At 33.2% G+C, this 52,631-nt stretch overlaps 1 protein-coding gene and 1 long non-coding RNA gene across 3 annotated transcripts; one reads left to right on the top strand and one right to left on the bottom strand.

The window, feature by feature from the left end:
- Positions 1-3,279: 3,279 nt before the first annotated feature.
- Positions 3,280-11,020, top strand: LOC110856405 (uncharacterized protein K02A2.6-like). The gene is made up of 2 exons (XM_022104892.1): positions 3,280-3,335; positions 9,778-11,020. Exons 1-2 carry the CDS (start codon positions 3,280-3,282, stop codon positions 11,018-11,020), a joined length of 1,299 nt encoding a protein of 432 aa, XP_021960584.1.
- A 13,193-nt stretch (positions 11,021-24,213) lies between these two features.
- LOC118437719 lies at positions 24,214-38,990 on the bottom strand. Of its 2 annotated transcripts, XR_004836297.1 has the most exons (3): positions 38,785-38,990; positions 28,751-28,894; positions 24,214-25,292 (listed from the first exon to the last, which is right to left on the bottom strand). It is a non-coding gene; the product is annotated as an uncharacterized LOC118437719 (long non-coding RNA). The 2 variants fall into 2 exon arrangements; XR_004836296.1 differs by having other exon boundaries at positions 24,214-28,894.
- Between the last annotated feature and the right edge of the window lie 13,641 nt (positions 38,991-52,631).

Here is a 52,631-nt window from a genome sequence, read left to right as displayed (position 1 = left end):
ATACGCGCATACACCCCCCGATCTGTCACACATACGACAATCACGAATCGAACAGTATTCCTGTACAGCGTGTATCGGAACCAATCAAAACGTAAGCAATGCGGTTGCCGTATAATTCAAAATAGTGTCGACAAGTCTACTCATCCAACTATTCGTTATAACGCCGAACGGACCACACTGAGCTCCAATCGGTCTCAAGGAGTAGGTCACCCTTCTATCATACTTATCAATCAAGTGACCCTTCACCCAGGTCAAAAACCGGGATGAATTTTCATACGTTTTTGCCGCCAGTGGTAACAGTGTCATAAGGAATATTCCCCCCAACAAACTTGTCCATGGGGCGACTGGATACAGCATATTTGGTACAACACCGTACAATTTGATGGTTGCATAGTTAGCGAAAATGTTGGTGGCAACGCCAAAAAATAAGAGCGGAGGTATCGCCGAATAGCAGAAGGACGCGTTGGTGTGCTGATTCCAAATCTGGAGTTCTTGATAAAGCCGAACCATCTCTAGTTTTGAAACTGTGGGGGACGCTGTTATCCATTTTATGTAGTTATCAAGTTTTTCTGTTGCCTCGGCCACGGCGAATATGACGATAAGACCAATGATAAGGAATGCTAGGCCTGCTTTCGCTATTTCCGCCGAAATCATGGTTAGTATAAGGCTCCGGACCGTGTAGAATGCGACTTTTCGTGTAGTGCAGTCCTCGCAAAGGGTGGAAAACCAGATGCTGAGCGGGTCAACATTCATCACAATTGCGGGTGGGACTAGGGCAATTATTGCAATGGGGCCTGCCCATATGATAATTCGTATTATGGTTTCCAAATGAGGGTTTGACACGCTTCGTTTTTTTCCCCAAAATCTGCCGCCAAGAGCTAAAGTCAAAGAGAGGTAACTGTTACGATAGATAAACATTTGCAATGAATGTAACCAAGGGGTGAAAGGAGTGTGTTATCCGTCAAACAGAACAAAGTATTGTGTTTGTCCGTTCTAAATTCTGTTAAAATTGACATTGTCTGACGTGTTTTCAACATTTGCATAAAATGTAACAGATAATGACCTTTGGGGTCAAAATGGAGGTCACCATTGAATTCGGGGTTAAGTCTCAGTTGACCCTTAAACGACATTTCATGACCTTTTACCTTGAAGGGTGTGAGCAACAGTGTCCATCTTCGAAATCGTCCTGGCCCTTAGCGTTATGTGTTTTTATTCAAAAGTTGTTGGACCAACGGACAGACAGACAGACGGACGGACATAACTATCTTATAAAGGGCTTTCACCCCTTAATAAATGCATGGTGTGAAGTATTTATGAAATGAAGCCAAATGAAATGAAACGAGAATAGGTAAGCTGTTTATAACATATTTATGCAACTTACCAAAGAATTTCTTTTCAAACCTTAGAATGCAATTCACAATACTTGGAGCAACTTCTGGACAAAACGAGATCGCATAGCTCATTCCCATCAAAGAAGGTGGGACCAATCCCAGGTAGATGACGGCCACCGGTCGCAAGATGTTAAAAACGTCGTCACCCTTAAGTTTAGCGTCTTCGCCCCTTCCATAAATTATATTGCGCAAAAGGTAGAAGCAAATTAGGCTGTGAATAGGCCCCAACACTGACAAACATTTCGAAACTAAGCGTTTCCCGCGTGTCAGCCGGTCCACACGTATCAGTCGGTCAGATAATGTGAAGGAAAACGGCAATATTGAAAATTTTACGAACACGTTTCTGTACAAATTTAGAAGAATCCACATTCCCGGAGATACGAGTTCTCCCCCTGATTTATTCGGGGCATGAAGCCAACGTGCTAGGTCAATTCCGTTGAAATTCCGTTGATTTCGTTGAAATTCCGACATGGTTTCACAATTTGAATTAAGTTTCAAAGGTTTTGAATTAATTTTTTGAATCGGTCATCGCTATTGTATTTACATAGAATTCAGATATTGCTTGTGATCGATTTTCGTGGTTTCGACGAATACTTATTTTGGTTAGAATTAGGATTTGTCAAGTATAATCTTTAGATTATATTTAGAAATAAGTGAAGTTGAAAGAGGAAGATGTACTTATTTATATTATATTATATTTTAAAATATGTTGGCATTCAAACATATTTGCAATCCTAAATATAGTTAAGTGGATAATCATCCACTCTCTTAGAAATAAAGCGTTAAAATAAGACCATGGGTACTCATACATGTATGTACGAACCTACTAAAGTGACATTTATAAGAAATATCGTGAAATAATGGTCCGTACATAGTTTTACGATATCAGTATTGGATTTTTACATGGCAGTATTTATAATTTTAATGCAAAGCAGTAGCATACGAATAAATTAGTACCAGATTTCTAACATTCTAAGAGTCCATCACTGATCATATTTTATTTACAAAATTTCGGCAAGAATACTTATTTTAACCAAATTATTCAATCTAGCCGAAAATTCCAGAGAAACAATACCTCAATTTCCAATATTACATTAAGGGACATTATTTCGGAACTCATGAATGTAAATTTATTTATGTTTATTGGTCACAAGCTTTCAGAAAGTACTTTTACTTCATCAAGTGAATATAATATAATAACTGATGTCATTATACAAAAAGAAAACAGAATGTATGTGTGCATACGTCGTTGGCAGACAATGTGCATAATATGACTACAAGTATTAATATTAAGTATTTACGGAGTTCTATTCCTTACAGTAAGTACATACATAAACTTGTTTTGTACGTTTTCAAATGTGTTAAATTATGCATGATGTTCCTCATCATGAATTGGGCCCAATCGTTCTACGTTTTCGTTACTGGTGGTAAAATAGACCATTGTCCCCAGCAAATGTGTCCCTGGGAGGATCAATCTGGGAGGATCTTGGGATAAAACTGAACTATTTTTTAGCTCCCGGGACTCGGGGCTCCCGGTTTTAGCCTTAAAGAGTCCCTGGTTTTACTGAAATTTAATTATTACAATTTAGGAAATGCCAAAAAGGTACATACATATGTTATTTAGTAAGAACCGAACAACACATGTGCATACACTCTAAATAAAAAGTAGAGTTCCTCTTTGGCTTCCTTCTGTGCACCACGTATCTCTCTCTCGCTCTGCATCTGGATGCTCTTCCATCTGGGTCGCGGGTGTGCCAGGGCAAGTTAAGTGTGTCCTAAGGGCTTATCGCCACGTGAGCCTCGTCCACTCACACCCCCCACCTGCGTGCCTAGTGACACCCCCTGCCACACCCGTCCCAGCAACGACAAGCTGAGCCATCAGGCGAAGATGGATTCGCAGGACCCAGTGCACAGGAGGATCTACGCCTTGCAGGACTCCCCCAGGTAGGTTTTTGTTTGGCATATCGGGGTGGTGACCGTGGGGAGTGGTTGTTTGAAGAGTGGGGGGGTCGTGCATGACGGGGGGCGGCATAGTCGGGTCTACGGGGGTCCCATGACCTAATTGTGCTGTGATGGGAGAAGGGGCAAGTGGGGGTGTCGTCGGCCGCGGCTAAGGCTTCCATGGGGGACGTGGGCAAGATCCCGCGGTCCGTGGACAGCCCCCGCCCAACAACCTTCAACTGTCTACTTCCGCATGCAGACGCCACCCTCATTTGGATATCACCACCGCCCCACGGAATCCGCCTATGTATCCCTGCCATTCATTTTCCTACCTGGTGTCCAGCAGTAATGGGCCGAATGGTGTATTGGGCCACATTCCCAATACATGTAGAGGTTTTCCGAGACCATCTCCGGTTTTCCCTCTACACCCATACTGCTACATATATATTATCATTAAATTATATACTTCTCATGTTATTTGTTATTGTATGCAACTAGCCTGTATTGGGATGCCGGGTGCTACTTGAGGATCACGACCTCAACTAGAGACATACTTTATAGAATTGATTGATTTGTGTAGTATAGAATGAAACTATGTATGTATATGAAGGTATTCTTGTATGAAACGAATGAAGGAGTATGATTGTAAAGGCTAACGCCATATCAATCTTTGAATAAAACCCCTATCTATCTATCTAAATAAAAAGTAAGCAAATTGCTACTGGGTGGTGTCTATATATGTATGACCTCACCGATTTGGTAGCGATTTCTACGGAACTATAGTAAATTTGTTACCATATTTTAAGGTAAGGAAATGCTACAAGATGGTAGCAAATTTAGTACAGTTCCGTAGAAAATCGCTACCAAACCGGTGAGGTCATATATAGACACCACCCAGTAGCAATTTGCTTACTTTTTATTTAGAGTGTACATAATACTTCCATGAGTACATGCATGTTCTGCATATAAATTTTGAACTTTATTTGAACAATATATTTATATACCTTTAAAAATACCTGAGTAAACAAATACAAAAATATATTTTCAATAAAAATAAATTAAACAAATCTAACAAACAACTGCGCTGGGCCGCTGAGTATTTCATTTACATGAATACAATGTAGATACATTTTCTGCGTAAGAACTTCGATAAAACTTCTAGGGGACGTTCGTAAACTTCATAACGCATATTTTCCCTGTTTAGGACACCCACCCTCCCCTATGTCACGCTGGCGTCACAAAAATTTGGTAGCCCACCCCCCCCCTTCCGTTACGTAACACAAGTGTTTACTTAATTGTGCAGCCTTTTTGGGAGATAAATTGCCAGGGTTAGGGAAAGGGGACCCCAAAAAACTTAGAAATTTTTTCGAATTTTTTTTTTCTACAAATGTCATTTTCGTGACCTACAGGTCATGATCGGTATAAATCTGCAAAAAATTTTTTTTTTTCAAGGGGAAAAAATTTTTATTCCATTTTTGGACGTTTCAGGGAATTCTGAGATTTTGTCTCACCGTGCCCCAAAATGTTGGGGTAAAGTGAGATTATTGGTTTTTTATGCATTTCAACACTATTTGAGTGTCAACCTGCATCAAACATGGTTCGCGGACCAAAAAAACGTCGAAATCTTGAATTTCTCAAATTACCCCAAAAATCAAATACCCGCTTTTCTACCCACCAAAAAATTTTTTTTATTCTAAGTTTTTTTTTGTTAGGGGCAAAAAAAATTTTTGCAGATTTACACCGATCATGACCTGTAGGTCACGAAAATGACATTTGTAGAAAAAAAAAAATTCGAAAAAATTTCTAAGTTTTTTGGGGTCCCCTTTTCCGTACCCTAACCGGTAGATCTTTATTCAGAGTTGACTTGTAGACCGAAGAGACAGAACTGAACTTGACTTAACATGTCGACTACTGACGATGTTGATCTGTGGTGTCAGTCTGAACTGACCTCGCAGACTGCACACGGAGATGCCAGTTGCCACTGGTTTTGTTAACAGGACTCGGGAGAAAGCTACGCTTTCTCCAGACTCTCACAATAAATGTATCTCTCAGATATGAGCCTTACATTCCTCTATTTCCCAAAGTTTTAAGTTTAAGACCTAGTATTTTGAATTTAAAGCTTGATAACTCAAAACATTTAAAGCTAACTAAAGAACTTGATGGGGATCGCCAAACATGATCCTGGTGAATTATAATAATAAGTTATTCACCTTACTCCATAAGTACATCTACACATGTATACTAATTAGTATACTAATTAGTATGTGTATGTTAACATACACATACATACAAACATTCACCAATTATTATGAAAACACTCAGATATTTCAAAATTTATAACATACATAAATTATTTAATATTTGTTTTCAATCATGAGGGTTTTTTATAATGATTTATGTATATACATAAGTACGTATATGATAAAGGGGCAAAGTACTCTAGTCATAAATATTCATTCTACTATAAGAATCTTTGAAATAGTATCTTTTCTAGAGAACAATGGAGAAAGTACAAGAGATTTATGTTATTGACATCCATGATTCCTTCATGCGTGTTGCTACTTATGTAGTCGACCTTATTTTCCTCTATTTCTCCTCTAAGACAAAAAAGTTCCCTAGAATAATAAAATTAGTGAGATGGGAATCTTTCAATTGTTTCTCAGTAGTTAAAGCTTTTTCGGAAAATTACATAAATTTCGTCATCAGAATGAACATAATACAAAATCAACATTTAAGATTTGGAATTGAATTAAATGGAATCATGAGTGAAGAGGTTCTGTTCTCGCTGTATGATGTGGTTGGAGTCTGGAGTTATTGGCGGAGAAAGTGTTCCTTAAAAGCGTCGTGTTGCTAAAGAGTAGTTCCATAAAAGTAGGGTGCGAATTTGTTCCATAGGGAGTCAAAATAAAATCAGATCTGATTGTTGTCGTATTTGTTCTATCCTCGTCTGTATTGTTTTAATTGGATGTACTTGCATATTGATGATTACGCCGCATCATTTCTGCGTCTCTTCCTCCTCCAACGGTCAGGTGGTGGGGGCCATGATTTCTTATCTTATTACTTATCTTATGTATTTATACCTGAGACTTCTAACCCGGAAGTCCATTACCTTAACTTTCATTATTATCAGAGTATTTCCTCAGTTTATTCCCTACTGGGAATCTCTTATTCATTTCATCAGTATTCATTTTATTACTCATATACTTATTTTACTTAAATATTTATTACTTAATTACGTATCTCATGGACCGTTTACTTTTATGCATTTCTCCTCTTCGGATCGTATTAAGTTCTTCGTATGGCGTAATTGGACAATAATTCTCTACTGCTGGTCCGAAGTACATTACGACAAATTGGATTGGTGGTGACGAATGACGACAGGTAGTTAGTTTTAAATAGTGACAATTTATTTTATTTTCTTCTTTAATGTGATCTTATGGGTCAACGATAAACTTTTATGACTTCGCTCTGCATACATTTGGATGTATTTTACTTTCACTCGGAATTTATGTGATTTTGTATGTCCGGAAGGAATTACTTCATGTTGTTAAATTTAATGGTAAATGTTGCATTGATCATTGCGACGACAATTTAAGGTTTTCACGTAAAAAATCCAGATTTATTTTTTGGATTGTTAGGTTGAATGGGTTCTTAATGGATTGGTTGTTAATGTTATGTCAATCGTTTTGTTTTTGTAAATTCGTAATTCTTTCTCCTTAGTCAAGTGTTAATTCCTTCGCATGAGAAGGAAAGGATGTTGATCTCATTCCATTCTCCATTTATTTTATTCTTCCGTCTCAAGAGTGACAATGTCAATAAAAAATCTGTTGCCCACTTTTTCCGGGCAACGGAAAGTCAATCTCCGGATTCCATAAACTTTGATGTTGTCATAAAGTTACAATCTGTGATTGATCGGTCGAATTAAGAGAAGAGTAACTCAGGAAGGAAGGTGACATACTTAAATTTAATGGTTATATCTTTGCAAATGGGTTTCGTTTTATGGCTTCCATTGTTTGAATCTGAAATGGTTGTAAATGTGTGTCAATCAATGATATGATCTTGTTAGGTAGGTCTCGTATCTTCTTTCTCTGCATCCTGGTGAAAGTATAAGGTATCCTATTTTCGTACCAACTCTGCGAACACAGCTTATACTCTGATCAATAAAAACAAAAAATAAAGACTGATTTTGTAGGTATCCTATTAGAATTAGGTCGGAAATGTTGGGTGGAGAAGTTATTTCAGATTAATATTCGCTAAGTCGATTTTAGGGGAACAAATTTTGAGGGGACAGATTTTTGATATTTTATTTTTTATTTTTCATTTTTATTTATTTTTTATTTTGAAATTTTTGGATAATTGGGTAAAGATGATCTGTACTGGTACAGAAATTAAGCTTAAATGACACGAGAAAGATGAGACGGCGACGAGAAGAGACTAAGTCGGAGAAAGTAATTATTACTCTTTTCAGGGCCGAATTTCCACGGGAAGATGTGGTGGAGATTGTAGTTATTTTTACATTGGTGCAGATTTTGTAAAGTGAAGGAAAGTTGCTGAATTTGTGGAGTTTGGACTCCATTGTAGAAGGGAGGAAGTGGAGTTGTGACAAAAGAAAGTGTGCATCTTTTCCTCGCTTGGGTAGAATTGGGAAAAGAGAAAGGGAAAGTTTCTCGGGTCCAGAATATGAGAAGAAAGAACATCAGTTTCAGGAGGAAAGTCTTCATTATACGGGTTTTGATTTTGGGGAAGTGAATTACGCAAATATTTCAAAGATGAGATGTACTTGTACGTCTGAATGGATGGTAAAGATGTAATGCACTAGTGCATTAGTCGATGAGATTAAGATTTGGACACTTGTATCCCACTTAATCTGTGCTGAAAAAGAAATTTACCGGCACTAGTACCGGCGAAGATGAAGTGACACTTGCATCACTTTCATCACCACTTTTGGGAAAGGGAAAGAGATAAGTGTTGGGGGTAAGACGAGAAAATTGGACTTGTAGACAAAGTCACAAATTTTTGTACCATTTTTTAACAATATCTATCCGCTTAAAATATCTTTTTTTTTCTCGTTCAAAAATGGGTTCGAATACTACCATTTCTGGCACCAAAATATGACAGGCTGGTGGCTAAGGCTGGGCATAAATAAGTGAAAGACAAACTACAAGATTCTCCAATATTGAGAGGAAAGGTAGATCTTTATTCAGAGTTGACTTGTAGACCGAAGAGACAGAACTGAACTTGACTTAACATGTCGACTACTGACGATGTTGATCTGTGGTGTCAGTCTGAACTGACCTCGCAGACTGCACACGGAGATGCCAGTTGCCACTGGTTTTGTTAACAGGACTCGGGAGAAAGCTACGCTTTCTCCAGACTCTCACAATAAATGTATCTCTCAGATATGAGCCTTACAATATGTTTATCGATGTTGTCGACATATCGGAACATGGCGCTTATCCCCATCGCCATGTTATCGCCAAATTCTGTCGCCATGTCGTAATTTCGTCATTTTTTGCCCGGTGTACATGAAATTACGACACAATGCAATGACTCCGTGAATTGCGTCATTATATATTTTTTAATGGTTGAGGTGATCTTGGTGTTACAATTATTCATGGGATTTGCATAACTTCCCAAAACTTTGAAAAATCATTTTTGAGTCTTAAAATGGTATGGGTTTTGTAAAATTTTATATTTTGGCACTTAAGTATTTCAAGTAAATATAGATTAAGTTTGATTTTTCAAAAATATGGTTCGTAATGTTTTTTTAATTAGTTTCCATATTGTGTAGAAAGTTATTTGTCAATATTTAGATTTTCCAAGTCTAAAAATGTGTAAAATTCGAATATTTACAAATTACTAAAATATAGAATTTAATATTCTAATTTAATTTAAGAATATGCAGTCTTAAATCTGTCACTTAATAGTGTTGAGTTAAATGTAAAATGATCAAATTAGCTTTAGTTTCAAATTAATCGTAGTTACAGACCTTTGTCACCTGCAAACCTTTTGCCTAATTTAATTTTCTAAAAACTGCTTTAGGTTTGTAAAGCTTACAAAATGTCATACAAATCTGCCCATTTATCGAAAACATACCTAAATAAATGTGTTATATAAATGTGTGTATAATAAATGTGTTGTATATGTGTTGTATGTTGTATGTGTTGTATATATGTGTTGACCCATCCGAAGTTAAGTCGTTCTTGTGATTAGTGAATTTTTATGCGAGATTCATCCCAAATCTGTCCACGCTGTGTGAGCCTCTGAACAGATTGACCCGTACTGATGTGAAGTGGAAATGGTGCAAATTGTGTGATAATTCGTTTAATAAGATCAAGTCGTTGTTGTCTTCTTCTTGTGTTTTAGCCCATTTCGAGCAGTCTCTACCAATTGGGATCGCGTGTGATGCTTCATCAGTCGGACTCGGTACTGTATTGTTTCACAGATACCCGGATGGGAGTGAAAGACCAATTGCTTTCGCGTCGAAAACCTTGTCCAAGGCTGAGCGGAATTATGGTCAAGTTGAGAAGGAAGGACTCGCAATCATCTTTGGTGTTAAAAGATTTGTGCAGTTTCTTTATGGTCGCAGGTTCATCCTAGTTACAGATCATGAACCGTTGTTGTCAATCTTTGGAGAGAAGACAGGACTGCCCCTTTTAATCGCGTCTCGATTACACCGGTGGAGTCTGTATCTCAGTTCGTTCCAGTATGATGTCGAGTATCGGAACACCAAGAAACATGGAAATGCTGACGCGTTGTCACGTTTGCCATTGTCCGCCGCGCCATCAATTGACCAAGACAGTGAAGCCATTGTCAAAAGAGTGGTGGAGGACAACCCAGTAATGTCAAAGAATATCAGATTCAGGACTGCAAAAGATGAAGAATTGTCTCTTGTCATACGCTACATACGCCAAGGTTGGCCCAGCAAGCAGTCACAATTACCGCAGAAAATCCAGTCTTATTTTCCGCATCGTAACGAGTTCACAGTGGAGGAAGGTATCATTTTGTGGGGACTCCGCGTCGTCGTACCGTCAGCCCTGAAGTCACAACTTCTTCGTCAACTCCACGAGTCGCATCCAGGAATAGTGCGAATGAAAGCAATTGCGCGTCAAGTTATGTGGTGGCCAGGAATCGATGTGGACATTGAAAAGCAAGTCAAATCATGCACAGAGTGTGCTGTCCACAGGGACAACCCGTCCGTAGCCACCCTCCATCCATGGTCATTCCCGGAAAAGCCCTGGCAACGCATCCATGTGGATCTCGCAGGACCTTTTCTCAGTAATATGTGGCTCATCATGGTCGATGCCCACAGTAAATGGCCAGAAGTCGTTAAATTGGGAAACAATTCCACTTCTAGCAATGTCATTGTCAAAATCAGAGAGATGTTTTCAAGATTTGGAATTCCAGAAACCATCGTTTCAGATAATGGTCCCCAATTTGTGTCAGAAGAGTTCGAGCGATTTTGTAAGAAGAATGGAATACGTCACACTACAAGTAGCGCGTATCATCCTCGTAGTAATGGAGAAGCAGAGCGATTTATTCGTGCCTTTAAGAGTTCCATGTCTAAAGGGGAAGGAAATGATAACTTGTCCTTGTGTAATTTCTTGTGGAGTTACAGAACTACGCCCCATGCGACAACTGGAGTAGCGCCTGCAGAAGTCCTCCTCAAGTCCAAGCCTCGAACGTGATTGGATCTAATCCGTCCTGATCCAAGTGCCCGTGTCCGTACACGTCAAGAGATTCAAGTCGAGTCGTTTGGTGGTCACTCAGCCAGTCGAGAGTTTCGAGCGGGTGACAGTGTTTGGGTCCAGTCATTTTCCAAGAACATGCCGAAGTGGTCCTTGGGAAATATCACGAGAGCAGTGGGTCCTGTCTCGTATGATGTCACTGTTGGAGATCGTGTTATGAAGCGTCATATCGATCACATTGTTGCAGCCGATCTGTCCCAATTTCCATGTACCAGTTCTCCATCAAAGTCCGATACCAAACATGAAGACAATCAGTCGACACCAAAATCAAAAAGTCCAGAGTTTAAGAGTACGGAATCAAGTCCAACCAGTCCCGTCAAGGAACGCGTCGTCGTCCCTATTCCTATCGAGATTCCAGAAGAGGAACCCATAGTTGACCTCAACGAGAGTCTGGCGTCGTCCCGTCCTCAGCGTCAGCGCCGGAAACCTAAAGTCTTCGATTTGTAGGGGAAGGGAATGTTGTATATGTATCTCAAGTAGTACTTTACAGGTTGGATCTTTAACCTTGAGTTTATGCGCATATGTATGAATGTATGAAATCATGGTGGGTGTCCGTGCGTGTACGAATGAGTCAACTTGTTATATTTAATTCCGGTTTCTAATAAATTAGTTTGTTAATTGTTAATATTGTATTGTGTGCTATAAAGTCATTAAGCATCAAATACAACAAAATGAAACTAGTGTAAAATTTTAGAATCATAATTTTATTTCCAGATAATTTCACAAAATTTTACAAATATTTTCGAGCAACATTAGCTCCCAAATTTTTGTTAACTTGCTCAAATCAAGGGCGTTTCCTTATTTTGTAAAACTTGGTAAAATTATTGTTCTGTAAATGTTGTAACATGGCCGCTAAAATTAGTCTTTGCGAAGCTTAGAATTTTCATTAGAATAATGTTACCAATTTGGTAACAATTTTCATTCGAGAGGACAAAACTTGATGGAACTCAGTTACATGAAAATTCATAATACAGAATTACTTATTTGTAAAGTTAGGTGTGTTGGTGTTGGTGTTTGTAATTTATTATCATAAATTTAAAGTATGAATTACTCGTCTATATTTCATTAATTGTGTTTCAGCTAAAATATGAAAAGTATAGCTATTTTCCAGGCATGAGCTATCTTACAAGTTTACAACTCGGAACTCGCCAAGTAATCTGTAACTAAAGTTCGTTAAAATAAATATGTGTAATTTTTTAAATCTGACGTAGAACCATGGCACACGTGCAACGAATTATTGCTCAAAAATAATGAATAAAATTTAGATAGAAAATTAAAACAAATATGTAAACGTGGCAATTTTAGACAAGTTTTTCAATCTGCCATTGATTTTATACCAATGTTACATACCTGTACATATTTTGCGATACTAAAATAACTTAATTGTCACCAAGAATCTGGTCACATTTATATGTTAAGTATTTACAGATCGTGAAAATTTATAATTTAGTACAAGTTTGTAAATAAATTTTACCAAAAATTACGTAATACAAGTCACAAAACATTCGAATAAATTGTGAACTGTTACACTACAAAATTGTAATTGTCAGTAAGGATGTAATTGTCCTATGTGGGCATCTGGTCATTAACTAATTACAAATTTACTAATTATATACAATATAATATACTAATTACAAAAATTACGTTAAAAATTGTGCACAATTTATGAAGGTGAAATAAATCCGACTGAATTTTTATTGAAATTCGAAAATTTTAAAAATCTTAATACCTTCATTTATACTAATGCGTTTTTCTACTATACGGGCCTCGACGTCACCATTGAAATGTCGGTTTTTAGTACCAATTTAATTTTTGACAAGATTTATATAAACATTCGTATTTTAAAAAAACAAAAAGGAAAAAACCTGAGCTTTGTAACGATCCTTACAAACCTCAGATTTTTTTCATTGCAAACATTCGCTAGAAATATATCAGAATTTGTCTAAATGGCGTTCAAATCCGACAAAATTGTCGTGATTTAATTTCTTGTTTAATTCTTCAAAAATCAATCCAAAAATTACCTATTTGTGGTGTGGTTCGTAAATTCATTGCATGCAATGCAACCTAACATGTTACTCATTCTTCGTAATAAGAATTTATTTGAAATTACGGGAATAATTTGAATAATTAATTGTTAATAAGACCAACTCTTCTCTCTGCTAAATTATGTAATTGGTAAGAATTTGTATCCATCAATTTTGTAAAATTTTATTGCATACAATAAAATTTCCAAATAACTTAAAACATTTTCTAGTTTAATTAGCGAACTAATTGTCTTAAATATTTGAAGTATTTGCCAAATTTAGTTGATAACACTGATATGCAACCCATACCACGTGCCAAAAACTGGAAACGTGAGAAGTATTATATCAACATATCAACATACATATTAACATATCTGTGTAGTAAAATTGCGATATGTATATTCTAAAATTATGAGAATCAACGTAAAATCTATCCAATACGTAATTTTTTAGTCTTGAGGAAAACTTAGCAAATAAATTGTACCTTGAATGATACAATTAAAAAATGCCAATTTTATTCTGGGTATACTTGCTTTTTAATAGTGCAAGAATATTGGAAATGTGTAGAAAAAACCTTAACCTGATGCAATTAAAATTGGAATTAGTAGGGGAAATGTTGAAATTACTGAAATTTGGAGGATGAAAATTGCCCAAAACGTTTTGTCTGATTTGAATATGTTTGATTTCCTTGAAATTTGAAATCGTCACGACGGACTATAGTTGACAGTTATTGTCTTCGACTTCCGTAACAACAATTTCCGGAAAACTCGAAGAAATTCAGAAAACTATTGAACACGGTTTCAGAAAGTAAGACATACATCAGCGTCGTATTTATGAAATTTAAATTTTTAGTACCGCCTAAATCAAGAGTAGATCATTCCTTCGAAAAAATAGATAAATTCGTCTTCGTAAAATTTGAGCATTTAAAATTAAGAGTTTACCGTGATTTTATTTTATCAAATTTTATCACAAAAATCCGACCAAATCTGAATATCTTGATTTCTACTCACATTTTTATGCTATACCTCAATTTCAATGGCATTTTTTAGCAATTGTTTAAATCATTTACGTAAGAATTTAAAAAAAGAAAAAAGCATTCGAAATTTGTTACGATCTTCACAAATCTCACATTTTTTCCTTTAATTTTAACTGCCTCAACAAATATCTGGTCACATTGACGTTACACAGATCGTGTAAATTTATCCATAGTTTTAGTACAAGTTTGTAAATAAATTGTGTAAAAAAAATTTTACAGGTTAGAAAAAAACGAGTGAGCTGTTGTGATCTTGAATGAAATTTAGTAACTTTCAAAATCTGTATTTTCTTTACCATGGCCCTCGACGAAGACAATGACATTTTTAAGCAATTTTGTTTCAAGCATTTATGCCTTTTAATCATTAATAGAAGCATTTAAAAAAAGATAGATAGAAAAAAATCCAAGGTTTATGTAATGAATCTTAGAATTTCTAAGATTCATTACAAACCTTGGATTTTTTCCTTAAAAATATTTACCCTCTGCAAATATGTCACAATTTGTCCAAATGACGTCCAAATCCAACAAATAATCCAAAAAACGTGAAAAATAATAATCAACACATTAAGGATGCATGGGACGGAGGCCAGCCAAAACCCTGATAGCTACCAGTGACGAATACTTTTAACTTCAGTTTTCGGCCACATCCGAGGTGGCGCGCAGTTGCCAAAAATTGAATAACGCTCAATATATTGAATGTAGCCCACAACCACCACTCACGAATCGAGACTAACGACTCCTTATTTCGAGTTGAGTCAACAATTCGGCCTATCCAAACACATGATGAATTATTCCACCCAGAAATTTCACAAAAAATTACAATTTTCGCTCAATCTTGAAGCTATTTTGATGCTCAGTATCGCAAATTGTTCACAAGATAATGCTCTACAATTGCCTTAGAGGAATGTTTCAAATTTTGTTTCCAATAATTTCTACCAAAATTTTAAACTTTGGATCGGTGTAAAAATGATTACAAACAAAAATCCATAAAATCCGTCTAAAGCGATTATAAAGCATCCTCTTGTGAACAATTTAAGATATTGAACATTAAAATATCTTCAAAATTGAGCGAAAATTGTAATTTTTTGTAAAAATCGCAGGAGAATTATTTAACATGCATGAGGATAGGAATAGAGGAGCTCGAGTTGTTGATTCTACTCGCCATATGAGGTCGCTGGTGGTGGGGGTGATTTACGGTTAAAATAATCCATCTCCAAAGACTTTGTTTTCGATTTTTGAGAAAAAACACATTTTTTCAAAATTATAGTAAAAGCTCATAAAAATTATAATACGGTGGAAATTTATCTCTTTTATACTTATCTAATTAAATTACAAAATAAAACTGTAAACGGCTTTGAACTTCGAAATTTTCTTAATAAAGTTCGTTTATGTATCAGGGAATGCAAGTAACATTTCATACCGACAAATTTCTAAAAATGGAGATACAAATTTATGGATTTCATAAATAGAGAAAGTGGTGAAAGTAATAAGTACACTGTTAAAAATCTGGAAGGTCAAATAGTACTAATTTGGTAATAACTTCCTACTGGATTGGTAGTAGTTTGTTTCTGAGTGGTGAATTTTTTATGACCACAACATGATGGCTTCAAGAACATTGATAAATAATTTGTAACGGATTGGATAACGTCGATGGCAGGGGAAAGGCTTTCCCCTGCCAATGGAAAGGTTAATGAAATTAATGATCTTAAATGAGATAAACTGCTGTGTTGAATTTTCTTTTCGATGAATAATGAATATAAACGAAATACTGAGGCATTTCACCCATGTTTTTAGTTCTTACATAAGCTCATCTTCATAAGTTTACGTGGTTACGAACTTACAAAGGCTGACGTGAAATGAAACGCCTCATTAGTTTACATAAATAGCTCAATTTTCGACGTGATTTTAATTTCAGGTTGAATTTAAGGAATCAATTGGAAAATTTAGAAACTACAACTTTATCGGGTTTGTACGTCATTTTACCAATTTTGATATATTAGTTATAATTGTTAATAATCTCAGATTTCTCTTGGCCCTCCCCTCCCGTAGGTGGAAGAATTGTATTGGTAACAAAATCGTCACCGCATGTAGTCACTACCATGAGACTCTATCATGCTGGTAACAATATACCACCGAAAAGTAACAATAATTTCCGCCAAACTAAAATTGGATACCCTCATGATGAGAAACTGATTAGAAAGTCAAATTTAAAAAAATCAAGTCAATCACTCAAATTAAAAATTTGAAATGGTCGGAAATTATTGTTATCTACTTTTCGGTGACAAATCTTTACCAACTTGCCAGAAGCTTATAGTGACATGTTGTGAAGATTCATGACCAATTTATTTTAGTATGCTTTCTGGATGATTTATTGGTATTAGGGAAATGAGTGGTTTGCCAAATTTGTACGCCATTTTTATTACTTTATAAATATTTGCGATCCCGAAACTTTCTCAGGTCGACTAAGGTGTTTTTACAGTGTTAAAAATATTACATATTTATACTCCGTATTGGTAATAAGGAAGTACCTACCGATTGGTAGTAGTTTGTTTCTTATTGGTAAATTTTTCATTATCACAACATTAATTAACTGTAATGCAAGTTATTACCAGCGCTGGTAGAGTCATAAATGTACTCCGGGCAGTAATGATTTAATACCAGTTTTCTAACAGTGTACAATAGTTCGTACGTCATCGTTGAAAACACAAATATGGGAAAATCGTGTCAAGAGAAATGCAAGTCTTTTTCAATTCACTTTTTTCAATCGTAAAATACAAGTTGTTTCAGGTAAAAGAAAATCGGGTTAAAAAAATATATGGAAATCACGAACTACTAAAAATTAAAAAAAATCGTTCAGTAGCAAAAGTGCTGAAAAGGCGTTTCACATCATCGTAAACGTAACCACGTAGAAAATCAGCTTACGAAACAAAAACATGCCTTACATCTTCGTAAGGTTTTGTAACTTCGTAAGCACAAATTGCCTTCGAGATGTTCACTAGTTTCCTGAAAAGTTTCGTAAATTTGCGTCGTTAAAGACTTACAACAAATTGACGTGAATCCATGCTCTGAAAGCTCAAAAGGTTAACGAAATACTGAAAATTCCATAAGTTATGCGAATCAAATGGTTCTTAACTTGAATGTAAATATCAATTTTATTCCTTTCTTTTTCATTGCGCGCATTAAACATCCAGTTTGAAATTTATTTACCATGAATCCTAGCAGATTCGTCTTTTACAAACCTCTATTTTTTACGAATCAAACTTCAAAAATCGAAAAACTGTGTACCTACTTCTATAATTCTATAATAATTGAAAAAATATCAGATCCGTAATGTCCAAAAGTTTATAATATCTTGACAGCAAATTTGACGGCGTGCTCTTGTTGATGTAACAAAAAATTGCGAAGTTAAAAAAAAAATTGCACCAACCTTACTTCAGTAATACATTTTTCGCATCTATTTTTTTGCGAAATACTTATTTGATAAAACGGTTAATCACACCACCAAATCCACCTTTATCTGCAGTTTAACAACTAATGACAAGAATCTCAAAATATGTCTAACGGCGTTTAAAATAACAAACTTAAAATATTTATAAAGCAGTAAAAGTTTCATAAAAACTTCGTATATATCTTAAGTTTACATACTTACGGAATTACGAACGCTGACGTGAACTGCATAAACTAAAAGCACTGCGTAAAACGGCTTATAAACATTGCACTCCATATTTCGCAAAATTCTAGGACCATTAAAACCACGTGTAAGTCCAGTACCGATAGTAGAACGAGTAAAAGTTAAAAGCACCAAGTAAATAAAACATGCTAATATTTGTAACTCGACAAGTTACAAAAGATCCATCAAGTTCCATCAAGCACTATGTATTTATTATCTAAAATTATCATAAAGTTCGTCATTTTTCCAGAATTATCCACATGGTCGCGTATTTTATTTACAATTTATTATTATTAGACACCCAATTTTGCCTCGGTTAAAATCGAAACATCGGAAATTGTGTCAAATGAAATTTGCACAGTTTACAAAGCAAACTCGATAAAGATCATGGATTTCACGCTGCTTGCAATCGAGCTCTTCGAGTTAGCTTGGTAAACTTTGCAATTTTCATGTCAAACGCTCCACATTTTCACGATATCTGAAAATAATGTGGAGAATTTTAGATTATTGATTTGGTCAAATTCTACTTCAAAATTTACAAAGTCTAGTATGATCTAGCAATTAACTCATATTTGTAAAGCGAGTCCGAATTTTCTTATAAAACTGGTAATAAATCATTACTGGTAGGATACCGGTACCTACGGTAATAGCGGGAATTTCCGTTTAGTAATGTCTTAGTAATGACAAATTTACTACTCACAAGGGACACTCACGACCTGTCGTTTGAGTCCAGGGTACCCACTATGTTTTTTAGAATCTACTAGGACCCCAGGTGAAGGATTCATTCGTATTTCCGTGTAAAACTCATATTTGACGCCATGGCGTGGCGCCAAATTCGCCAAATTTGCATGTTTTTATTTTTGAAACCGCCATAACTTTTGAAATCCTGGACGGATTTTAAAAAAATTTGGCAAAAATCATGACAAGGAGTTCAACTTTCGTATTCCATGAAATTTTTTCCAAAATTATCACTTTTAACTTTTCGCAAAATTTCGTAATTTAGTTATAAATGGGGGTTCGTCGAAAAAATGCTAAAAATATTTCAAAAATCCGACATAAACTGCTAAAGTTATGGGGTTTTGAAACTGGTCGAAAATGCAAATTTTGAAGTTTGGCGCCACGCCATGGCGCCAAATATGAGTTTTACACGGAAATATGAATGAATCCTTCATCAGGGGTCCTAGTAGATTCTAAAAAACATAGTGGGTACCCTGGACTCAAACGACAGGTCGTGAGTGTCCCTTGTCAGATACGAACTTCTTCTACCAATCCGGTAGAAAATTACTACCGAATCAATACCAGTACGGAGTATCTTCCACATTTTTAACAATGTACTCATGAATCTTGTAATCAACCTGGGAAAGTAAGATTTTGCAACTTCGTAAGCAAAAATTGCCTTCGAGATGTTCCCATGTTTCGTCAAAAGTTCGAAACTTTCGTAAGTTTACGCGATTACGTACGAATACGAAGGTTGACATGAATTGCCTATATCACTTATAAACATTCCGTGTCATGTTTCACAAAAAAAAATCTAGTACTTAAAAATGTTATTATTATATTCTGGGTGGTACTTGATGTATGTATCGTTTTTTGTAAATTACCTGGTTACAAAAATTAGCGTGCTGCTTTTTTTCAAGTTTTATTCATTGTACTGTACTTGTATGTGATTTCGATGTGACCGTCTACCTAAGGAAGAATAGTTTGTCACAATACATATTTGTAAATTCATCAAAATGACGTACAAATCCGACAAAATTTTCGTTTTTGAATTTAATTAATCCAACAAGTACACTAAAAATAAGTTAGTGACAAAATCGTCACCACGTGTAATCACTATAAAGTTCTGGTAAAGATTTGTCACCGAAAGGTAGATAACAATAATTTCCGTAAGATTAAAAATTTTACCAAGTTTTTATCAGTTTCTCACCGGTGATCATTTTGTTAGACAACATATCAGTCGAAAAGACATCTGCAATTATTAAGAATAGTACATAATCTATTTAAATTCGTCTAAATGGCATGCAAACCCTGTTAAAATTGTTATCTTAGGACTTAGCAAACGACTGAATTTTATAAGTCATTCAAATCTTGCCATTTTTTAAAAATAAGATAAGTAAAAGAAATCCCAGCAGAAATGTGTAATTATAATTGCTACTTCTCAATTTTCTAATATTTGTTTAAATTCAACTCGAAAATTACCTCGAAAATTAATTGAAATACCTATGCAAACTAATGAGAAATTTCACGTTTCTTCGTAAGTTTATGAAGATCAGCTTACGAACCAAAAAAATGCCTGTTATATTCGTAAGGTTTTGTAAATTCATACTCAAAAATTGCCTTCCGGATGAGATTCAAGTTTCGTCAAAATCTGGGTATATGTTAGGGTTTTTGGGGGTTTAGGTGGGTTTTGGGGCAGCAAATTTAAGCAATACCCACGGGTAGTCGGAGTAATCGGGGTTTTCCAATTTTGTAAAGTATGGTAACAGGGTTTTACAATTCCACAATTTAATAAATCGTTAGAATAAAATTAATTAGCAGCTTTGTTGCGAAATTGCTGAAAAAGCAGATTGTTTTCACAACTTAATGCATGAGACACTAAGTCAGTTAACCCTATTAACCCCATTATTAAACCCAGGGTAAATCCCTGGGTATGGGTTTTCAATATCAAAACCCAGTGGTTTTTCTTACCCTGGTAAAAATGTATGAGAATTTCAATCAGCCAGCTATAAATATACCCACATATAAAGAAACCTGGATTTTTCTGCGATTTCAGTCATTCAAGATTCGAGTCACATTTCGTTCATGCATGGGACACGACACAATTTCAGACGCATTTTGCCAAAATTTTGAAAACTGGTTTTTCCAACTTCTTCGGTTTTGGACCGTGTTCCGGATTTCATAAATTTATCCCCTATTTCCGACATACACAACCTGTACCCAAATTTCGTAAGAAGTGTATGGAAATTTCTTAAATCTGGCGTAAAACCCTGCAATTTTAACACACTTTTCAAGGTTTGTCTTTTTTTATCAAAAATCATCCAGAAACTATATTTAGGTCGAAAATTAAGCCAACATGTAAACTCGGGAATTGAATTCCTGAATAAATTTCGTTTTACGTATTTTGACATTACCTATATATGTAATTTCTGGTATAGAAGTATAGAATTTATGGAAGTTGAGACAAGTTTTTCAATCTGTCACAGATTTTTTACCAATTTTCATCTATTGTGCGTTTTTTATCTCAGGGTTCGATATTTGCCTCGCGCCAGTTATATTCCCACTTGATTAACACGGGAGGCGGACTGAGACCATAGTAAAAAAAATCGACCCGCTTAAGTAAAATGCACAATACCTGTATTTAACGATACTAACATAAATTTATGGTAAAATTTTAATTGTCACCAAATATCTGGTCACATCCATTTTGTACAAACCGTGGACATTTATATACACTTTTTTTACAAATTTGGAAGGAAATTTTATAAAATTCATACAGCTTACAAAAATCCGAGTGATTTGTGAAGTTGAAAATAAAATTCACTAATTTTAAAAATCTGAATATTTATATTTCAACGCATGTCTTCTTTTACTATATATACCTTAGACCTTTATATAATCATTTAAAAAAAGATAAATTAAGATAAAATCCGAGGTTTGTAACACTTACGAACCTCAGGTTTTTTCCTGTACTACAAATATTCGCTGCAAACATATCAAAATTTGTCGAACTGGCGTTCAAGTCCGACAAAATTTGAATCATTCAATTTTCAATTTAATTCCTTGTTAACTCAATTTAAAAATTATATCTGGCTTAAAAGTGAAAGGAAATATGAAATATAACTTGACACCCATGCTTCTGGAAATACGAATTGATTTGAAATTACGTGAATAATTGAAATTATCAATTTCAATAATTGATCCATCTGCGAAATTATTTAATCTGTCAGAATTTGATTGTATCATCTTTAGGCTGTACCCTGGCGCCTAAAATGCTTAATCAACCTGGTAACAAAATTGCCACCAAGGTTCGTCCCCACATTTTATCGCCTTCCCTAATATTTTCTCAACTCAAAACATTTTGGCATTTATACTTTGTAAATGTCAAGGCTATAAAATTTCCTGCATAATAAACCGATTTCTGTCAGGGCTTTAGCGTCGGAAATACATTTTAAATTTTTTTGACGAAGGAAAAAATTTAAGCAAAGATTGTAGCATCTTCTTCCTCTTTTAGCAAGTGTTCGTATCAAAAAATAAATTGTGTGCAGTGAGCATGCGAATTAATACGTAGGTATGTACATACATGTACATATACAGAACAATAGGTACATAATACTAGCAAAATTTAATTATTTAAAAAAATGTTTACTAACTTTCCGCAACACTCAAATACACATATATTTGAAAATTTATTTAATATAGTTTCAAAAAATAATGTAAATTCAAATTACTGAATATGCTTCGCATACAAAAGCGTCGTATTTGTGAAATCTGAAATTTTAATTCAGAAATTACCAGCAGATCTGACATTTTAGAACAATTCAGTTATGCTAATGCTAATTAATGCACTCTTCAAAAATACGGTACAAGCTTAAGTTTTAACCACTCATTTTTCGTACATCCTGTACATTGTGTTTCAAAAACCAGCAGAGTACGATATCTCATTCCATCAAAAATTTCCCATCAAAGTCAGATATCGTAAGTAAAAATTGGATTTTCAGAAATACTAATTGACTATTTCTATATACTAATTTCTACATACCAATATTTCTAAAAATTATCCAAAATTTTGATCAACTTGTCCATGTTCCGTAATTTTACAAATAATGCTTAAAAATAGCGTGACCATATCGCAATAAATATACTGTTAGAAATCCGGTATGGTAAGGCAGGTATTGATTTCTCGGTTAAGTTGCTACCGCTTGGTGCTAAAATTATACCTGTCCGTAAAAAAAATTGCTACTAATTTAATACCGACCCATTACAATACGGTACTGCTCATCAATACCACTTTGGTAGAGTCATCTCATACCGCTCGGAATTATTTAAGTACTGGATTTCTAACAGTGTTAAGTAGTTGTATAAAAGATTTAATTTAAAACTTCAACGCCGGAAATGATTTAATTGTCAATTTTTAAGTACTTAAAAATTTTGTAGATCAGGTACATGTGTTTCAAAAGATAAAAGTTGTCGTACGATACATTTGTCACATTTACAATGCGATGGTGTGAAGTGTAACCCTCTGATTTGGTTGAAATTTCGAAATTACGTGGTCCGTGTCAACACAACCAACGTTTCTTGAGAGGTCAGAATTTGAAAAAATATTTGAGGTCAAAGTTGAAAAATGTGCAATCTTTACCTACTGGAAGAGAATGGAAGTTGAGCTTGCTTCCTCCGCTTGGTAAAAATAGCCCATTTTTAAACTTTGTCCTCAAACATTTTGTCAAATTCTGACCCCTAAAGAAACGTTGGTTGTGTTTACACGGACCACGTAATTTCGAAATTTCAACCAAATCCGAGGGTTACACTTCACACCATCGGATTGTTAGTTGCAACCCATACCACTTGCCAAAAACTGAGCAATTTTGAATCAAGTTATCTGTTGTAAAATTGCGATGCGTACATATATTCTAAAATTATCGGAACCAACGTAAAATCTGTACAATTTTGTAATTTTTTTTTGAAAATTTAGCAAATAAATTCAGCCTTTATGACGATTTTCAGTAATTTTTTTTCAAGCATTTAGATAAGTATTTTTTTAAGAGGTAAAAAAAGGAAAAAAAAATCCGAGCTTTGTAACGATCTTACAAACCTCAGATTTTTTCCTTTTATACAAACATTTGCTACAAATATGTTACGATTTGTCTTAATGGTGTTCAAATCCGACAAAATGGGAGGATTACAATAGTCGAAATTTATTTTACATATATAACTTAATTATGAGATTCGTGTAGTTTGAGACGAATTTTTCTATCTGTCGCAGGTTTTACCTATATTGATTAAATTCCCTGTATTTAAAGATACCAAAATAATTGTATGGCAAAATTTTAATTGCGACCAAGTCAAACATTTGTACAGATCGTCGTGGACATTTATTATAATTTAGTGTAAATTTGTCAAGAAATTTTTCATATCAAATTAATATGTAATTTTGCCCCATTTTGGAAAAATTAATAGTGCACATTTGGAAATTTTACTTTCACTTCGATAAATGTATTTTATTTACTCGTAAGATTTAAATTACAATGTACAGATTTTTGACAGAATTAAAACTTAATTTCTTGGTGTCATTGTAAAATTCGAAAGTTTTGACTAATTAGGTAACACTAACAACCCGTCTGGTGTCGACATGCTGTACAGTTTTTATAGAGTTTACATAAATCTAGACATGCACGTCTAGTTTTTTTTAAGATTAATAGTACATATTTCGCACGGAAATCTGCTATATTTTACGACATAAATTATGTATAACGTATTACCGTTATTATCTGGTGGTGTTATTTTTAACACTTTTCCCAATCCAAATTTATCATATTTTTGGAAAATTAAGTTTAAAAAAAAATACAAATTGAAGACAAATGTACAGATTTACAGAGTTACAAAAACCTAGATTTCTTTGTAAAACCATTGTAAAACCCGTTAGTTTTAAAAAAACAGGTAAAGAACCGTATCAGCTTGTTTTACAAATATGAATTATTTTATAGAGTTTACACAAATCTAGGATTGTAATTTGGTTGAACTGAACCGTACCCGGGGACGGATTTGTACAAACTCTAAAATCCGGAAATTTACTTACAAATAAAAATTTTACCAGATCGTAGTTTAACGTCGATAAATATATTGTACGCATGTTAAGATTAAAATTATATTCTATAGATTGGCAATTTTGGGTGCCCGCAGTTGCATTCACCGCTTTTCAGAAGCTAATTTTATCATAATTTGGTCAGTTTTGGAAAACTAGGTAAAAAAACATGAGTTTAAGGTGAATGCACAGATTAACAGAGTTTCCTATATTACAAAAATCTTAATTTCTCGGTAAAATCCGTTGTTTTTCTTAAATAGGTAAAAACAGTTCGACATATTTTACGTATCTTGTCGAGTTTAAACAAATCTTTTCGCCCGTGGCCTGGTGCCAACGGATTGATAATTTGCATAAAATTGACACCATCTTCAGTCAATATTATTATTTGTCACCCAACGGTAACAATAGTTCAAAGAAATTCTAAATATTTATACAAAATAATTTATAACAGAAAAATGTTTCAAATTTAATTTCTATTAAAACTATTGTACCCAACTTGGTAACAAGGTTTTGAGATTTTACTGTAAATACAAAAATTTAGCTCTGACTGACCATTGTAAACCCCGAGGTACAAGCAGATTCCGTAGCCCACGCTGACTTTGACCAGGGCGTCGGGGTCTTCTGGCGTTTTTGTGATGGCGTCGTACGTGCGGCTCGAGACAACCGGCAGCTAAACTCATCACTTCCTGCCAAGGAGAACAAATATTTTTAAATATATTCAATAAAATTGAGGCAATTCGCGGAGGTCTTGGTAAGTTACTAATGGTAACTTTGTTAAATTCCTAAATTCCGTAAATTCACAAACTTTTGTAACATTTTACACGTATTTCTGAGTAAAGATTGCTTACAAATTTTTGTTACCTTACTCAGGTCAAGGGCGTCTTCTTATTTTGTAAAAGTTTAAAAAATATTTTACCAAACTTACAGATTTTACAAAGTTACAAAAGCTTGCGTGAATTGCTTTATGTAACGAATCCATGTAGTTTTGAAGAGATTACGAAGAAAATTTTCCAGCGGAAATTTCCTTGAACCTGATTTTATTTGAAATCTTATTGTAAATTGATCTATTTAACTTGCACTTCGGAAAGAAGCTTTATCTAATTGTTATAATTTATTTCGACAATTTATCTAAAACATTGTCGACGTCGAACTCCTTACAAAGCATCCAAGAGTCATCCAATTTTTGCAAGTTTACGAAACATATTTGTAACCTGAGTAATCTTTATTGTGGGTTGAAACTAAAAAAAATTAAAGAAAACTGTCAAGCAGTCCGAACCAATTAAGATTATCTTTGTGGGGGTAAATTTGGAGCAAAAGTTGTGAATTTTCCCCAGAAACGGAAAGAAATTCATGAGCCGTTTCTACGATTTGTTTATAGAAATTGTAAATAACCAATTTAACTTACAAATTAAGTAAATTAATATACATTAAAAAAATACTATTTGTCAATGTTCAAGTTTTGCATGTATATTTGCATCCGAATGGAAAAAATGCGCAGAAAATTTGCAACATCTCAAGTTTTTATATTTTAGGGGCCGTTTTCTCCTCTTTGGATGCAAATATTTCTGCCAAACGTGCCCATTTGGAGGTCGTGTCATACTTAAGAAAGTTTTATTAAATTTGTGGTTGTTTGACACTAGTTTATCGGAGAGTATACGCTGGGAGACCTCCATTATTAAGGTGGCATTGTATCCGGGTTTTGAGTTTGAATTGTTGTGTCTCACCTTTCACTCCTTCACATACACTCAAATGGCTATTTTGAAACCTATTCACCTCCGTGGGTATTTTACAATGTGAAGCTTTTAATGCCATTAAAATCGATAATTTAATTTTTAGGTTTACAAAGTTACGAACGCTGAATTTTGATTATGAAATAAATATAAAGCAGTCAAGGAAAGAGGGTAAGATTTAGCCGAAGAAGAGCTAAATTTAGCTCCGGCTTTATTTAGCCGATCCGGAGCTAGATTTAGCTCCGAAAGCTAAATCTAGCTCATCAAGCTCAATTTTGCTCTGAAAAAGAGCTAAATTTAGCTGATCCTCGGCTAAATTTAGCTTGGTCAAACTTTAAAAAGACCGACCGCCTTTATTATGCACTGACGGTTGCTTTTGTCAGTTTAGGTAAATTCAGCAGGTTTCACTTACCAAATAAGCAATGGCCCAGCTTTGTGTGATCTGGCCCACCGTGGTTACAAAAATTAAAAAGTGAAGGTTATTATAAATGCATAGTTATAGATTGAATAATTTAAATTTGGCGGAAGATTTGGAGCAAAAATTTACCCTTCGGAGCTAAATTTAGCTCCGGATCGGCTAAATAAAGCCGGAGCTAAATTTAGCTCTTCTTCGGCTAAATCTTACCCTCTTTCCTTGACTGTTAAGTGATAAAAAGAATAAGTAAAAACTAATTATTTGATATTGATTTTCTCAAGTTCAATTTTTGAGCAAATTTTCTCTTGCGTTTTCCTCCACTGGGCGAAAACCAAGGCGCTCGTGTGAACTTTGACCTCCAATATTTTTCTTCAAAGGAGCCATTCAACGGAAAAATTAGTGTCACGTGAATCCTAATTTTTGGCTTGATTTTTTGACAGTCGATCTTGGTGTAGCTGGAAAATAGGTTCCATTGTGAGTTGCAACGCATAACACATGCCAAAAACTGGAAACGTATACATATGTAGTGACGGGGAATGTATCTGTTGCAAAATTGCGATGTATATATTCTAAAATTATAGAAATCGACGTAAAATCTGTCCAATGCTATTTTGCCCGTAATTTTTTAGTTTTGAGGAAAACTTAACAAATAAATTTTACCTTAAATGACAGTTAAAATGCCATTTTTATTAATTTTTATCTACAAAGTACGCAAGAATATTACAAATGTATTAAAAAAACCTTAACCCAATTCAACAGAAATTGGAAGTGGTAATTAATTGAAATATCGCAATTATTGGAACTTTTAATCAAAATTTGGGGGATTAAAATCGCCGAAATTTTGTTGTCAAGTTTAATTTTTTTAAATCCCGCGTTGTGAGCAGTTTTTTAAGTTTTTTGCAAAACAAAGAAATTTGCTCATAGTAAATAGCCCGATATATTCATGTTCAAGACTAGAGCTACAACACCAAATCAGAGGTCGACGCTTCCGTCGATAGAATTTTACGAGCCTAATCTTCGATTTCTTTCAAATTGTCACCAGTCATTGTCATTGACGCCGGTAATAACAATTTCCGGAAAACTTGAACGCTTTTGGAAAACTCTTAACATAGTTTTAGAAACTAATTTTAAAGTATGACATGAATAAGCGTCGTATTTATGAAATCTGAATTTTTTGCAACGTCCAAATCAAAAGTAGATCATGCCTTCGAATATAAGTTATAAATTGTATTCACTCATTTTCGTGTAACTTGTGCATTATGTTAAAAAAATCAAAAATCAAGAGATTGCAATTACTTTATTTTATTAAACTTTATCTCAAAAATCCGACCGAATTGCGAAGTTCGCTGATTTTAATAATCCGAGTATCTTGATTTCTACCCATGTTTTTTTTTACTACACCGCACTCGACGTCGCCATTGTAATGACATTTTCCAAGAAATTTTTAAAACATTGTATAATGTTGTATATGTATAATGTACATAAGAATTTTTTTTTAATCCGAAATTTATAATGGTTTTTAGAAACCTCACATTTTTTTCTGTAATACAAATACTCCCTACAAATATATCAAAATTTGTCTAAATTGCGTTCAAATCCAACAAAACTATGGTTATCTAACTTTCAGCTTACTTGCTTGCCCAGAAATCAATCCTAAAATTACGTCTGGCTTGAAAACTATAGAAAATATAGTAATAAGCAATGTATTCAAATGGCGATTTTGAAATACTTTCATATACTTTCATATACTTTCATATCGTCAATAAAATTACTCACCAATCCCAAAACTTGATTATTTTTAGAAATCTAATAAACATGAGATCAATTTGCAAAGTTTTTGCAAATTTGAATCATTATTGCTCAAACTCGTTTCTAGTACTGATGTTGAGTGGGATAACACTGTATAATGTTTTATAATGTTGTTGTGTATGTATAACGTACATAAGAATTTAAAAATGAATAAAAAACCGAAATTTGTAATGAATTTTAGAAAATTCACATTTTTTTCTTTAAAAAAAACTCCGAGGTACAAGCAGACGCCGTATCCCACGCTGACTTCGACCAGGGCGTCGGGGTCTTCTGACGTTTTTGTGGTGGCGTCGTACGTGCTGCTCGAGACTTTGGTCAGCCAACCCATCACTTCCTGCCAAGGAGGACAAATATTTTAAAATATGTTCATAAAAATGAGGCAATTCACGCGGTTCTTGGTAACATTGTAAAATTCGTAAAATTACAAATTTTTAAAAACTTTTGTGCAATTTTACAAATATCTCTGAGGAAAATGCTTACAAATTTTTGCAACTTTACTCAGATCAGATCAAGGGCGTCTTTTTATTTTTCAAAAGCTTGTAAAACGATTTTGCAAAACTTACGGATTTTATAAAGTTACAAAATACACCGTGAATTGATCTACGTAAATATCCATAGTTTTGAAGAGATTACGAAACAAAAATATTAAGCTGAGATTTCTATTAAGCTGGTATTCTTTGAAATCGTATTCAAAAATGATCTAATCAACTTGCAACATAAATTACTAAGAGGAATCTAATATTATCTAATGTTTGTTAATAATTGGGAAAATTTATCTAACACAATGTCGACGTCGAAGTCTTAGCAAAATTAAAAGTCGTCCAATTTCTGCAGGTTTACGAAACATATTTTGTAACCTGATTTCCCATAGTACGTATGGTCAAAGAATTAAGCATGTTTCTGAATAAGTGAATCATTGAAAAATGTGCTTAATTTTAATTCCTCTACCATAATCGTTGTTGTGGGTTGAAACTGAAAAAATAAAGAAAACTTTCAATCTCTCTCGACCGGGTTAGGTTATCTCTCGAGCAAAAATTGAGAACTTTCCCCAGAAACGGAAATAATTCATGACCCATTTTGTACCAGGTTTCTGCAATTTTTTCTTAGAAATTGTAAATCACCAATTTAATTAATGTGACATTTGCAAAAAACACTATTTGGCAATACTTACGTTTGGCAGAGATTTTCACATCCGAAGAGAAGAAAGTCCACAAAAAATTTGCAAAATCTAAAATTTTTAAATTTTAGGACTCGTTTTCTCCTCTTTAGATGCAAATACTTCCGCCAAACGTGCCCATTAGGAGATCCTTTTCAAATTTCATATTAAGCAAAATCGTGATAAATTAAGTCTAATTTTCTCAAAATCAGAGAGCGTACGCTGATGAGACCTGCATTGTTAGAAATATTACGGGGGGTGTAACAGATCTAACTTACTTGTTATCAACAAAACTAGATTTACATAAAACAGATATCGACGTCAAAGTGTTAATAAAATAAAAAGTCGTTCAATTTCTGCAACTTTGAAAAACATACCTTGCTAGGAAATGAAACCTCCATTACAAATATTACAAATATCAAGAGCAAGGAAACTAATCTAATAAACCGTGCAAAATAGCATATTATTATCAAATTATCTAATAAACTTGTTATAGAAAAATTTAGATTTATGTGGAAACAAATTAAAACGTCGTCTCAAATTTCTATTTACAAGTTTACGCAGCATATTTTGTGACCTGAATTTCCTTGCTAATCATTATCAAGGGTTCTAATTAAAAAATTCATTAAGTAGTCAAAATTGTTTTTATACAAATAATATATACAGGAATCGTTTACCATAATTTGGTTGGGTTTTTATTCAGATGTTCATTCATACCATTCATAAAGTTTTAAAATTTTGAAATTTTACGAAAATGTTTCAAGCTGAAGAACCTGTCAAGCAATCCATGATAACATTGTAAAATCCATAAATTCTGTAAACTTACAAATTTTTGCAAAGTTTGACAAATATAACATGGCACTCGTGCTTCTCGAAATACGGATTAATTTGAGATTACGTGAACAATTGAAATTATTAAGTAATTTCCTTCTCTTCGAGATTTTGTAATCTGTCAGAATTTGAATGTATCAATTTTGGGGTCAGATTTTTACCCCTTCGTGTAAAACACTTGAATACATAACCTGGTAAAAAAATTTTCACCAAGACTGGTCATTGGATATTATCCCTCTGCATAATACTTTCTGAACAGATCAAAACTTTTTGGGAATTAAACTTTTTGTAAATGGCAAAATATCATTAATCAAAATAATTAAATTTTAACGGCAGGACAATTGGCTATACAATTTGTCTTACGGTTGGACAAATTTTACACAATTGCCAATTGCAAATTGAGACAACAATTAATTGTTGTCTCAACCTTGGGTAAATTTTGACAATTTGACTCATTTTTATAAAAAATGCTACCAATAAAATACAATTTGAAAAAATAATAATCCACAAGCTAAAATACTCCATTTTCAAAGCCTTGTTTGACATATCTGTTCAAAATTATACTAAAACATCAAAAAGTTGCCACACTCGAGAAATGTATCTTTTACACCATTATAATTTAATTATACAAATAAAACTACAAACGGCTTTTAACTTTGCAAAATTTCTTAATAAATTCGTCTTCTTATTTTACGAGGGATGCGAAATAGTAGTTCATACCGACTCAAATATGGAGATAAAAATTTATGGATTTCATAAGTAGAGAAAGTGGTGAAAGTAACAAGTACGCTGTTTAAAATCTATACAATTTATTGTTAGACAGACACCTAATTTTTCTCGGTCAACCCAAAAATTAATTAACTTTTGTGACATAAAATTTGTACAGTTTACAAAGCTAACGTGATGGATTTCACGAGGTTTGTAATGTTGCCAATACAATATTATACGTACGCTCCAGATTTTGAGTAGCAGCGAGCTCATCGAGTTATCCTAGTAAACTGTAATTTTTATTTTAAACGCTACACGTTTTCACGATATCTGAAAATAATGTGGAGAATCTTAGGTTATAAAGATTACAAAGTATTCCTTTGTACGTTGATTAGGTCAAAGTCTGCTTTAAAATTAGCAAAATCTACCAATTAACTCGTATTTGTAAAGCGAATTCGAATACTCTTAGAAAACTGTGAATAAATCATTACGCACCGGAGTGCATCTACCGGTACTGGTAATAACGGGCATTACCGTTCAGTAATTTTGTGGTAATAACAAATTTACCACTGAGAAACAAACTACTTCCAATCTTGTAGGAACTTATTACCAAATGAATACCAGTACGTAGCATATACGTGACTTTATACCATATTTTTAACAGTCTAATAAATAACAGAACAAGAAGGAGGCCCCACTAAAGTAGAGTTTCGACAGTGCAAATATTCATAAAATCGTCAAAATGGCGTACAAATCCGACAAAAAATTTGCATTCTTCAATGTGCAATTTAATTACAAACAAATCATCCAGAAAGTACACTAAAAATAAGTTGGCAACAAAATCGTAACCACGCCTACTAGCTATAAGGTACTTGTACGTCGGTAAAGATTTGTCACCATAAGATTGATTACGATAATTTCCGACAGATTCAAAATTTTTGCCACGTTTTAATCAGTTTCTAACAGGAATGTATCCAATTTAGTTTGACCGAAATTATTGTTACTTTTCGGTAGTTAATCGTTACCAGCTTGGTATAGTTTCATGGTGGTGAATATACGCATACAGTGACGATTTTGCTACCAAGATACCAACTGGAGGACTGTGTCGAAACGAATCTAAGATTGTTAACAATTGTAATTAATATATCCAAATTCGAGAAGACGGCGTGCAAATCTCGACAAAATGGTTATTTCCCAATTTTCTAATTAATTCCTCAAATTTCACCCGAAATTAAAATCACGCCGTAATTTAAATGAAACTCCTATGTCGACGAATGAGTAATTTCACGTCCCCCATCGAAAGTCCGTAACTTCGTAAACTTACAGAGATAAGATTACGAACCAAACCCATGCCTCGTATGTTCGTAAGGTTTTGTAACTTCGTAATCAAATATTGTCTTCGAGATGTTCCCAAGTTTTGTCAAAAGTTCGAAAGTTTCGTAACTTTACGGGGTTACGAAGGTTGACGCGAAATGTGTAACATTAATATTCCTCGAAATCAAAATTCAACACGTTTTTATCTAATTTAAAATTATTACTTTCATTATCCTTAAGCGACGTTATCCAATCCGTTAAAATTTGTGTATCGATGTTAAACCTTCATTTAACAAAAGGCAAATTACTACTTTCTAATAAACTCGTCACTAAATGTGCACTTCATACATTTTATGAGTTTGCACATTTGGAAAGAATAATTTCGTCGGCAAACTAAAATATTTTTGCAAACTTTGCAAATTTTACGAAATTAAGAAATATTTATGTAGATCGTAATTTTGAGAGGGAAATCCCAAGGTCAGAATTTGATTATCTGAACTTTTCTACTTACTTGGAATATATAATATTTTCCTAAATGGCGTTAAAACCTGAAAATTTTGTCAATTTGCGACTTAATAATTGGTTACGAGTGCATGGTACGGAAGCCGGCCAAAACCTAAACTATTTGCTTGAATTATTTAAAAATTTGTAAATATACAAAAATTGTTCAGGTGACAATTTTGCGCTAAATTTGAGAAATTTGGAATTGTGCCATTTAAACGTAGGAATGATAAGTTTTTTAAAAACATAAATGACCGCAAGTATAGCTTCCGAATTTGCCCCATAAAATGGCCATATTTTTATTTATATTTCAAAGTTACAATTAAAATAATAATTTGAAGTCGTAGAAAGGTTTTACAAATTACGGATTTAGAGTTAATAAATTTATTAAAATGTACTATTTAAACGATTTTATCAAAGATTTTACAGAATTGAATTACTTTTGAGTACTGTAAGAATTTTAGAAAAGCGTAAAAAAATTTGCAAGCAGTGATTTGTGGTAAATTTTTGCAATATAACAAGTAACAGGTATAGCAAGTTTTTCGAAATGTAAAGGAAAATAATATTGATTGAATCTCTTTGGTTGTGGTTGCTGTTTATTAGTTCTCAAATCGAAGTTCGAAATAAATTGGTCCATGGTCTACTTATGAAATTTACACGTTTTAATTATTCTTGGAATCTCGGAAACTGAATTAACAACGCTTAAGTCATAATAACTATAATTCAAAGTCGGGAAAAGATTCTAAAAAATAATTACATATATTGTGGAATTACCAAATCTTGTAAAGTGTAAGATTTAAACGACTTTGCTCATTTTTTGCATAATCAAGTTAAATGACAGTAAGTAAGATTGTAACTCATATACTGAGCAAGGGTTAACCTGATCTGCAAAGATTTCACAAAATCAGATTTTGCAAATTTGAAACATTGCACAAAACTTTGTTCAGAAAACGATAAGTTTTTTTTGTAAATTTACCCAGAAAGTGGGAATGTTTTTATTTCTCAGGATTATATGAGTATTTCGAAAATCATTTATTTGCTACACAAATAATAAATACATGATTTAAATGACTTTGTCAATGTCAATTTGTTGCAGAACCAGACATATTTCTCAAGAATAATTAAGACTCCATTTCAATTTACTCTACATGAAAATCTTTCAAATGTCAACATAACTCGGAAGTTCGAAGCATTGTGCCAAAATCTTTACTTCAAAAGGTTCAAATTTTTCCCTAATGTTTCCGAGAAAATCGGAATGTTTTTATTTACCATGACAATCTTATGTTAAATTTTAATGAATTTAACGCTAGAACCATAAATTTTAAAAAGTATTAGGATGAAAAGTTAAAAAGATGCATAAGTCTTTCTAAAAGGATTTTGATTCACAAATTTTCCCCAGCAACGTTTTTGTTTATCAAATATTTCGGAAACTAAAATTATAATAAATTAAAGTGGTGGAAAGGTTCTAAAAATTAATTACGGATGTGTAGTTACAAAATTTGATAAAATGCAGGGCTTAAACGCCTTTGTCAGTCTTTATTGCATAATCGAATTCTAAGAGTAGTGAGTAGTACAGATTCAAGGTCTAGTATTTCTTGTGGATAATAATTTTTTTTGATGAAAACGGCATTTTGTTATTTCGCTTTATTCATAACTACATAATTTATGTTTTTTTAATTTTAAATATAAATTATGTACAGCGATCACTATTTAGCTTGCTAAAAAAGCTGGGGGAAGGTATTAAAAAAGTTCGAAAAATGTGCAAGTCACAGTTTTGTGTCAGGTTTTACCAGAGTTAAAATTGCATTATTTAAATATTATTTTTAATATTAAAAACAAATATTAAAAACAAATATTAAAAAGATTAAAAAATAGTTACAGGTAAACAAAGTTCAAAGTTTATGTTAAATAGGACCATGGCCGTATTTTGGGAAATTAGTGCTACCGCATTAGTATCGGTCCAGCGATAACACAAAATGGTGCTAAACAATTGGGAGAATTAAATGAAATATGCGCCAAAAGTGCAAAATAACCGGAAGAAAAATTCGCCCACCCGAGTGGTCGAAAAAGTCGAAATTGTGTCAAATTTAGGCATCTATTTCCCCGTTTATTTTCTATCACTGGTGTAAAATTACATCAAAAGTATGCATTTTCGTCATTTATTAACCACCATTGGTGCATAATTGTATAACAATTATCGATCTACTTTATTGGAATACTCTGCACCTTTTTGGTGCAAAGTTATAACCAAGTAAGTATGTATGTATTACAGGCTGAGCTACTTCTAACGTTACTACGGTTTATTGAATTTTCTATTAAATTCTCAAAAAGCCATCCAAAAAGTATGCCTCGCTCGAAAATTAGGAAATATGTAACAACCTAACGAATTGATTTGAGATTACGTGAACAATTGAAATTATTAAGTAAGTTCATTCTCTTCGAGAATTTTTTAATCTGTCAGAATTTGAGTGTATTAATTTTAGAGCCAGATTTTTACCCCTTCGTGTAAAACACTTAAATAACCTGGTAACAAAATTTTCACCAAGACTGGTCATATTGCATATTATTCTTTTGCATAATAATTTCCGAACGGATAAAAAGATTTCGGTAATTACAGTTTGTAAATGACATCCCAGCAAACTCTCCTAATTAAAAATTTAAAGATTTTAACCGTGCGACAATTAGGTACAATTTGTCAAAATTTAAAAATTTTACATAGTCATCTTATTCAACCTTGGCTAAATTTTGCACAATTTTATTCATTTTTTTATAACAACAAATATTACAAATAAAGCAATAACAAAAAATAATAATCCACAAACTAGATAAAATACTCCATCTTCAAAACTTTTTTTTTTACATCTATTCAAAATTAGGTCAAAAAACTTCTACACTAAAGCAATGTATCTTTTGCACAATCTAAATTAATTACATCAAATAAAACTGCAAACGGCTTTGAACTTCGCAAACTTTCTTAATAAAGTTGTCCTCCTGTTTTATCAGGGATATGAAATAACGTTTCATACCGACAAATTCCCAAATAAGGTGATAAAAATTTATGGATTTCATTTCATAAGTGGAGAAAGTGGTGAAAGTAACAAATATACTGTTAATAAAAACGTATACAATTTATTATTAGACAGACACCAGATTTGTCCCAGTCAACCCAGAAAGTAGTAAACTTTTGTAGCACATAAAATTTGCACAGTTAACAAAGCTGACTGGATGAGACTTATGGATTTCATTATGTTTGTAATGCTACCAATGCAATATTATTCGTATGCTCCAGATTTTTAGTAGCAGCGAGCTCATAGCTTTGTAAAGTGTTAAATTTTTATTTAAACGCTGCACGTTTTCACGATATCTGAAAATAATGTGAAGAATCTTAGGTTATGAAGATTACAAATTATTCCTTGGCACGTTTATCGGGTCAAACTCCACAACAAAATCTAGTAATTAACTAATATTTGTAAAGCGAGTTGGAATACTCTTAGAAAACTGGTAATAAATCACTGACCGTAGTACATATCTGTATCATACCTGTTCAAAAATTCACTTTTCATTCAAAAGTCAGTCATCCTGACTGACTTCCCGATTCCTGACTGAAGATTTTCATTCAAATTCATTTCATTTCACTTCATCCGACTTCATTTCTTATTTCGCCCCATGTATTAAGCATATGGTGAAAAATGTAAAGAGTGAAAAATCCTTTCATTCACAGTCATTCATCTGAAATGACGGAAACTTTTATTCATTTTATTCAAAATATAGGAAATTCATTTTCACTCACTATTCATTCTTTATCATAATTAGTCAAATGAATGAAAGTGAACCGGTATTATAATGTAACTACGATGTTTTTAAGTCACGAGAGAAATCGACCTGAACAAGATTTTGTACCGCAAATATTTGTAACTTCATCAAAATGACGTACAAATCAGGCAGAATTTGCAATTTGAAATTTAATTACCAACAAATCATCCAAAAAGTACAGTACTTAAAAATAAGTTGGCAACAAAATCGTCACCATGTGTATAATGTACTGGCACGTTGGTAAAGATTTGTTACCGAAGGTAAGATAATAATTTCCGTGAGATTCAAAATTTTTGTAATAAGTTTCTAAGAGGAATGTATCCAATTTAGTTTGGCCGAAACTGTTATTACTTTTCGACGGGAAATCTTTACCAAATTGGTATAATCTCATGGTGGTAAGTTACATGCGGTGACGATTTTGCTACCAAGCCAATTAATTCTAACACCAATGTGCACACCTGCGGGAAGAAATCTGACATTACGAACAATTATAAATAATATATCCAAATTCAAAAAATGGCGTGAAAATCTCGACAAAATTGGACAAAATTGTATTTATCAATTTTCTAATTAATTTCTCAAACTCGACCCGAAATTAAAATCACGCCTAAATTCAAGTAAAATATATACCTACGTAAACTAATGAGTAATTTCACGTCAGCCTTCGTAAGTCCGTAATAAATAACCTCGTAAACTTACGAAGATCAGCTTGCGAACCATAAACATGCCTTTTATTTTCGTAAGGTTTTGTAAGTTCGGAAGCAAAAATTATCTACGAGATGCTCCAAAGTTTCGTCAAAAGTTCGAAAGTTTGGTAAGTTTACGAAGTTACGAAGTTTGACGCGAAATGTTTCATATGTGTAACATTAATATTCCTCGAAATGAAACTTCAATGAGATTTTTTACCTAATTTAAGATTATTAATTTTATTATCATTAAGCTACGTAATCCAATCCGTTACAATTTATGTATAGATGTTAAAGCTTCATTCAACAAGAGTCAAATAATTTTGTAATAAAATCGTCACTAAAAATGCACTCAATACATATGTACATTTTATGAGTTTGCACATTTGAAAAGAATATGTTTTAGCGCAAACTAAAATACATAAGTCTGTAAACTTTGCAAATTTTACGAGATTAAAGAAATATGTAGACCGTAATTTGGAACAAATACTAGGGTAAAAAATAAAAGATATAAATCTGAATGTTTCTACGAACTTCAAAAATTTAAATTTTTGCCTAAGTGGCGTTAAAACTTGAAAATTTTGTCAATTTGCGACGTAATATTTGCTCAAAATCATACTAAATTTTCAGCTTGTGAGAGTGACCGGATTGATATTTTTTTATTTTTTACTGGTCTAACAATTTTTTGATACCGGTTATTAATAATTTGGTATCGGATTGGCAACAGTGCGTTATCTATTCGGTATTAAAAAGAATATGGGAATGTCCTTAATCTGGCTTTGGTAGTACAAGTTCGTAAGGAAATTTTATAAAATCAATACTGGTTACAAAAATCTGAGTGAATAGTGAAACTTGAAAATAAAATCGCTAATTTTAAAAACTCAAATTTCTTGATTCCTATGCATGTTTTTCTTTACTAAACCGTAAGTATTTATGTAATCAGTTTTTCGATAAACAGTAAATAAGAATAAAATCCGAGGTTTGTCACGTACCTCAGAATTTTTTCCTATAATTACATATACAATCAATAACTACAAATATATCACAATTTATCTAAATAGGGTTCAAATCCGACAAAACAAAATCCGATAAATCCGACAAAACTAGCATTATTCGAAAACCAATCCAGAAATTATGCCAAGCTCGAAAATTATCATACATTTATAGTTTATTGACAAGTTTATATAGAAATTTCAAAAAAATTGCGAAACTTACAAAAATGAATTGTGAAGTTGAAAATGAAATTCACTATTTTAAGGTATTCAAGATATCGGCTTGATTTCAGCTCTTGTGTTTTGTTCTGGGGATGTAATTTAAGTCCGGTGCACAAAGTGGTCTCCTTTTTCACAGTTCTTTTATTTTCATAAGTTTATGCACACAAACTACCTTGGACTACTTAAGACTAGGGGAACTATTCTCTATTCTCCTTCTCCGATCCGACTGACTCTTTTTCTCTTCTTTTTCCGTCTCCCTTTTCCGTGTATTTTTAGCCATGCGAGATTCTGGCATGGGAAATCATGCCCGAATCTCGCATAACAGTTTTTTTACTATTTGGCCCTTGAGGACTTTATTGGAATGATATTTTTTTGCGACTTTAAAAAAATATCTTAAGCCTTTTTTAAGAAGCAAACAAGGAAAAAAATCACAGCTTTGTACAGAATGCACGCTGCGGCGACCTTATGGGCCAGATTTTAGAAATTCCCCGAATCTTTTTCTGCAAATATTTTTACAATGAGCTGAGATTGTAGGTCAATGTATGTGTAGTTTACATTCCAAATTTGGAAGCATTTGGTCTACCACAACGCCGGGCGCAGTATGGCGACACTTGCAAAACCCCCCATTTCAGCCCTTTTCAACCGTTTATAACTTTGCTTGGGGGATCGATGGAGCTTAGCTGTTTGCCGGATCACATGACACACATTCTCGAGAATCATCTCCTACTAAAACCGTAGACCCGCTTTCGCCAATTTCGAAATTATAAGCTTTTACATTTCGACATAATTCAACAATTTCGACATTGTCGCATAAGTATATGTCAATGTAAACTACACATACATTGACCTACAATCTCAGCCCCATTTTAATGTCGAAGGTCAACCGGGGGGCCACTTCGCCCCCCAGGGGGTGTGGCTTAGCAAAATTTCAGTGACGGCCGTTCCAACCCTCAAGATGAGGGAATATGTAAAAATATTTGCAGAAAAAGATTCGAGGAATTTCTAAAATCTGGCCCATACGGTCGCCGCAGCGTGGAATGCTACAAAGCTCAGATTTTTTTCCTAAATACAAAACTCTGCAAATATCTCGCAATTTATTTAAATGGCGTTCAAATCCAACAAAATCGTCGTAATTAAATTTTTGGTTTAATTCCTCAAAAATCAACCCAAAAATTATGTCTCGCTTGAAAACTGAAGGAAATATATAACATGACATGACACTCGTGCTTCTCGATATAGAAATTACGTTGAAATTACGCGAATAATTGAAATCATGAATTTCATTAATTGTTCCCACTGCGAAATTATTTAATCTGTCAGAATCAACTTTACCTCTAATAAAATTTTTACCTATTCATCTAAAAACCTGGTTCCAAAATTGTTACCAAGTCCAAAATTTGAAAAAATTAAAAATTATATTATCGCTGAAAACTCTTTATGCAGATTGCTGACTAATATGTAAGTTCAACCTTTTTCGCGGTTAATTTATTATGTAGATTTAAAATGTAAATTATTATTTTTTTATTCCGTTAATAAGTAAACCGTGAAAAAAATATGATAAATTTTCAGAAATGAATGACCAAACTTTCCAAATTTTTACCAAAAAACAATGACAAACGCCAGAGAAAAGTGGATAAGTAAAACCTAGAAGACTCAACTCCATAAGGATCCTTAAGCCACATTGAGAGCCAATAACAGACGACGGCGAGGTTTTCAGACTTTTTCTCCATAACCTCTCAGTTTTTTCAGCTTCTTAAACAATCACAAATATACATTTGTTTTGATTTTGGCGTGTAAACTGTACAATTTACTGTATTTTTGACAAAGTCGCACTCCGAAAATTAAAAAACTATATAGGTAATAATATTTAATTTAAAAAATTTCCTAATTGGCTGGCGATGAGTGGGAGGGGTCGAAAACCACGCCGTCCTCTGGTATTGGTTCTGGCTGTTCAACATGGCTTATGCATTCTTAATACACTGCACCTTCTTTATGAATGTATGTTCAATGGACAAACGCATCTGGATTTAAAATTTTAGGTAAGGAGTTTTCTGACTTTTTTTTATTTGGCGTAAAAACTTGGCACATTTCTCTTTATACAAGTTTCAACTAATTGCTCAGAAATTATATTTAGATTGAAAGCACAGAATATAGATTCTACCAGAAGAATCGATCTTATGTATTCGAGTGACGCTTATGGAAGAACGGGGAGAGCCAACCAAATAACTCGGTGTACATTTGGCCCACCTCGGGGAGGCACCTCCGCATCATCATCATCACCACCACATCTGGCATCAAAAAATGAGGATGAAAGCACATAGGTGGCGGTGGCACCCCCATTTGTGCACCAGAACACACCATTCTGAGCTGCGTCTCCACGAATTTGATGCTCTACGAGGGTGCACAAATGGGGGTGCGACCGCCACCTATGTGCTTTCATCATCATTTTTTGATGCGAGGAGATGTGGTGATGATGATGATGCGGAGGTGCCATCCCCCAGGTGGGCCAAATGTACACCGAGTTATTTGGTTGGCTCTCCCCGTTCTTCCATAAGCGTCACTCGAATACATAAGATCGATTCTTCTGGTAGAATCTATATTCTGTGGATTGAAAATTAAAGCAATATATGGAAATTACATTGGTCGATTTTTTTATATAATTTGTGCTAATTATGGAATTTATGTAATGTGAGACAAATGTTTCAATCACACAGGTTTTATACAAATTTTTATCGAGGAAAAATTGGCTTTTTCCTCCGTACAGGTTCATGAATTACAAAATGAGTTTTTATTGTAGAAAAGTTTACGCAATCTTTATTTTACAGGTTTTCGAAAACTGGAACATGTTTATGTAATATGTAGGAAACATTTTGGTCTCATTATTCAAAATTTTCCAAATAATGAGGTAAAAAAGGTTGACAATATCGCAGTTAGATTTATTTTACAACTTTGACACCGGAAATCGTATTTGTGAATTTTTAGAAACGAAAAAACTTAATAGATGGGTAAAGCCTTAAAAAAATTTTCACACGATAATTTTTACCCATTTGGGAACAATTTTTCGTCCAAGGCAAATTTTGAGGGAACTATTATCGGCGAAAATTCTTTAAATAGAATGCTGATAATACAGATCGTGGTGGAAATTTATAATTTACAAGGGAACCTTTTTCTAGCTATACCAGGATTTTGTGCCCATACCTGTTCAAAAAGCTTTTTTCATTCGAAGTTCAGTCATCCCGATTTCTGACTGAAAGATTTTCATTCACATTCAGTCATTTTCTTTCAAATTCAATTCATTTCACTTCATCGGACTTCATTTTTTACTCGCCCCATGTATAAAGCATAGGGTGAAAAATTAAAGGAGTGAGAAATCCTTTCATTCACAATCACTCATCTGAAATGACTGAATCTTTCATTCATTTTCATTCAAATGACGGGAAATTCATTTTCATTCACTATCATTCTCTATCATAATCAGTCACATGAATGAAATTGAACACGTATGTTTGTACCGAGTTATGTCAAAAAATCAAGCCAAAAATTAGGAATCACATGACACCTATCTTCCCGTGGCATGGCCCCTTCGAAGAAAAATATTGGCGAGAAATTTCAATTTTCGAGTAAATTTTCTCTCGCTATTTCCTCCACGGGGCGAAAACTGAATGAATTTTGCCCCCAATATTTTTGTTCAAAGGGACCATTCAACGGAAATATTAGTGTCATGCAATTCCTAATTTTTGGTTTGATTTTTTGACACAACTCGCTAGAAAATCCCAGTGTAGATAGAAAAAGGGTTCCATTGTAAGTAAATTACAAGTTTACAATGAAATTTTATCAAATTCAGACATATATATCTACAAGTTACGAAAATACGAGTGAATTGATTCTTTATACGGAGAGATAATTTTACCAAGATCGGTGTAAATTGAGTGCGTATTTATTACCATAAATTTAAAGTATGCCTTGATTGTTTATATTTTGTTAGTTGCTTTATAATTAAAGCATAAAAAATATAACTAATTTCTAAACAATAATATCCGAACTTTACAAATTAACACCCACAACAGAAGTCCTTAAATCTAGAATTAAATTTTGGGTAAAAAGTATATGGATTTTTTTCTAATTTGGCGTAGAAGGCTAGCACAGGCTTTATACAATTTTCAACCTTTTCAACATATCTACATTTAAGAATTTAATGAAATTCTAGAACTACATCTTTAATTAAAATTGGTGAGAGGAGTATATGGATTTTTTTAAATCTGGCGTAAACCTGACACACTTTGCCTTTACACAATGTTCAAAGAATACATAATTGCTCAAAAATCATCCAGAAGTTACATTTAGACTGAAAATTAAAGTAAAAGTGGGAATTACATTCCTCGAAATTTTCTTTCATATTATTTGAAATTTTGCATATAATTTCTGGATAAGTGTGGAATTCATGAAATTTGAGAAAAGTTTTTTTTTCAATCTGTCACAAGTCTATACCAATTTTAAGTTACCTGCGTTTAACAAGGCTAAAATATGTAACGTTGTAGCAAAAATTTTAAAACTCATCAAGTATCTGGCCACATATATTTGCACATATCGTGGACATTTATAGTTTATTTATAAATTTTTAAAGAAATTTTATAAAATTTGCACAACTCATAAAAAAACGCGAGTGAATTTAAAAATAAAACTCACAAATTTGAGTTATTCAGATTAAGTACTACCTATAGATTTCAACTCTTGTATTTTTTACGAAAAAGGTCTCGATGTCATCATTGCCATGATATTTTTTAGGATTTTTGTTAAAAGCATTTATATCTTAAGCATTGATACATATAAGGATTTTTTGGAAAAAAATAGACAAAGGAAAAAAATCCGACCATTGTAACGATCGCTACAAACCTCAGACTTTTTCCTTTTTACAAACACTAGATACAAATATATCACAATTTGTCTAAATGGCGTTAAAATCAGACAAACTGGCATTTTCATTTAAATGACAAGAATTTCATTTTCATTCACTATCCTAATAAGTAAAATGAAAGAACAGGTATGCAAATAAGGAATAAGATGCAAAGTTAAAGTTTTAGCCGCTCCATTTTCGTACATTCTCAACATGTAATTCAAAAATCAAGAGATTAGAAGATTTTATTGCATTTTCTCGCCATTTTCTTGAGAAGCTTACACCTTTATTAAACGACCGTCAAGTAACACGGTATTTAAATTGACACCAAGTGCAGTCATTGACATCTGTACTAACAATTTCCAGAAAATTCAGAAAAAAAAATATTTGGAAATCCATAATTTCGGAAAATACAATTTCAAATTATGCTATGTATAAACGTCGTATTTGTGAAATGAGAACTTTCAATAACGTTCATAACACAAACAGATCTGCTGCTGGGTCATAAAAATATAATGCAAAGATAAAATTTTAGCCCTCATTTTTCATACATCGTGAGCATTATGTTCCAAAAATCAAGAGATTACGATACCTCATTCCATCACAAATTTTCAATCAAAGTCAGAATCCGTAAGTAAAAAATGGATTTTTAGAAAACTGACTTTTTTTCTCTGCATGTACAGTTTTTTGCATTACAAAATGCATTTTTATTTTAGACAAGTTTCTACAATCGTTTTTTTAACAGTTTTTTTAAAAATTGGAGCATTTTTATCTACTATGTAGGAAATATTTTGATCTCATTATCAAAAATGTTTCAAATAATGGGTAAAAAAGGTAGCAGTTCATATAGTTGTAGAATAGATTTAATATAGAACTCTGACGCCAGAAATCGTATTTGTGAGGTTTTAGAAAACTTAAAATTAAAGAAGGTGCCACAAGTCGCAATCTCCTACAGTTTTCTTAAGGATGCATGGGACGGAGGCCAGCTAAAACCCTGATAGCTCCCAGTGACGAACACGTTTAACTTCAGTTTTCAGCCACCTCCGAGGTGGCGCGCAGTTGCCAAAAATTGAATAACGCTCAATATATTGAATGTAGCCCACAACCACCACTCACGAGTCGAAACTCACGACGACTCCTTATTTCGAGTTGAGTCAACAATTCGGCCTTCTCTCTGCCTATCCAAACACATGATAAATTATTCCACCCAGAAATTTCACAAAAAATTACAATTTTCGCTGAATTTTGAAGGTATTTTGATGCTCAGTATCGCAAATTGTTCACAAGATAATGCTCTACAATTGCCTTAGAGGAATGTTTGAAATTTTGTTTTCAATAATTTCTACCAAAATTTTAAACTTTGCATGGGTGTAAAAATGATTACAAACAAAAATCCATAAAATCGTCTAAAGCGATTATAAAGCATCCTCTTGTGGACAATTTAAGATATTGAACATCAAAATATCTTCAAAATTGAGCGAAAATTGTAATTTTTTGTAAACATCGCAGGAGAATTATTTAGCATGTGTGAGGATAGGAATAGAGGAGGTCGAGTTGTTGATTCTACTCGCCATATGAGGTCGCTGTTGGTGGGGGCGATTTACGGTTAAGATAAATTTTACCAACCTGGCACCAGGTTTTCATCTGAGAAAAGAAAAAAATTTGGCGAAATTATTGTCAGTGAAAATACTTTACACAGATTCCTTTATCGATATCGGTGTAAATTTAGTGGGTAATTTATTGTCACCAATTTAACGTATGAACTATTTGTTTATATTTGGTTAATTGCACTACAATTCAAACATGAAAAATATAACTACTGTTCGCTCAAAATTAACATGCAGTAAAAAGTCTGAAAGGTTATTTGGCAGATGCATTTTTTCCGTGACTTGATTTTGTTTAAAAATACATCCCTTCCCAACTTTCATCTGATTTTCGTTGAAAAAGTAGAATAAATATGCACAATTAAATCGTTTTCAATGGCAACCAGAAACTTCGGCCATTTGACTTTGTTTTTTAATTTTGAGGACTTTATCGCATATTAATTTTGAAGGAACAGTAATAAGCTGATGACTATAGTTTTATGCCTTCTGCACGAAATCCACTAACCAGACCTGCAGCTAAATTTAGTAAGAAGTTTATGAATGTTTTTTTAATCTGGCGTACAAACCCGGCACATTTGTCTTACTTAATTTTTCATTGCTCAAAAATCACTCAGAACTTACGTTTAGATTGAAAATTAAAACACATTTGTAAACGGTGCGATTACATTCGTTGAATTTTTTTTGCATACTTATTTATATGTAATTTCTGAATAATTATGAAATTCGTGTAATTTGAGACAAGTTTTTCAAAGTGTCACAAGCTTTACACCAATTTTAAGATCATTTAATTTAATGAGGTTAATTTTAAGTGAAATTTTATCATTTTGAGATTTCCATAAGATAAATTTCACCAATCTGGCACGAATTTTTCATCTGAAATGACAAAAGTTAATGAAACTATTTATTGTCAATCAAAATACGTTACCCAGATAACTTTGACGCCAAAATTCTTATTTATAAATTTCCAGGAACCTAAAATTTAATGAGATAAATGTCTTAATGAGGTGTCTTCAAATGTTAATAGAATAAATACCAACTTGACAACAATTTTTCACTGCGGAGAGGACAAAATCTGATCAAACTATTGCGCGTGAAAATTGTTTCACAAAAATTCACCTTATCAATCTTGGTGTAAATTGAGTGGATAATTTATTGTCACCAATTTAAATTATGAGCTACTTACTTTTTTATATTTGGTTAATTGCGTTATAATAGAACTGTAAAATGTAACGATTTTCCAGTAATGCTTAAATACATCCACCCCATAATTATCTGAAATTAAGTTTCAGTCGTAGTAGTGTATGTAATTGTTTTTTATTTTGGCGTGAAAACCTGGCACATTCGCCTGTATACAGTTTTCCACTTTTATCTACATTAATTGGTCAGAAATCATCCAGAAATTATATTTAGACCGAAAATTAAAGTTGACAGGTTTGCATTCATTTTTCACATAATTTGAAATTGTATAATTTCAAGATAATTTATGGAATTTGTGTAGTTTGAGACAAGTTTTTCAATCTGTCCTACACTCTAAATAATTTATTTTCTGATGTTATTGTTACCGGTGGAGGTACTATGGAATTCTACAGCCTGGGTGAGACTTTATCACCGGAGGGTAACATATATATACAGGATTCCCGGAAATTTTTTGGGTATGGAAATTTGGGTCTCGGAAATTTGGGTATGGAAATTTGGGTATCGGAAGTTTCGGTCTGCAGAAATTTAGGGCTCGGAAATATGGGTAGCGGTATATTTGGGTATACAGAATTTTAGGTATGGGAAATTTTAGGTATGAAAAAAATACTTTTCAACAATTGCTCTTCGGAAAATGTGGTGGCCATTAAAAGGGCCGATTATTTACAAAGTAATTACATGAGCTACAGTAAGTAACAAAATTGTAGATGCAACGGCATATTTTTTATTTTGATATGATCCCACATTTTCTAAAATTCCGAACTTCGGGAACAAATGAGCTATCGTACGACCGTGTACGATTTTTTTTGACGCCCACAGGAATTTTTTGCCCAGGACAGGTTAGAGGTCTAAAATCGTGACCGTGGCGAAATTCAAACAATTGAAATATACGAAGGCATGTATTCAATATCAATATGGTTTTTACTTGGTATACTTATTAGCTACCGCACAACCATCGGCCCTTTTAAGGGCAACCACATTCTCCTAACAGCAATTGTTGAAAAGCATTTTTTGTCATACCCAAATTTCCCATACCTAAAATTCTGCATACCCAAATATACCGCTACCCATATTTCCGAAAACTAAATTTCTGCAGACCGAAACTTCCGATACCCATATTTCCTTATACCCTAATTTCCATACCCAAATTTCCGAGACCCAAATTTCCATACCCAAATTTCCTTACACCATATATAGAGGCTAAATCCCCCAATGTCACGCTCAGGTAATAAAAATATTACCGGCATTGGAGGCAATTTCTTACCCTCAGAAGGCAACTTGTTACTATATTAATATACCGCTAATTGGTATAAAACCTATAAAGGTTTTATTTGAAAGACATTATGTACCTTGACTTTCGGTACACTGTAAATAATCTGGTAATAAACATTATCTAAAAGCACAAATATATGGCCATGGCATCAAACCACTTCAGGGTTGTTGTACATTCATGGGACACTACAAAATATCCAAAGGGCATCGAGATCTAAGAGGGGCATGTAGAGGGTCTTTCCTCCTAAGTCTGGGACTAATGAAGGGATACAACTTATCTAATTTACTTGTTATTAATTTAAGCAGATTTATCTACAAACAAATTTCGTCGTCGAAGTCCTAACAAAATAAAAAGTTGTCGAAGTTTATGAAACATTTTTTAACCTCATTTTCCTTAGTAATCGTAATTAATTTGAGGGTTGAAATTGAAGAACCAACTGTGTTTTAAAATGAACTTCAACTTTCGAAGCTTTTTTGTAAGGTTTGCAAAATTTTTATGATTTTTTTGCTCTTCTCACTTTAAGGTTTCGGAATTATATCTAGTGTGGTTGCCATCCTTCCAAATGTAGGGGACAGCTCGGAACATCATGTCTAGAGGTCTAACCGAACTGAACCGGCCGGTTCTTGCTGTACGGAGAACCGAACCGAACCGGGCGGACCGAACTTTTTAACTCAGTTTGCGGATTTTTTTTATAAACTTGTACATGAGGCAAAAACAATTCAGCAGAACTACATACATTCGGATCGGTTCGGTTCCGACTCTCGGTTCCTTACCGGACCAAGAACCGGACCGTTGAAACCACTGATCATGTCACGTGGTGTCCGTCATCAGCGAGGAATTCGTTGAGCTGAACAAATTTAAAAAATACACTTAACGAAAATTTTGATAACCTCCTAAACTCTTCATCTAGTAAACTTTGTAAATTATAATAGCAGCCATTTTATAAAAATTTATACTAACGCCTCGAATTTGTAAAGGTTAAAAAATGTTTCAAGCTTATAAACTACTCGAGCAATTCAAGCGGTCCATTGTAACATTGTAAAATCCGTAAATTCTGTAAACTTACAAAGTTTTGATATTTGAGAATTTTGTTTTGTAAACTTACTCAAATCATGGGCGTCTTTTTATTTTGTAAAAGTTTGTAAAATTATTTTGCTAAAGTTACATATTTTTTTCTATAAATCTACGAAAAGCTACAAGCAGGACCGCGTTTCCATCTTTTAATTATTTTAATCATTATTATTTACAAGAGATTCCCAAATTGGCGTTCAAATTATTCTATTCCAATTAGTACAAGAATTGAAGTGTAAATTGTTCAAGGATAAAAATGACTTGATCCAGTTTGTTAAAACTGGTCAAATTTTGCAAAAACAAATTCACAAAATTTTTACCCAGTCACCATGCCTACGTGAATTGCCTCGCTGTCTCACAAAATTATGAGCCAGAGCCAGAATATGTGACACATCTTCAGAAAAATTTAATAAAAAATTGGGTGTCAAAAAAATTGAAAATATTTCACATCTATTTATCTGATAATTTATCTATCAATTTTCACTTAAAGATTTCTGATTAGTTAAAAAAATCAATACTTCCAAAAAGATTTGGAGCTGGTGTCCTCCGTTAAAAATGTCCACGTGCCTTGCTTATTTATAAAATGGTAAAGTACAAATTTCGAAATGTCCTCAAAATTACAAAATAAAGAGGGGCTCTTGCTCAATCTGCGTGAAGGAAACCTATGCAAATTTGTAAATCAAATTTTAGAAAACGAATTTTTCATTATAATTCTTACCAAGTGGTGTTGGCCATGTGCGCCAAAATGGGAAATGCCATCGCGATAAGGCCATTATTATAGTGAAAAGTCCGAAACGGTTCTGATTCTGGGGCGAAACGATACCGGGTGAAATTAATTTTATTAATTGGTAAACTATGGTAAACTCATAAATCATAGTAAATGATCCAAATCATTTTAAACTCAATTAGCAAGAACATTTGAAGGATTTCATATTCATTGAGGGACTTCACCCCCTTAGTAATATTTATTTACGAAATGATAATCTTTAATAACGAAGTAGATTATTCTTTTCTCTCATGGGTGGCTATTAATGAGCCCTGAGAATATCTTAAATCATCAGGTAAAAATGTCTTAATTTTGCTTATCTTAATTTGCCCTGAGTTTAGGAAAAGGTAGCCTATAGGATATCTTATTGGGCCATGATTAAATTTACAGTTGATTAGATATTGAATCCTGCCAACGAAATGGGAAAAGTTTAATAAATGAGTGATAGTCTGAGGGGACAACCCTTCACCGATAGAATCACCGATTTTGATGCCCTTTGGATATGTTGTGGTACTAGGTGAGGCTAGCAAAAGTTTAGTTCATGGCTCCATTTGCGCCCGCCACACCCACTCATTTCTTACTTATTTGTCTTTTTTAGTTTATTGCAGTTCGAGTTATCAATTTGGTAAAAAAAAAGTTACAAATTATTGTTAAAAATAATAATTTGTAAAAAAATATGCTAAAGCGATATTCTAAAGCAATTTTTTATGGAATTTGGCAATGGCCGCTGGTTAAGTAACAAATTAAACTAAATTGACCAGTTTAATAGGTTAATTAATTTTCTTAACTTATGTATTGCATTAAATGATAACATTATTTGCAACTCATACCGCCTTGTACAAAACTGCAAAATTTTTATGTATTTGTATATTATCTGTGGTAAAATTACGATATGTACGTATATTATAAAATTATCGGAATCAACGTGAAATCTAAACGAATGCTGCATCTAGTTTCATAATTTTTACGAAAATCTTTATAAATAAATTCTACCTTGATGAATGACACAGTTAAAATACTAAATTTTTTTCCCGGGCACACGCTCAGCAAGGTGCTCCTTAATTACAAGATTTCTGACTGACCAAAAAGACCAAGACTTTGTCTACAAGTGGGTTTAAAATATCTGAAAATTTAAAAAAAATTGGAAAGTCTTAAATTTTCAAAATATTTATGAATATGAACTCTTGTGCAACTTATGTAAAGAAACCCTATGATATATTTATTTGTATTTAATTTCAAGTTTGCTAAATGAGTTGTGATGCGAAATAAAACGTTGTCCTAAGTACGCTCATGTCTTTTGGGAAATTTGTGTTTTTTTCTACATACCAGCAGAACCGCTGTTTTTTAGTAATTTTTTAAAAAGTATTTATATCTTTAGTATTCTTAAAAATAGAAATAAGTCCGTGCTATGTAACAGATCGTTACAAAAGCTCGGACTTTTTCCTTTAATACAAAATCACGTCAAATATATCACAATTTCTCTAAATGGCGTCCAAATCTAACAAAACCGACATTATTAAATTTTCGATTTAAACCTGTTTCGTCCAAGACAATCTGTTTTGGCTTGGCTTCGTAAAATGTTGAAGCCAAACCGAAACGGATTTGATTTCAGCTTCGACCCAAATCTCTCTAATAACTCGACTCACAAGCCTCCCATTTAGCTCGTTACATTAAAAAAACCACTCTAGAAACGGTACGGTTATACAAAGCTCAGATTTTTCCCCTAAATACAAATACTCGCTACAAATATATCAAAACTTGTCTAAACGGCGTTCAAATCCGACAAGAATTTTATTTTCATCCACTCTCATAATCAGTCAAATGAATGAACAGGTATGCAAATAAGGAATAATAAGGATGCAAAGTTAAAGTTTTAACCAATCAATTTTCGTACATTCTGATCATTGTAATTCAAAAATTAAGAGATTATAGGATTTCATTGCATTTTCTCGGCATTTTCTACACCTTTATTAAACTATAAGTAGTCAAGTAACACTGTATTTAAATTGACACCAAGTGCAGTAATCGTAATTGTCATTGATATTTACTAGCAATTTCCAGAAAATTAAAAAAAAATATATTGAAATCCATAATTTCAGAAAATATAATTTCAACTTATGCTATGTATAAACGTCGTATTTGTGAAATGAGAATTTTAAATAACGTTCATAATACAATCAGATGTATTGCTGGGTCACAAAAATATAATGCAAAGCTAAAATTTTACCCGTCATTTTTCATACATCGTGAGCATTATGTTCCAAAAATCAAGAGATTACGATACCTCATTCCGTACCAAATTTTCTATCAAAGTCAGATTCCGTAAGTAAAAACTGAATTTTTAGAAAGCTGATTTTTTTCTCGGCATGTACAATTTTTATGCATTACAAAATGCATTTTTATCCATTGATTTATCAATATCGGTGTAAATTGAGTGGATAATTTATTAAAGTATTAAGTACTTGTTTATATTTTGTTAATAACGTTATGATAGAACTGTAAAATGTAAATATAACTGTTTTCCAGAAATGATTATGTACATCCACCCCATGACTTACATCTAAAATTAAAATTCGTCATTAGTGCGTGCATTTTTTTAAATTTTGATGTGAACCTGGCACACAATTTTCAACTTTTATCCCCACAATTGGTCAGAAATCATCCAAAAATTCTATTTAGCTCGGAAATTAAAGTAAATATGTACATAAACCCGGGGATTACATTCCTCGAAACCAAATTTTTTGTACATACTTTGAAATTGTGTAATTTCTGGATACTTATGGAATTTGAGACAAGTTTTTCAATCTATTATAGGTTGTATACCAATTAATTGGCCTGTGTTTAACGATACGAAAGTAACTTTATAGCAAAATTTTAATTGCTACCAAGTCAAACATTTGTGCGGATCGAAATTTATAATTTAGTACAAGTTTGAACTTGAATTAAATTCCGTGGTTGTTTTCGATGTAAAACCCCAGGTTTTTTCCTAACCCTAAGGAGGAAAGACCCTCTACATGCCCCTCTCAGATCTCGATGCCCTTTGGAT

Source organism: Folsomia candida, unplaced genomic scaffold (assembly GCF_002217175.1).
Source record: "Folsomia candida strain VU population unplaced genomic scaffold, ASM221717v1 Fcan01_Sc015, whole genome shotgun sequence".
Taxonomy (NCBI): Eukaryota; Metazoa; Arthropoda; class Collembola; order Entomobryomorpha; family Isotomidae; genus Folsomia; species Folsomia candida.
This window is presented reverse-complemented; position numbering and strand designations above follow the sequence as displayed.

What these genes read in the sequence shown, in the direction of transcription:
- LOC110856405 (XM_022104892.1), top strand. Translation starts at nt 3,280, where the DNA reads ATGGATTCGCAGGACCCAGTGCACAGGAGGATCTACGCCTTGCAGGAC. An exon ending in GCCTTGCAGGACTCCCCCAG is followed by an intron (nt 3,336 to 9,777) that starts GTAGGTTTTTGT and finishes ATTGTTTCACAG; the next exon opens with ATACCCGGATGGGAGTGAAA.